At 39.3% G+C, this 56,737-nt stretch overlaps 3 pseudogenes; 1 reads left to right on the plus strand and 2 right to left on the minus strand.

The window, feature by feature from the left end:
- Positions 1-2,443: 2,443 nt before the first annotated feature.
- LOC115833945 lies at positions 2,444-8,581 on the plus strand (annotated as a pseudogene).
- Positions 8,582-17,983: 9,402 nt separating this feature from the next.
- On the minus strand, positions 17,984-23,483 carry LOC115833947 (annotated as a pseudogene).
- A 1,299-nt stretch (positions 23,484-24,782) lies between these two features.
- LOC115833946 lies at positions 24,783-30,167 on the minus strand (annotated as a pseudogene).
- Positions 30,168-56,737: the final 26,570 nt, after the last annotated feature.

Consider the following 56,737-nt stretch of genomic DNA (forward strand, 5'->3'; position numbering starts at 1 on the left):
CACTTTTGGCACTTAAATTCAGCAGTGATTAGTAAAAGAGAGTAAGGTAAAGGATTTCAAACTGCCAAAGCAAAGATTACAGTTTGTATTGGTCAGGGTTCTCCAGAGAGACAGAACCACAGGATGTGTACATAACTATATATATATATAAAAATATATATAAAATATATAATATATATAAATATACATAAATATATAAACATATATAAATATATATAAATATATAAATACATATTTATAATATATATAATATATATAATATATAATAATATTTTAAATATATAAATATATATATAAAATATATAAATATATATATAAATATATATAAATATATATATATATAAAATATATATAAAATATATATTAATATATATATTTATATTAATATAATATATATAATTATATAAATATATAATTATATAAATATATAAAAATAAAATATATATACATAAAAATATAATATATATATATATATATAAATATATATAAATATATATAAATATATATAATATATATAAATATATTAATATATAAATATATATAATATATATAAATTATATATAATATATATAAATATATATTATAATATAATATAATATAATATAATAAAAATATATATAAATATATATAAATATATAAATATATATAATATATATAAATATATATAAATATATATAAATATATATATATATAAATATATATAAATATAAATATAATAATATATATAAAATATATAAATATATATAAATATATATAAATATATATAAATATATATATATATATATAAATATATTAATATATAAATATATAAATATATATAATATATATAAATATAATATATATAAATATATATAAATACATATGTATAAATATAGATTATATATGTATATACACAAAATACTTACCATTGTGATACAATTTCCTATCGTATACCATACAGGTTTGCAGCCTAGGATGGATATTCTATACAGTATACCATAGGTGTGTAGTAGGTTATACCATCTAGGTTTGTGTAAGTATACCCTATGATCAAACAATAACAAAACTGTCTAATGTTTCCCTCAGATCATATATCTCTCTTCACTCTACACATGACACTGTACAGGAGAGGAATTCTACTAGGGGAATTTCTTCCCTTGATTATGGAGTCTGAGAAGTTGAACATAGGCTGTCATTAAGCTAGTGTCGTGGAAATTCCAATATCCTGGCTGAGTTCGAATCAGCTTCAGGAGAGAGAGAGGAAACTGCCTTCTCTCTGCCGTTTATCTTCAGTCTGAGCTACCAGCTGATTGGATAGTGTCCACCCACATTGAGGGCTGCTGTTCCCCACTCAGCTCACCAACTTACATGTCTCTCTGGAAACAGCTTCACAGATTCACCCAGAAAAAATACTTTACCAATTCTCCATGTATTTTTAATCCAGTCAAGTCAACACCTAAAATTAACCATAATACCTTAGTAATATAATTATATATATTTCAGTTTTTAAAAAACTGACTAAATGTCGGTTCATAGTTTGAGTGGCCAAAGAAGAAGTTAATTTAAGCCATAAGAAAAATAAACCCAATATTTTTCATTATTTCTTTTATCTCCTAGTGATCCTAGACTGGTTTAATTGCTGTCTTTTTGTTTATCTGGTCGGTTTTTTGTTGTGGGGTTGTTTTTGTTAAACAGCCAGCTTCTGGGTCCCTCTCTCTAAAAATATGTCATAGAGCTCTCTGACCATCTTCTCATGTTTTGTTACCCAAGGGAGGTTTTCTTTTTTTTTTTTTTTTTTGAGACAGAGTCTGCTCTGTCGCCCAGGCTGGAGTGCAGTGGCGTGATCTCAGCTCACTGCAAGCTCTGCCTCCCGGGTTCACGCCATTCTCCTGCCTCAGCCTCTCCGAGTAGCTGGGACTACAGGCACCCGCCACCACGCCCGGCTAATATTTTTTTGCATTTTTAATAGAGACGGGGTTTCACCGTGGTCTCGATCTCCTGACCTCGTGATCCGCCCGCCTCGGCCTCCCAAAGTGCTGGCATTACAAGCGTGAGCCATCGCGCCCGGCCCCAACATAGGTTTTCTACTCCTCTCCCATATTCATTCAGTAGTTATTTGAAAGAGAAATAGGGACAAGCATGTTTTATTCTAGACCACTTAAGATTAAAACCCGAGTTCCATATCGACATCCAGGGAATAGGTTTTTGAACAGATTTGCATTATGTTATGGGCAGGAACTAGGAGTAGAAGAGGTTGTGAGTCATCTAGTCAGTAGTGTCGGCTATAAAGCCTAAAGACTCTCTTTGTGTATGCATTTTTCATTTTTGTTACAGAGGAAATAGTTTGTTCTGCTTTAATGAGCACTGTCAAGAAGAAAATATAGCTATCACATATCACCACAGGTTCACAGATCTTCACCAACCCGACCCCAAAATGACATGCTGCTCTTTCTTCTTCAGAAACATGAATTCTGGAATCTTGCAAGTCTTCCAGAGGGAACTCACCTGTCCCATCTGCATGAACTACTTCATAGACCCAGTCACCATAGACTGTGGGCACAGCTTTTGCCGGCCCTGTTTCTACCTCCACTGGCAAGACATCGCAGTTCTTGCTCAGTGTTCTAAATGCAAGAAGACAACACGGCAGAGAAACCTCAAAACTGACATTTCTTTGAAGAAGATGGCTTCCATCGCCAGAAAAGCCAGTCTCCGGCAATTCCTTAGCTCTGAGGAGCAAATATGTGGGACGCACGGAGAGACAAAGAGGATGTTCTGTGAAGTGGACAAGAGCCTGCTCTGTTTGCTGTGCTCCAGTAACTCTCAGGAGCACCGGAATCACAGACACTGTCCCATTGAGCGGGCTGCTGAGGAACACCGGGTAAGTGATGCCTCTGAAGATCTATTTCTCTATAGAACACATGAAATTCTTGTAAGTCTATTTCCTTGGTGATTGGATGATGTCATCTCTGTGTCCCCTTAAGCATGTCTGTTATGAGCTTCCTTGACTTCACACCTCTCAGATTTGACAAACATGAGGAGAAACAAAGCAAACTCTATTTTCTGTGGGCGAATTTGTCTCTCATTTTGGGTCCTTCGTATATCAGAGTGTGAATGATACTTTATTGTCTTCACTTGTGCTTCAATTCATGGCTCTTTTGCAGGAGGAGCTCCTAAAAAAATGCAGTGTTTGTGGGAAAAAGCTTGTGAAAATCACAGAAAACTGAGCATGGAAACCACCAGAACCAGATGCTGGAAGGTTAGTACCGTATTACTCTACCTTCTCCAGGAACTTATAGTGAACAAATGGGTGACTCTTAAAATAGGAACTTGATCTCAACCATAATGTTTCTGGAATTCAATAAACAAGGATAAAACACTTGAGAAAAAACTCGCTAATATTTATGTAAGTTAGTGTGACTCTTCGGTAGATTTCTAATCAGACCACAGATGTTATCCAAGCATGCTCATCTGTTTCCATACAAACCTGTAGTAATACCCCAACAAATACAAGAAACTGGGCTATTTCACACTGTTCCCAATGGGCTGCCTGGATAAATTGTGGACACGAGAGTTATTTATCAGTCATGGAAATTTCAGGTGACCTTTCTAAGGCTGAGTCAGTATGAATTTGAATCTTGGTGGGCAAGTATATTGAAATGTGAGCTAAATTTCAGGCGGAAGGAGCAAGCGGCAAACTTAGGGAATGCATGAAATGAAATATCAGAACTAATTAATATTGAATAAGTCATAACACATAATGGGAAAAGTGGTGAGAAATGTAGACTTGTGTCTTGATGAAGACATAAATATGTGAGAAATATGGGAACTAGTATTTAATATAAGGAGAACTCTAAGGACTTGAGAAGAATTCTAGAAATGATTTTCTCTTTGTGGATGTTTATATTGAGGGTATGATATTGAATATTAATTCATTAATTTATTCTAATATTAATTGAAAGATATTTTATGAGTACTTAGTCTATGTCAAATATCAACTTAGAAAATTAAGGAGTAAAGAAGAAAACACACAAATCTTGCAATGGAAATGAGAAAAACAAATGGTCACCATGCAGATATGTGAAGTACATGATATGTTAGAGTGTAGTAGAGTCTTTGGAGAATAATCCAGCAGGAAAGTAGAAAAGGAGCACAGAGGCCAGGGACTGGGGATGAGGGTTTGAGTTTTAAATAGGGTGGTCAGGAAAAAGGCTCATGGAAAAATTCACACTGAAACAAAATCTTGATCAGGAGGAAATATATATATCCTCCTGTTTGCCTTCCTCTTCCTCATAAATATATGAATATATATGTGTATCTGGGTGTATATATATATATGGATATATATGAGGAATATATATACACACACAACAGATACACATATATATTCCTCATATATCGATATATACCTACATTTGAGAAATATATATATGAGTACATATATGAGAAATATGTATATATATATATGAAAATAATTCTAGGTACAAAAACAACATGGGCAGTAATATTTAATTTGCATTTATTTGGGGGTTTGAGGAACACAAGAAGTCCATGTTGCCGATTAGGGTGAGTTTGGAAGAGAATAAATGAAACCTTATTAGAATATGTTATGCTGGGTGAAATGCATTGAGTTGACAATGCTAGTCTGTGGTCATGTCATCATTTCTCATATAATGGTTTTACATAACTTGCCCCAATTCTCCAAAATAGAAATAATGGTTTCTTACCTAGTCAATATAACTCGATAGTTTGATTCTTATGCAAGAGCTGTGTTTTCTTTCTATAAATGTGGTGTGGAAGAGAGAAATCCATTTTTATATACCTATCTTAGAAAACATTTTATCATTAATCAAGTGAATGGAACTGGGCAGAAACAACTATGTTGATACTAGTACAGAAAAAAAAGGAAAGAATAAAATTTTGTGGAATCTGAGAATTGACAATATTGAGGATTAAAATATTGGGTATTCAGAATGCTAAGAGGAATCAGTGAAATTCAAGAGAAGATGGATAAAACATTTCTATTTTGACTAATTGTCACTGCAGGATTATGTGAGTTTAAGGATAGAAGCAATCAGAGCTGAATATCAGAAGATGCCTGCATTTCTCCATGAAGAAGAGCAACATCACTTGGAGAGGCTGCGAAAGGAAGGCGAGGACATTTTTCAGCAACTCAATGAAAGCAAAGCCAGAATGGAACATTTGAGGGAGCTTTTAAAGGAATGTATGAGGATCTGAAGCAAATGTGCCATAAAGCAGATGTGGAGCTACTCCAGGTACGGACTGACCATGGGGTATCATGATGTTGAACATTCACATGCATGGGTATTTTTCCTCTCTCCTGAAATCCGTCTCCCCCTTTACTTCCATGATTTGTTTCCAAAAATACGATTCGATAACTAATGCTACTTGGTTGGGAGGGTATAGCCTCTCCTAGTGATTCTACCAGGCCGAAGATCCCTCCTACTTTATCCACCAGCAACAAAACTTTGTAGAATGGCCAAGGTAACAGACAGCCCCAAGAATATTTCCCAAAAGTCAGTGATGTATCTAGATTTTTGAAAGGGATAAAATGAGAAGTGTTCATGGCATTTAGGCTAATTTGGAGACATGGCAATGATGGAGAAGTTGGGGAATCTAGGATCACACTAATATTATTTTGGGGTCCACTCTTTTGGTAACAGGGCTGCAGGGAAGAGACTGAGTGCTTCTTTATGGTTACCCAGAGCATAGACTCTGTGGGCTCCTCTCCCTTCCTTGTAAAAAGAACGTCTTCAAGACTTAGACTTTATGAGGACATTAATTCATGACATATGATAGACTGGGATTTTCATGAGAAAAGAAAATAGAAATGCTTTCCAGGAGGGAACGTTGTAGAAATTAATTTCAGAAACTGTCTCCAAATCTCAACTGAACTTAGTGGAAGATTTATCTTGGTGGATAGCACTAAGCTTTCTTTTTTTTTTTTTTTTTTTACAGGCTTCTGGAGAACATATTACACAGGTGAGTGCATACCTAGATTTTTAGAGAGCCTTCAGTTCCACAAATATAAGCAGGAATTTGATATGAAGGTATAATTGATTCAGATAGTGATACTGGCCTTTGTGCTGGTTGTACTTTTCCCATCCCCCACCCCAGGTAGACATCTATTTGTGCCATAACACAGTGATTTTCTTAACAGTTCAATGAAGGTTCTGCAAAACCAAAAATAAATAAATAAAGTAAATAATAAATAATAGAAGAAAACCAAAAATAATAAATGAAAGAAAAATAAGGAAGTGAGCATCTCTATTCCTAATTTCATGTTTATTCCTCAAACGCTTCATATTTGAAAGAGAAAAATTAATTTACTAATGGCTCAAAGTCAGCCAGGGAAGCCAGAGAGAAAAGGGAAAGTATTTTTAGCAGTGAAAAGTGTTGATGATTCCAGTTTATATTAAATATATATTCTGAAAAATAGATGAACAAACTATTCGGAATGTTTGAACCGGTAGGCCTCCAGAGAACCTCAACTATAAAAGGCAGATCTCCTGCCTGGAGCAAGTTTCAACCCCGGTTGAGAAGGAGCAACAGATGCAGCAGTCTTAAAAGTAATCCCACTTTTCCAGACAATGATTTCAGGAATTTCTGGCGAGGTCTGGAACCAGAATTCATTTTTGAATATTCTTAGTATTAAGACTAATGATCCTTACTAATTTGGAGCAATACAAAGAAGATTCGAATGAATTCTCGCTCAGATGGACTTTTCCATCGTGCTTGAAAATCAGGAACTGTGAATAAGAATGAATTCGAAAAGGGAAATGATAATTTGGGAATTAGCAAATGTGTGGGTTAAAGGGATTCTCATGAAACTCTTTTAAATAAAATAGTGATTTTTATGTATTTTTTTGGCTGTAGATGTGGTAACTGTGTTTTCTCGTTGCGGGTGTGAGTCTCTGCTGTGCAAGTGTCTTGAGCCTGTGAAATCCAGAGCTCAGTGCAGGGCCATCACTGGGATGCTGGACAGCTCAATGGATTCAGAGGTAAGTGTCAGCCATTGGCAGAATTCCCACAGTGTATTACTCTTGTTAGAATCATGAGGGTAATACTTTACCCTTCGCGAATCTTTATTTTCATTTCAGCAGGAAGTGAGACCATATGGCTATGCAACCTTTTATATCTGTGTTTTCTATTATATTCCAATTTATAACATGAAGAGTAAAACGTAGTGTGAAACAGAATATTGTTCTGGGCTCACATGTAGATTATATATTGGGTAATGGAATGAATAAGAAATAAAAAATTCAATAAATGGACACAATGCTCAGAAGGAAGCTTAATAATCCAAGCTTACATAAAAATTTTACATTACCGGTATTTCATTTTGAATTGTTAAACCACATTTCGTTGGGGAATGGAGTTACTGGAAGTTTGATGGAGTATTTGTATTTTCTTATAATAAATATATATTATTGATATAATGTAAAATGTTACTTAGATGTAAAAAGAAAGAAGAAGATTATTATGTAATAGGAAGTAAAATAGAAGTGAATAATTCAGTTTAGTTACAACATGAAGAGTACGAGTAAAATCTAAAATTCAGTTTCAAGTCTGAGCTAGCAGGGATGTCGCAGAGTGACTGGTAAAAGATTTTGCAAAATCTGCCTAAGTTACCACTTATAATTTGAACGTATGGACTTGTATCCAGTTATCTAGAGCAGTGCTTGAGTAAGCTAAAATCTTCCCATTCTTGCCAAAATTATATCACTAGTATTTAAGAACAAGAAATATTTAATAATAATGACTTGATAGCTAAAGGGCATCAAGGCAATAATATTTCACAGTTTACATTGGAGATTTGGATTAAAACAGCTTGGTCTTATATTGAATCTCAAATTTTTACAGTTTTCAATAAATTTTCAATGTCTATTTTTAGGGTTTTGTTTCTTCCTATAGAGAATATTAATCATCCTTATACTTTATTAAATGTTTTAGTCACAATTCTCTGTCCTTGTAACTTCAAATTTCTTGGTAAAGTAATTCTTGGTAGAACAACTTTTCTCTCAGAATTCTCTAATTTCTAATAATTACATGTATTCCATGCTTTTTTAAAATTATTTTTGCAGTTGATTTTACTCTGCAGCATGGAAGAGCAATAAGTCATATATTCCTGTGTGGAGATGTGAGAAGCGTGATGTTGGATGTGACCCTCAAGAATATCCCGATATCACTGGCAAATCCGAATGTTTTCTTGTATGGGGGGCTCAGGCTTTCACATCTGGCAATATTATTGGGAGGTTCACGTGTGGGGACTCTTGGAATTGGGCTTTTGGAGTCTGTAACAATTATTGGACAAGAGAAGAGACAGAATGACAAGATAGATGGAGAGGAGGGACTCTTTCTCTTCTTGGATGTGTTAAGGAGGACACTCACTGCAGTCTCTTTACACCTCCCCATTTGTGGTGGCAATATGTTACAAGACTACCAGCACTAGTAGGATTATTCTGGATTGTGAAGGTAGAACCATGAGCTTTGTTGACGTTGATCAAAGTTCCCTGAATATACACCATCCCTAATTGTCCTTCTCACTCCTCTCAGGCCCATCTTTTGCTGTAGTCACTTCTGACAGAGAAAAGTCAGAAAGTGTCTATATGCTCTGGGAACCTGTTTATCCCAGAAAGCCATCTTTTTTGCACTCATCAAACAGGACAATCAGTTATATTTAATGTTTTTAGTTGCATTCTAATGTCATAAAACTCATTTATGTGTTTCATTAAATATGGTGAAACAACAAAACATGTGTTTGTTTCCTTTTTTAATCATTTTGGGAAAATCATTACCCATGATTGTAATGGGCATAGAATATATTCTCTGGTTTTTAATTATTTCTGAATGTCCAAAGTGAAATAATAGGTAAGAGAGTTGTCTTAAATGAAGTTAAAACCAATGGAAGAAAGTAGAGATCTTGGACTTCATGAAACCTTGGTGTAAAAAGACTCCAATGGTAACTGAAATATTTTCTTTCCCTCATCTAACAATATTCTACTTATCCATGTGTTTAATTTATGAACGTATACTTTGAGGTAATCTTATTTTTGCCTCCTATGCTGTGCTTGTCCTTGGTAATCTATCTTATATTCAAATGCTCATGCATTATTAGAGTGCTGTTCTACAGTGAAATTTCAAGGGATCAGGACAATGCTGAATCAATTAAATATTCAAATGGACATAACTGAATACTGACCCTACTCAAACCATATACAGTGCATTTCCACATGGATCATGTTCTGAAGGTTGAAGGGAACACAATAAAATATTCTCATACAGAAGATTTCCTGACCAGGACAAAAAAGTAAAATTAAGAAGAAAAAGTTAGTTTATATCAAAAAGATGATGTTGTGTTCAAAATATACCCATTCAAGAATTAAAACCAAAACCAAGAGTGGAGAAAAATATTTATCCCAACATATACACAATAAATACAATACATGTGATTAATGAATGTAATAATAAAAGAAGAATCAACCCAGTGTAAAATTGGGAAAATATTTGAACAGGTATTCATAAAATTGGGAGGCATAATATTGGACAAATATGAAAGGGATTACTTTTATTAGTTCCCTCAGAATAAAAATTCATCCATAAGTTGAACTACAGGCTTCCATAAAAATTTGCAAAATTTAAAGACACTAGTATTGTGTGTTGTGAAAGATAAAGAATCAGTGAAAGTTATTCATGGCTGGAGGTATGTAACTGAGAAATACTTTTTTGGCAACTGACTATGAGCATTCCTTATGGGCTAGATTTCTAATTCTAAAATATATTCCACAGACTGCTATGTGTATTTCAAGATAACACAATGTTGATAATTACAAACAATTTTTATAGTAGCTCCAAATTGGAGACAAAATAAATATTCATCAACAGTAGAATTGCTAAATAATTGTGATCTCATCATACAAAAGAATTTTACAAAACAGGATAACACAAAATGCAACCAATCAATGAATCTCAAAGAGAAGTTTAGAAAAGAATTGAAACACACCAAATGTTATATTACAGTGTTTTATTCAGATAAATGTGCATCCATTAATTGATACTAGAAGTTAGAATATTGAATATATTTTGGAAGGTAATGGTTAGGAAACTTTAAAAATTAACCAGGATAAGATACAGGAAGCATTGAAATCAAAGAGAGAACCTATAAGCATTTTCATGCAGAAGAGTATTTTATATATAGTATATTAAATATTTTAATGTATAGAAAAGTTTGAAATAAATAAATTTGATGTTGTTGCCTAATTTTTCAAATGCATATATTTGAATTTAATTTAATGATAATTTAACTCAACATTAAGACATAAAACTGGTTTTATTATTATAGCTTTAAGTTCTGGGGTACATGTGCGCAACATTCAGGTTGTTACATAGGTATACAACGCGCCATGGTGGTTTGTGCAACCATCAACCCATCATCTACATTAGGTAGTTACTCCCAGTGATATCCCTCCCTGGACCCCCACCCCCAACAGGCCCAGTGTGTGATGTTCCCCCTCCCTGCGTAAGTATTGGGCCTTTTCCCTCAGATTCAGCCTCAGACAGACATGCTACAAATGTGTCCACTTACACTTGAGTGGAAAACATCTTGGTTACGATTTGAGGAAGATTTTTTCTCATGGCTTCCAATCCTGAGAGTACAATGCAGCATTGATTACTGCTCAGAGAGAGTGGTCAGGCTATGGAGTAGGGAGGTTTGGTACTAAAGACTAATTTAAAAACATAATACTGGCAAAAAAATTATCTGTGAATCACCATAAATTCCAATGATCTCATGTAGGTTGTCTGATATCAAAGGGTGTATATGAAGAAATGGTGGATAATAACTTTTTTTGGGGTGTTTTAGGAAGTCATATAATGAATAAAAGTGGTTTAAGAAAAGGATGAATTTGGCTTCTAGTATTGTTAGAACAATAAAATAAAGGAAAGAAAGGGAGAATGATTGATTCATGGGTTCTGAGAAGTGGGAAGACATGAGTTTATGTAATAGTTATTGGTGGAATACATCAGTCAGTCTAGGCTCAGTGGCTCAAGTCGTAATCCCTATAATTTCGCAGTGCTACATCAGGGAAAGGGTTTTTAAGACGAATTTCCTTGAATGATTATGTTGTTTTTAAATCCTGTGATGAAATATTTGGTATTAGAAAGCTAATTGTATTTTCTCTTTAAAGAGTGGAGTCAGAGCAGGGGCACATGCCCCAGTATGTGAGCTCAGAGCTCAGTGCTCAACCTCACTGGCTAATGGAGATTTCATGACCTCCAGGTGAGTGTCAACCTGCTGAAGTGGATGACCATCCACAGTGTCTTCCTTCTAGTCATTCGTTTCTTTCTTTCTTTCTTTCTTCTTTCTTTTGTCTTTCTTTTTCTTCTTTCTTTCTTTCTTTCTTTTCTTTCTTTCTTTCTTTCTTTCTTTCTTTCTTTCTTCTTCCTTTCCTTCTTTTTTTTTCTTTTTCTTTCTTTCTTTTTTCTTTCTTTCCTTCTTCTTCTCCTCCCTCTCTCCCTCCCTCCCTCCCTCTCTCTCCCTTTCATCCATGCTGGAGGGCAATGGTGCAATCTCGGCTCACTGCAACCTCCACCTCCCAGGTTCAAGCGATTCTCCTGTCTCAGCCACCCAAGTAGCTGGAATAACAGGCACTCACTATCATGCCCAGCTAATTTTTTTTTTTTTTTTTGTACTTTGTAGAGTTGGGGTTTCGCCATGTTGTCCCGGCTGGTCTTGAACTCCTTACATCAGGTGATCTGCCCGTCTTGGCCTCCCAAAGTGCTGGGATTACAGGCATGAGCCACCACTCTTGGCCTCAGGCATGGTTTTACTGCAGGCAATTTTTTGTTTTTTATTAATCTTTCATCATATAAAAGGGAACAGACTGTAAATAGCATATATAAGCATACATAGTAATACAGTCCTTATGGTCATATGGAAAAAATAAATGAAAGCTGGTGTAATGGTAAATGTCATTCAGTTTCCTCTTGATTCTGGGCCTTTTGGGTCTGGGTCCCTCTGTGCAGCCAAGGCAGGTCAGATGGAGAGAGATGGTCCAGACCTGGCCAAATGGGTTCTACACGAGCCTTCTGGGTCAACACTGCTTTCAATAAAGACCTGGGCTGTGACGACTCCAGCCGTGTTGTCCACCACAGAGGGCGGAGTGCTCATAGTGGGTCCTTGGGCCGTGGAGACCCATTATATACATTGAACAACATGCATCAAAGCATTTCCCATCTGACACTGCCCAGGGCCCATAAAAGCTACAGCAGCACATAACCTTTGCCAGCATGAAGCCCGATGTCCTTTTGGTTTATCTGTGTGGATGAGTAAACACACTTACGCTCACCTGTGCATACCCTCACACCATAGTGTACACTGTCCACAGTGGCACCGCCTGCTACTGAGGGCTGTGCCTTTTATCAAGTCTTATTTCAAGCTGGCTCAGCATGAGGAAATTGTGTATGCAACACTGACTTTCCACTGAGTCACTCAAAAATTAGTAAAATCATTTCAGGTAGTGTGTGTTTTTTTTTCCTGTTAATGAAGGAAGCTGTGAGTGCAGGGGCACAGAAACGAGCAGTTGATTTAAGTCATTCCAACGCATAAGCAAGTTCCAAATGCACTGAGAGGCGAGGAGGAGAAGATGCAAAGGGCGCCTTGGGAAGAACTGTTTTTGCTGTAAGCCCTTGGCGGCTCCCAGCATGCCCACTTTGATGGCATTCACCCCACTGCAGTCGTCGTCATCAATGTGACTTTGTTGTTTTAGAAGGATATGTTGTGGTCAGGGTTCCACCTGTCCTTCCCTAGACCACGGCCCTCCAGGCAGTTCTAGGCAGGTCCCAGTCAAAATGTACTGGGGTATAAACCAAGGACCAGGACCACAGAAACAGGAACCCCAGGGGCTTCCAAGGGAAAGTGCTGGCTGCCAGGTGCAGAATCCATAGAATTACCTACCACGGGAGCCAGCGGGACCTGCGCATCCCTGGGGAGTCTGTTAGAATTTCCCCAAATACTGTAAAAGAGAAAAGTACTCATACTTTATCACGTGAAAGACTAATGATGTCTAGGAGTTGACACAGAACAGGAGGACTCTGACCACCACAGGACCAGCGAGATGTGTCAGGACAGAAATGAGCAAGCTTGAGTCTCCGGGCACACCTGGGGAAAGAGTAATGCAAGGCACACCTCAGGGCTGTACTCACTCCTCAAGGCAGGCTTGGGTCCCCAGGGTAAGGGCGAAGAGACAGCCTTCCCGTATCACGTAGTGTGGATGGCGAGGCTGCAGGGGATGTAGTCCTCTTGCCGGTGGGCTGCATGAAACAGCAGGCTTTGCATCTTTTTCAGGCCTGGGGTCTGGCCTTACCCCAGGGGCTTCTGTTTCACCCACAACAGACTCGCCTCCACACCGGAGACCTGGTCACTGCTGACAGCAGGGAGAGAAGCAGGCAGAGGGACCCAGCACAGCCCTCCTGCATTCATAAATCATATTTTCCAACGAACATCACGAACTCCGTCTCCTGCTCCCAGGAGGAAGCTCGGTCTCAGGAGTGGTCAATGCTGAGATGACAAAGCTATTGAAATCTGATCTCCATAGTTTTGAGGTCTCTAGTGTTGCCAGGAGACTGCCAGGAGGAGCTTGAAAAGAAAGAGGCACATGATGTTTCACACTGCTTTTCCCAAGGGCAGCCAAGGGACAGCCTCTGCATACTGAGGTAATTCTAGATGATTGGTCCACGCTCTTCCCTCCTCCTTTCTAGTGAGTTTAGTGCTGGCTGACTGTAGAACACTTTATTCACAGAAGCAAGTAGAAAAAATTGTCACTCTTAATTCACATGCTCTAAGTCAGACCGGGAGTGACCGGTTCTGGAGGGAAGTGCTAGGACTGGCTCATTGTGTTCTCATCAGCTGCCTCAGTGTACACGGAGGTGGATTTCACTGGTGTTGATACATGCTTTCAAATCCACAAGAGGCTCTCCGAGGGACAGAAGTGACTTACACCCACCGTAAAGCCATTTCTGTTGCCAGAGTCCCCAATCTCCAATCACCAAAAAATTCTCCACCAAGGGGCGAGCTCCAGCCATCTCACTTGTAATCAGTAGCATCGACATTGTCTGAGAAATTTATTCTGTCCACTTTAAGCTTAATTTTCACAAACACTAAAAAGTAGTAAAATAGACTTTAGATTTTCCTCTAACTATATTTATATAGAAATCCCTGAGAAGGTAGCTGTCAACTTGAAATTCACTATCTACAGTTAATTAACATCAGGGTGCCGGGAGGGACCCTGAGCCCCATCCCTGTGCACAGCAGGGGCTGGGCTGTCATTGCAAGAGCAAACCTGGTCTCCCTTCTGTGCAAAGAGGAGGGGGTGGGAGGGGCACGGCGGTGGAGGAATTCTTAGCCATCAGCACAGATGCTGGCAGGCCTGCTGTTCACTCACTCTGGGGGCCTGGAGGTCCCACCATGATAACACCACATTGCCTCACAGAGGCCCCTGCTTTTCTGTCCTTGGTAGACCTCAGGATAGGTGGTGCCTGAGATCATAAAGAACTTAACCAACTGGGAGAAGAAAACAGGCAAAGGAAGGAAGTGTGAATGAGGAAGAAGAGATGAGGTAACAGGGGTGGGAGAACGTGGTGATAAAGCCAGGGGGACAGTGTGGTGGCAACTGACACGAGAGGAGAAGGGGGCCCATGCTCATCAGTCCCCTCCTTCCTGAACAACATGAGGGTACAGGGAGGGCAAGCCCTCAGTGAGTGAATGCAGCAGTTCAAAGAAACAAAAATAGACAAAAATAATAAATGTTCTCCTAGGACACCAGGCTTTTAGGGAGGCCACTGTGAGACCTCTGAATGCCCGATGCCCAATAGTGCTGAGGGGGTAAGTGACAAAAGCCTGCACCCCCCAGCCCTGTGCACCATCTGAGACCGAGGAGCCTGTGTCACCAGTACCTAGAGCTAGAGGAAAGGGCTTCCAAATGGCTCAGGAAGATGAGTGGGCATTTCACTCCACCTCTGGGACCAGATGACCACACCTCCCCTGAGGAATCCCTTACCCAAAATAATTGAACATAATAATGTTGCTTAAATATAAACTGGCTCAACTGATCACCCCGACACTGACCCCAGGACACCCCCCTCAAGGTGGCTCCAGTTCCTCATCATCTAGACTTTTCTCCCTGCCCTCCCAAACTCCCTGAGCCTGGCTGGAGGCCTGCTTGTCCCCTCTGCTGCCCACTCCAAAGAGGATAAGAAACCAAGAGCATGGGCTCGCCACAGGTCGAGGAAAGAGGCTTGGCGACACTTCCTTTGACTTGGAAAATTCCTCTACTAGCAAATCTGCTTCCACATGGCAAAGATGAGAAGTGCTGGGCCAGTAGCCAGGCACACAGCTGCAGAAGCTACCTGGACCTGCCTCATGGGCCAAAGGGAAGGGCTGCCCATAGGCAAGTCACTTCTAGAACGAGTCCAGAGAGATCAGGGAGAGTCTGGGATCCAATCAGGGATGACCCTTCTTTCAGTTGGGCCTGGTGGGTTTTCAAAATCCAGTCTTTCCACTGGGGCCATACCAAAGCTCCCTGGGAGGTCAGGCTTCCCAGTCCCACCAAAGCCCCCCATGAAGCTGTCATTTTCTCTCAAGTTGCATACACTGGCCAGTAAAGGCAGCTTCTACTCACCAGGCAAGTGGCCAGCTCACCTTCAGATTTGCCAAAGAAATCTGGGTCCTGCCCCATACTTGCTGGCTTGGCAGGCTTTTCAAAATGCAGGTATCTCTGGAGCTGTTTTGTGGACACCAGGAGCATTACTTGACAAGCCCTGTGCTAGCCCCAGGGTACCCTGTGCACCTGGGTAAGGCTGGAACACACTGGGGACAGGGATCCAACATGTCCACTCTGGAACAGCGTGGGAACTGGAGAAATCGCCAGTTGTTTGCTGTCCTGCCATTGCTGTTCTACACATCCCTGGAGACTATGAGCATCGGTTACAGCGTGGTGGTGGCTGATCAGGACCAGAAATGTCCATTTTTGACCTGGAAGCAGCAGACACCTAAGGCTTAGGGTAGACGTGGGGGCTCCATACCATTCCCAGTGCCAACTTCCCATGGAGGAAACGGAAGGAATGTCTGGCCACCCACCCAGGGTCAGATGCCACAACAGCCCGAGCAGAAGCTGCCTGACACTGGCTGTTCCAATGACAATAGGACATCCTTGGGAAGGTGGAGCCATTTGTGAGAGCTCAGGATGGGTGTCCTGGAAGTGCCACTTAAAGGCGACTGAGGCCTCTCAAAATCCCTGTGTTAGAGCTGCAGCTCTCCATGCGGGCTGCAGTGCAGTCACCTGTGGAGCTTTAGGACAGGCCCAGGGCTCAGCTTCCCGGACCAGTGCCTTGAGAACTTTCGCAGCAGGGATAGCCGGCTTGGAAAGGCATGCCTGGGAGACCATGTGACACTGCCTGGCTGGGTCCTGGGCTGACAGAGGTGAGCGTGGAGCTCGTGGTGACTTGGTAATGCTGTGAATTATGTACGTGTGGCAGGAAGGTGCCACAATGCCAAGGCCCCAAGTCTTGGAAATTCCATGAGGTCCGCATGAGGTTGAACTAAACACCAAGTGCAGTCCTCAAAGGAAAAATAAAAGAAATACCCACATAAGGGACTCTTTGGAACTGAGTCTGGAAGAGAGGGCTTCCTGGTCCACTCCAGGAGAATTTGCCTAAAATAAGTTTGCTTCCCATTGTATTCTCTTTGCTTGTTCTAAACATCACCTCCCCCCATTCCCTTAATTTGCATCGTTCTGGGCTCCTTACTCTTGTTGCATCCTTTTTTTACATTTTAAGGATGTCTGGATTCGATTTACTTAAGAGCATATATGGCTTAATTTTGTATTTCTGGTAATCATCTATTACATTTCCCGCATTTTATCAAATGACACGTTTTCCTCATATCTATTTTTAATATGTTAAAGATTTTGTATCCAGTTTATCTAAAACTCCTTGATTAAAATGAGTTTAATTCTAGCAATACATACATGCTTATCTCTGCATTGTTTTATAATTTTACGATAAATGTTTTTCCCCAATATATGACTGTATGGATAATACTTTTTAAAAAGATACAATAAAATATGCTATGTCTTTCTCACTTGATCATGTGGCTGAATGAGTCAATCCCTCCATCAAATAGAAATATCTGGCATTACTTAATCTAACTAATGAAAACATCCATTGTGCACGTGCACCCACAATGAGAAGAAAAGACCAAAACAAACAGCCAAAAAGGAGAGAATCCCATGATTTCTGTGTAAACTCCTACAGATATCATAAACATTTATTGCTAGAAACAGTATTTTAAATGAAAGGTCTTCAGGCAAGTGTATTAAAACTGCCTTGGATACAAGGGGCCCTATCACTTGTAAAACTTGGCAAATTGGATAACAATTAAAAATACAAAATTACACAGAAAATACCCTTTAATAAATTGAGGTTTTTTTTATTGAGACGGAGTTTGGCTCTTGTTGCCCAGGCCAGAGTGCAATGGCGCGATCTTGGCTCCCTGCCACCTCTGCCTCTGTTTCAAGCGATTCTCCTGCCTCAGCCTCTCGAGTAGCTGGGATTACAGGCATGTGCCACCATGCTCGGCTAATTTTGTATTTTTAGTAGAGACGGGGTTTCTCCATGTTGGTCAGGCTACTCTCAGACTCCCAACCTCAGGTGATCCGCCAGCCTCGGCCTCCCAAAGTGCTGGGATTACAGGCGTGAGCCACCGGCCCGGCCTCATAAATTGATCTTTAAACAAATCTTAATTGAGGTTCTCTAAAGGGAGCCTTTTAGGCAACATGCCCACTACGTGTACTGATGGCTAGGGTGGCTGGTGTCAGGCGAATCGATGTGGCTCCCCCAGCCCCTTCCTGGGAGCATCCTAGAAAGACAGCGTGGAAACGCCCGCCGCCTGGTGGTCCCCGTAGCTGCCATGGTGCCCAGCCCCGCCGCCTCACCCTGTCCTCGAACCCCGTGTCAAGCGCCCGCGGATTCTCACGTCCTCTTCTTCCAGGGCGGCGGGCGCTTCTCTGCACCTTGGCCTGGCGCTTCTTTCGGCCTCCTCAGCCTCCGGTTTCTCCTCCTTGGCCACCTTGTAAGGCCACTTGGGTATCCGCAGGTGGCCATGACCTTGGTGCTGCCCTTCCGCGCCGGCCTCTGGGGCTGGAAGGTGGGCGCGGGCGCCTTGCTGAGGCGGACCCCAGGCACCATGCCCGACCTCAAGCTGCTCCGCCGCAGGCGCCGCAGGGGCAGGAGGCTGGCCTTCCGCCGGGCGGGGTCGGCAGAGCCCCAGGACCCCGGCAGCAGGGCAGGTGGGAGGCCGGCTCTTGGGGAGCCCTCCCAGGAGCCCACGGCCACTGGTCAGGGCCGCTTGTGCTGCTCTGTGCCCTTGGCTTCACCCGCCTCCTGCGCCTGCCTCCCATCCCCCCGCGCCGCCAGAATTTCCTGAGCCGCCAGGATTTCCTGCACTGCCAGCCGCCTCTTCCCCACGCACAGGGAGCACTCGGGGCACACGGTCTGGCACGCGAGGGCCACGGCGGGGCTGTTAGAGGCTGGTGGTCATCCTGACCATGTGGTCCAGGGCGCCCCGGTCCTCCGGGCCACGCGGAGCGCGGTCAGCGCGGACAGCTCGCAGTCCCTGAGCCTCTGCAGGCTCTGGCCATGGAGCGGAGGCAACTCAAGCTGGTAATTTTCCCCCAAGCTCCTGGCAGGGGCGCTCCAGGAGCCTCTGCATGAGGCAGACGTGTAAGTGGCCACTCTGGCGACATCCCATGGCGGGGCCCTCGCGTGGACACCTGCCCCTGCTAGCTCAGGGCTCTGATGCATCGGTTCGACCCTTCATTTGGCTTTCACCCTAACACGTCCGTCCTTGAAGGTCAAGACCCAGGACATAGTTCAACAAGTAGTTGGTGGTGATAGCGTGCCCTGACTGGGCCAGAACAGCCTCTTTAGTAAAACAGCGCAGGAAAGTCATGAAACAGATCCTCAGCTCCTTTCTTCATTTTCACTTTAATTCTGATGCCTCTTGTCCTGATGACATCTCTCCTGGGGTCTGGGACTCTGCTGTTCTTCAATGCCTACTGTGAAGGTTCCTGGCCATCATCAGCCATGAAAACCTCAAAGCCCTCTGTCTCAACGTGGGATCCCTGGGCCAGCGGCATCAGCCTCACCAGGAAACCTGTTCTTCTACTCATTCTTGGGCCCCATCCCAGGCCTATTCAAAGAAAGACTCCAGGGGCAGGGCCTGGCAGTCTGTGTTTCCACCAGATCTGTGTTAAAGCTCAAATGAACCAGCCAGGTGATGCTGAGGCAGGAAGTGCAAGGCTGAGAGCCAGTATCTAAGGCAACTGTGCCCATGGGGCCAGGGGCATCCTGCCTGTGCAGCTATGATAGGGTTGCGTTCCCTTCCCTGTCCTGCCAGTTGACGTCAATTTGGGGGCACTCAGCTAAGGCCACCACGGTATATCCACAAAGCCGTGGTAGCAGGAGACATTAAGGCCAGTCTAGCCATTGTGGTCAGTCTCCTGCGCCTTCTCAACGCTCAGCCCCCGCACCAGAGTCTGCAGCAGCCCCACTGCTCCAGGACGCCCTCCTCCAGGACGCTCTCCACGCCCTGGACGCCGTGCTCCTCCTGGTCCTGGAAAGTGAGAAAGAGTCATCCCAGGTGATGCTGCGGGTGTCGGGCAGACTGGAGAAGTCCTGGAACTCTTTGTAGTCAGCGCGGTCCTCCTAGACCTGTGTTCCTAGGAGTGGGACAGCGGTGGCGGGGTCATGCAGCGCGCCCCGCCACCCTGCGGCTGTCCAGCCAGCAGCACCACACAGGTGGCCAGAGGCGTGGGCAGGGGGCGGAGGCTCTGTCCGGGAAAGCCTGGTGGGCCCAAGGTCCCTGCTTCTTGCTTCTGTGTCCCCAGGGAAGCCCTAGCTCCGCCCCCAGCCCGGCGGAAACCTGGCTTCTTTTACATTATTGTTTGTTTTTATTTTAAGTTTTTAGGACATTGATAAAATCACTTTCTGATTTTTGAGATTAAAAATTAAATAATTTTCAACTTTACCCTTTTTTAAATGTTTCACTATTTTAATGCTTTTATTTTTTGTATACTTTAATTATTGTCATTTATATCTTCAATTATTATGGAAGAATTTTAGAAAAGTCTTTTCACATAATAAAGTCTAATTAATTAACTATTATTTATTCTCTCCTCTACCTCATATACGTACTTTAACCTTTTAGAACACTTTGTTTTGAGACTGTTGTTACTTATGTGACATTTTAACTATTATTCTTCACACTTCTAGTGAATTTTTAATGTCATTCAAAGGGTACATCTTTCTATACTGAGAATTAAACATAGTTCTCAACAATGTTCTCAAATATTAGGAATTTCACCTTCCAATGGCATGTTACGTATGTTCTCCTTCCCTTCTAATGCATATTCCCCGCCCCCTGCTAATTTTGTATTTTAAGTAGAGACAAAGTTTTACCATGTTGAACAGGCCAGTCTTGAACTCTTGACCTCAAGTGATCCAGCTGCCTAGGCCTCCCAAAGTGCTGGGATTACAAAAACAGCAACTAAATGCTGGAATGATGACCGGGAACTCGTCTAGAGTCTCCAGTGATTATCCTCCTTATAACAAGGCAGAAAGCCTTCCTCAGAATTATCTAGACTGACATTACTCATTGTCCAGACCTGTTAACAGACTCCTGCAACAGTGCTGTGAGTCTCAAATGTGCTCCTTCAGTAATGCGTAGAAGGCCCTAGTTTCCACATGGTAGTATCCTTCAATGCCTGGAGACTTTTAAGGCATAAGAACGTATTGATCTATGAACTATATGTTTTGTAAAATCAGGTTATGTGAGGTGTTTGGACAAATTAAGTTTCAGGGTGATATCCACTATTGAGACAGAAAATTAGTCTAAAGAATTAAGACCTCAAAGTCCAGAATGAGAAAAAATTGTTTTGCTTAGAGCCTCCTTATAATTGTCTTACTTGTTTTATAGATATAAGCACTAGAGGACAAGCTCTACCTGATATAGCTGGCCTAGACATATGCGGATTTAATTGTAGAAGAAAGAATTATACCTTTCAGGTAAAATGCTACAAAAATAATTAGTTGCTGTTTTTGAGACAAGTTCTTACTCTGTCACTCAGGCTGGAGTGCAATGGCACAATCAGAACTCACAGCAGTTTTATACTCCTGGACTCAAGCAATCCTCCCAACTCAGCCTCCTGAGAAGCTGGGACAACAGGTGGCATCACCACTCAAGGCTAATTTTCTGTTTATTTTTGGTAGAGATAAGGTCTTACTATGTTGCCAGGCTTATCTCAAACTCCTGGCCTCCAGTGATTTTTCTGCCTTGGCCTCCCAAAGCACTGGGATTATAAGTATGGCCCCTGTAACCAGCTTTAGATCAATTTTATTTAATACAGATACTTCCCAACTAAAACATTTTATTAGAATTCTCTTAATTCAGCAAAGCGTTGTTATTACTGACCCAGTCTTCACTTATTTTCAGCTTAGATGCAAGAACAAAATTATCTTTATGTTTTAATTTGTTTTATTTTATATTTTCAAGGTGCACAATATGCGTTTTGAGATACATGTGCATAAGGAAATGATTACTATAATGAAGAAAATTAACAAATCGATCATACCTTAGCTGTGCTTCTTTTTTATAAAGAACACCAAAAATCTAGTCTCTCAGAATATTTCCCAAAAACAATACGATTATCTAATATACCTACAGGTTGTACATCAGATTCATTTATTCTACATTACTGCACCTTTACCACTGTTACCCTTCATTTACCTATTTTCTTCCCACGAATGTAACCACCGTTTTTAATGTATTGAACTTTTAAAAATCGATTTCAAATATGAGTGGGACCATGAAGTATTTTTGTCTGTGTGTCTGTCTTATTTCACTTAGGAAACCTGCCATTTACATGTCTCCTAAATTTAGTACAGAAATAAAGTGCTAGTCAAGAATGTGTCTCACTTTTGTTAGATTAATTTTTTCCAAGTTATCTCTTTATCAATTTTTACTTTTTGTACTATAGAAGAGTGAAAATTCTTGTATTAAAAAAACTATAACCAGGCTATTCATAAATAACTTCTTTCAGGATAAAAATCTCAGGAAGTTCAAGATTTCTGTATTAATGATTGACAATGTTGTTTGGTGGTCCTCTTAGACTTATTTCGATTGTAAGTAAGTCTTGGTGATATTCTAACATAAATTCTGACAGGTGAAGAGAATAAATAAATTAAGTATCTCTAGGAGAATCAACAGAATAAGATTATCTTGGTTAAATGGCTAAGAAAATATGGTAAATAGACACAAAAACTTTTTCATCTTCCAAAATCAGAGTCAAATACTAAGTGATCATAAAGTAGCTAATTCTGTCTTCCTGCCAAAGTGAATGTGAGCTAAATTAGAAGAATGTCAGGAATAAATTTTCCTTGAAATCTAGCAACAAATAATGTAATTAAATTATGAGGCTTTGCATAGAGTTTTAGCATCAACAGAAAAGCTCACAAAACCTAGGTGAAAATCAAAAAGGAGTGCTGGGTTGGAGCCCTGAGGTGAATAATTTTATCATCTCAGATCACTTGGAAAAAGGCAGCGAGTCCAAAAGAAGCTGGTGATAAGCTTTCTCTCTGCTAACTCCTAATGTTCTGCATGAAATATGTGGAGGAGAAGAGGGACAGTTTATTATAGTCTACGTGATATAGAGTGAAGGAATAAGAGAATCTTTCTGATAAGTATCTTTGAAATTTGGAGAATCATTCCTATCAAAATCGTTCATTTAGGGGACTAAAATACAAATAAGATGTTTCTTGCCACATATCCCTCAGCTAGCCAGGCTCTAAAAAGAACGGCACTGGACACCGACAGTGGTAAAAAGCAGGGTTTACTCACTCTTGAATCACTAACAACTGGTGCTAACCTTAGGCAGCAGCTTATCTATTTGGTTGAGGTTCAGCTTGTTTCATTGAACAAATCTCTTGGGTTATTTTCAGTTGTGCCAATCATTTAATTTGTTTTCTGAATCAAATGATAAGAATAAATATGGTTTAGAGTGTAAACAGCATTCCCAGATACATTACCACTTAGTGTCCCATCTGCCTAATTTTGAACCTATAGGACAGGAATGAAAGCATTGTGAGAAACGCCAGGTATTTCTTAAGCCAAATACTCTTGTCCCTCCTACTTTTCTTCTGGCTTTCCTGCTGCATGGGACATGGCAATAAATGGAAGTTTCCTGCACAAAGAGGTAAAATTCACTTGTTGAAGATGCAGTCTTCTTCTTGACCAACTCCTATATTGGTACAAACATGTGAGAGAAATGCACCTTCTGAATCATTTCAAATTCGTGGTCTTTGTTAGAGCACATAAGCCGGTGCGCTAGGAACGTAGCTATTACATTCTTTATGAATTTTCCATTCTCTATCATCTGGATTCTTATTTAAAATGTAAACAAAGTTTGTTCTTTCTACTGCATAAGAAGGTTTATACCACTTTATGCTTAGTAAGTAATTAAATTTATATGTCAGTTTAAATAAGGACAGCCTCCATATTCTAAGTCCTGTTCCTGTTCCCCATCATCTTATATAGGAAGCTTCCTCTTTCGATTGTTTCTATTAAAAAACCTAAGGCAATTGAAATCAACCCTGTAAAAATTATGCTGCAATTATTTGAAACCCTAACATAATAGTGTTATCTTGATATGAATCTGAAAATCAATTTATTTCTTATCTTTTGATAGATATTCATTAGTATGTTCTATCCTATTTTGTTACTTATATTTTGGAAAAGTTTCTTAATGTTAGAATAATATTTATACATATTAACTCCTCTACTTATCCATTTACTCATCTTATTTACTGTGTGATCTATTCTAAAAATTGCATTGAATAATTGTAACATATTAGCAAAGAAGACAAATACTGCCATTGCCCCCTTGGAATTTTCAATCTGGTAGTAATAAGTATAAGAGTTTTCTGAATATTAAATCTGATATGATATATTCATAGAAGATGTAATAGCAGAGCAACCCGGCACTGAAAAACTGTTGTGTGAGTTGAAATGTGATTAATAACTAGGATGTTGAGAAACAATAAAGTCTGTGAGGTCAACTTAACTTGCTCAGACTTAAAAAGAAAATAAGCACGCTTTTTATTCTTTGTAAGATAAGATATCCACCACTTCATTATTCTACCCCAGGCTGGTTCAAATATACAACTAAGACAAGTGATTTACAGTGTGTACAAACTGAAAACATACTCTTGATTTTATTTACCTGAATGCAAAAACATAAAAAGTAGATTAAGTGGTGTCAGGGAATGGGGGAGGGTGAATGGAGAATAAGTGTTAATGTGTATGGGGATTCTTCTGGAAGTGTTAAAAGTGCACAGGCAGTAGAGAGCTCTGATGCCTGCACAAGTGTGATATACTAACAATATCTGAATTAAATACATTAGAACATGACTTGCACGGTAAGTGAATGAATCTCAACAAAACTAGTACAAAAAAAACTATTGATGTTCTACTAGTAAGATTCCACAATAATTTATTAATTAAAATAACTTAATTAACAAATGTACACATTCAAGGTGGTTATCCCATTTATAACCATAAAGTAATTACATTCCATGAAGTTACAATGAGCTCACAGGCTCTCACACGTAGGGTCTTAGGACACTATTTGCCTCATATATGGGAGGTCACAATAAATCATCATGAAACCAACTTTTCATGTACAACCAAAGCAAAAGAAAGGCCTCAGAGGGGAAGACAAGGAGGAAGGAGGAAAATCATAGATCAGAGAACCTTTAGAAACATCAAAAAATCTCACAGATCCATTATCATAATCCAGAAACACCCCAACCCGACCCAGAGGCCTTTGCACATACTGAATTAAAGGTGGAGAGTTGGTGGAGAAACTACAGTGGTTGCTCCTTTTTGAGGAAATTTAAAAAATGTTTCATCAGAATCAATAACGATATTGGCATCTGCAGTCCTGAAATCTCTACAGACTCCCAGAATCCAGCTGGAGGAGAGAGTCACATCCACCTCCCAGAAATGCCTGCAGGAGGTGAATGCTTGCGCTCCCCACACAGCAAAGCTCTCCACTCTCTGGGGATCCATGGGAGCACTGAGATGGTCATCTCCAAATATCACATATCTCACATCCTCAGAAAGGCTTATATAGCAAGGAATCATTTCTGTGCTCAGAGCATTATCCACTGTCAAGGAAAAAATATTATATTAGTGAGTTCTATGTGAGACAGAGGCTCTGTGGCCCAATTATTCACTTCATTGCTCTTCTTCCAAGAAAATACAGAAAGAAGGAAGGCAAGAGAGTTTAGCCCCATGCATCCATGAAGATGAAATGTTATTACACCTCTACGGCACATACAATTATGTATTATTCCTTAAAAAACAGAGAAAAAATGTGACCATATCACTGGGCGAAGTAATGATTTAATGTCTATCTCTGCCTAGTTTCTTTCAGGACATATCTAAAATGTTTTTTTTTCTTCAGTAGAAAAATCTTCTTGTATTATTTGTCTTTAAGATCATCAAGAGGTAGACATCAATTTGCTGCGATGTGAGAATTTATTGGAATGTTAAGTAATGCCTGTTATAGTCTCAAACATAAAAAATTTGGTAGAAATTGACACAAGTAAAATTTATAAGTTTCTGAAAAGAATACTCTGGCTTTACATTATCTGTTTAGCTCCTGATTCAATCTACTCTGGGTTCCTGCCCTCTGCTACTTAGACCTGCTCTAGAATGGGCCTAACATGGTTCAGCCACGTTCACAGATCCCTCACCTTTCACTTGTTACGAGATGTATCTGATGGCATTAGAATTGTCCTGATTATGGATATTTTAGTCATTTTCTTTGTTGATCAAAATGTTCTGATTTTGTACATAATAAAGGTTACTTGTAGAATGCATGTAAATGCACATAGAATAGAAACAATTAAAACCAGTATGCCAAATCTAAGCCTTCAAAATTGAATTAAATTGAATAAATACGAAATACTGATGCCACCATGAGAACTAGTGTCTTCATAACTACATGATCTGAATATTCTTTGTCCTCTTATTCTGCAGATAAAGTGTGTATCTTTCTTTACATTTTCATCAAACTGTGAGTCAGGAAATTGAGTTTTGATCATTGTAATATTACTATGCAGGTAGAGAAGATGCACATGTTTTGGAAAAGTATGTATTACCTACATGACAAAACTAATAAACTTAAATGGGAAAAGCCTCAACCAAGGGACCCAATAAGGAAATAATTTGAGGCTAGACTGCCAAGCTGGCTCTTACCTCTGAAGTTGTTGAGCATATCTAGGACTCCAGTAATGTGCCATGAAGTGAGCTCTGGGTTCACTGGCTGGGGCTTTTGCATCTGTGCCAAATCAGTCCTGCAAAAAAAAATGGCCTCAGCTATAGTTCCAGGCCCAGAGTTAATCATACAGTCATACAAAGATATCACATTTTCACATAAGATGTTTCCTCAGAATTCTGCCCGTTTTGGTTAACTGGTTGTACATTTTATTCCACACTCTAGGGGCCATAAGGATGTTACTTTTTCTAAATTTTACTTCCATAAACACCCAATTTCGCCAGATATGTTATCCTCAGACATTATACAACTTCTAAAGTCATTAAAAGTCATTGCCTCCCTCTGCCCATCACACCCTGAGGGTAGGCAGAAATCTTGGGAATATTTCAGAGAGCAGAAAACTCAGACAAAAACCTTTGGGACCTCAGGCTGCAGCTGTCACTAACGCTAGTCAGTGTCTAACAGAGAATATTCATTGAGACAAAAGGCTTTAATCTTTTGTGCAAATCAAAGGAGTCTAATTCCAGCCTGAGAACCCTGCTGCTGAGGGTCCTGAGGCAACCATTTTCCTGAGGTCTTTCCTTGAACTGGGTGTACGGTGATGGAGCAGGCCCGGGTCATTGATGCTTTTAGGACCAAAACATCCCTCCTCAGCCCATCCTTAGGGAATCTCTCTCCTCCCTCTGTCTTTTTTTTTTTTTAACCTCTGACCCCTCTAGAGTAGAAGATGTCTCTATGATTCCTCAGAGTAATTTTGTATTAAGATCTGTGTGGTATGGCTGGTCAGGATGGATGGATCGGGAGAACAAACTTCCGAATGGCAAATTGTTTTTATGTATATTTTAATTCATACAAATTTTAAGATGAAAACTTTCCAGACCAAAGAGAAGAAGACCTCAGGCCTTCTTTTGAAACAAAATTGGAAACAGCCCCTGACAACGATGTTAGTACTCAAAATGTATACATTCCCTTCATTCACAAGAGAACAAATTTTTCAGAAATAGCATTGTTTTTAGTGTAAACTCACCTTGCTGATACATTTCCCACATCCTGCAAAAAAAAAAAGGTAATGTAAATTATGAGAGATTTTTCCTTCTGCATCTTTTCTCATACTCTTGTTTCTTTCTGTTTTAGTGTTTTAATAATGTGTATCTTTTTTTTCCTGCTAAGGAATCATTCAATCCTACATTAATAACAGAACCTCAACTAAACAATAAAAAGCTTCATCAGTGGGCATTAAGAAGAAAGGAGCTCAGCAAGAGATGGTGGAGTAAAGCAAAGATATCTAGGTTTCCAGTGTCATTAATTTCCTAATCTTATTTCCAAGGAAAGCTCTGACCACACATGACAACTATTAAAACAAAACAGAGAACCATATGAGAAACAGAGTACATGGACATTGATGAGCAGCTTTGAGAAATCTTGCCCAGGCAAGTGGAAACCCCTCAATGTCTTCAGCAAATCACTGCTCTCTGGGAGATCAGAGTGAGGAGGAACTAGGGCATGTAAATGGAGTATTACTAACCTTCCCCTGGCCTAGAGTTCTAATGATTTTGGATGATCTCTCTGTGTGGATAGTACTCCAAATTATATTGAAGAGAACTTTATTATATGCTATCAGCTAAAATGGCAAAAATTTCCCAAAGATTACCAAAGTATGCAGTAATAAGTGAATGGAGAAACGTAATGGTGGAAGTCAGACAGCATGTGTCACTTAGCTTAGAGCAGTGACATATGCAGGTGATATTTGCATGTCCTGGCAGCACTGTCCAGCAAAGGCTTCCTGTCTCTGAGGATGGACCCTCCCTCCAAACCTGGAGCAGCTCCCCGTCAGGCATGCGGCATGTCTCCCACAGCTCTCTGTACATGTCTTTCCCTTCTAAATGTTGGGTCATTCTCACTTGACTGTCTTGTAGTTGTTGGAAAGCTCTTTTGCTTCTCTTTCCAGTGCCCGCAGATGCAGTTGCTCCTCCTCTTCGAGAAATATATGCATCCTTTGATAATGAATACTGATTATCCTCTTCCTTAATGACATATAGCTGCAGAGACGTTTGGTTAAAGGATTACATGTTCTCACTCTCAATAGAAAACTTCAAATAATTATATGCTAGGTGTAATCAAGCAACTTATAAACTTTCTGCCTCACTCTTGCAAGGAGTCTTGAACATTTGCTATCTTTTTCTGTCCATCTTTTTCAATGTTCCTATTCTCTCTCCCTTTTTAAATCTAACCTATATAAAGACTCCTGGTTTCTGTCACTGTGACACTTCTTCACAGTATTACTGAGTCAATTATTTCCTCTATTAATCTCTCTTTTAGGATTTTTCCGTGTCTGATTCGCCTACATGTTAAAAAACATTTAGCCATACACCGTATTATGCAGTATTTTTTTTACTTTTACCATATTTTTACTCTATATACTATTCTCTTTCTTTCACCTTCCTCACACCCAATCTTAGTGAAATGTTGTCTCATCTGCAGTGTCTGAAAAGGTTTATACCAACCTTCAAATTTGAACTAGAATACACATAATGCCGTTTATCCAATATACTAGAATTAATTTGGTAGCTTGTGTGGGCTTCTCTGTTTGCAACTCCTATTATATCAATTGAAATCACTACATTTTCTTGGGATGAAATCACTATCTTTCAACTGGTAGTTTGAATTTAGCTAAAAATGATAAGCTAACATTGTGTTTATTTGCATAAAAACAAAGAAAACATTTTCATTTTTACCTCTAACGAATGAAATTTGCTAGTTTCCTGATTTAGATTGTTTCGTGTCTCTTCATTGATTTTCCATAAATAGTCCATTTCCTTTCTAAGTTTCTCCTGCAAAAGAAGCAAGAAGCTTAGCAATAATGAAGACAGTATAGTAGATTTCATCCCCTTATCAATAAAAAAAAGGCTGTAATTGAAAGAAACATAAATTAAGTTAGAGTGGAGTGGTCAGATTTTTCCAAATTAAACACATTTGGTTCTAATAATTTGGATGTGAAAAGTGATAGAAACATAATAGAGAGTTTTAAAGGACCCTTCAGATAATATCATCAATTTTCTAAAACTGGCTTTTATATAATCTGACTTTGAACAGTGTTCTTGGTGCTGGCCACCTGCTCCACAGCTCCATTCTATATGTTTGAACAACGTTTCTAAGGAAACCTCCTTTAGTGAAGTCTCAACACAGCTATGATTAAAGTGCCAAATTAGTCAGCAACATTGAAAGGACACATTTATGTGTCATGATTGACATGGAATTATCACCACCTCCACCATCTGCATTCTCATCACCATCATTATCATAGGCCCTCATCGTTCTTATTTGGGATTCTACATAATTCAAACTGCCTTAGAGGCATCACGTACCCTGCATTCCTCAGCAGCCCATCCTTTTGGGCTGTGGCTGTGAGCCATGTGCTCTGGTGACTCAGAGCAGGGCCCACAGAGCAATCTCTTGTCAGCCTCACAGAAGCTCCTTAGTCTCCTCATGGAGCACACCGATATTGTCTGAGCTGTTGATGTTCTGAGGTCTGGTCTGTCTGGCTAGGGAAGCCAGCTTTTTGAGTGCCACACTGGTGTTGAAGTTGGGCTTCTCTGAGATTTTTCTGCACAAAGGGCAGTGAATTGGTTCTCTGCCTTCTTCTGAGCAGAGGCAGAGGCAGAGGCAGGGCCTGCAAAAGCTGTGCCCACAGTCAATGGTGACCGGGTCTATGAGGTATTTCATGCAAATGCAACAAATGAGCTCATTCTGGAAGACTCGCAGGGCATCTTAATCCATGTTTCTGAAAATTAAAAAAAAAAAAGTGAGAATTTCTTTCTCTTATTTTTATTTGCCCCGATGAAAAGGAAAAAAAGTCTGGTGGACAATTTTCCTTGTCTACTTGAGCTCTGTCCAATATGTCTAATAAGTTAGTTCCAGTACAAACTGAGACATAGTAAACACAAACATGCTGGATTTATAAATTTTCCCTCAATAGTCATCGAAGACTCAGTCCAGGACTCCCTGAGATACCAAGATCCTAAGATGTTCAAGTCTCTTATTAGTAAATGGTGTGGGACTTGTATGTAACCTAAACCCATCCTCCTGAATACTTTATGTCTAGATTACTTTGAAGGCCTAATACAATGTAAATGCTATATAAATACTTGTAATGCCATACTGTTTAGGAACAGCAAGAAGATTAAAAATATGTACATGTTTGGCAGGGCGCGGTCACTCATGCCTGTAATCCCAGCACTTTGGGAGGCCGAGGCGGGCGGATCACGAGGTCAGGAGATCGAGACCATCCTGGCTAACATGGCGAAACCCCGTTTGTACTAAAAATACAAACAATTAGCAGGACGTGGTGGCACCTGCCTGTAGTCCCAGCTATTCAGGAGGCTGAGGCAGGAGAATAGCTTGAACCCAGGAGGTGGAGGTTGCAGTGAGCCGAGATGGCACCACTGCACTCCAGCATGGGTAATAGAGTGAGACTCTGTCTCAAAAAAAAAAAAAAAAGTACATGTTCAGTACAGCTGCTTTATTCTCCCTGTAAATATTTTTTATCTGAGATTAGTTGAATTCACGGGTATGAAACTTATGGATATGAACAACCGTGATGCAAATGAGAAAATGAGACAACAGTCCTGGTGGCATTTTTGTTAAACAAGCTGTGCCCACAATCATTCCCAGTTACTTAGACAAGCTTAAAGCCTGGGCGGAGGTAAAAGCTGGGATGATTTCTGAGTCACTTATATAAGCTAATTAATGAAGAAGCACATTCTGAATGTCATCCTGTCTCTGCCATTCTATCTCTCTCAATGATTCCATGATGATAATATATGAAAGACACTCAGTATCTATGGTATTATTCTATACTCCCTGCCTCCAAACTCACCTATGAAGTTTGCTCAGACAGTTATAAATAAAGTAGCTTTTATCTAAGATTGATTAATCAGAGTGGACTGTCAACTCCTAAAATCATCAATCATTAAATTTGTCCTTTTAATTTTAATATCAAAACTCTTCCTTTCAATATATTAAATGTAAATAATATCTATTATTTTTAATTAGGAAAGTTTTTTCCCATAGTCAATTCAGATGATTAGAGAGAACACTTTCACATTCTGAAATAGCCAATGTTTCACCTATAATAATTAACAAGAATTAATCAACAATTAATTATCTTCTAAAATAACAAAAAAATGAAGATATGTATTAGGTTTTCCACTCTACGCTAGAAAATCCAGAAATGCAGTTAATGGAAGCGTGGCCACCAGTTCACCTCTCCCCTTAGTGACTTGGAAGTTGCAGCTTCTTGGGAGCCCTTGCCAGTTGGTTAGATCTATTGATCTATTTTCTTTCTTTTTTTTTTTTTTTTTGTTGTTGTTGTTGAGATGCAGTCTCACTCTGTCACCCAGGCTGGAGGGCAGTGGCACGATCTCAGCTTACTGCAACCTCCACCTCCCAGGTTCAAGCAATTCTCCTGCTGCAGCCTCCCGGGTAGCTGGTATTACAGGGGCCCACCACCATGCCAGGATAATTTTTTTGTAATTTTAGTAGAGACCGGGTTTCACCGTGTTGGCCAGGCTGGTGTCTAACTCTAGACCTCAATCGATCTGCCTGCCTTGGCTTCTCAAAGTGCTAGGCTGCAAACATGAGCCATCATGCCCAGCCGATTAAATCTATTTTCAACAGCTTTCAAATCTAGTCTGCAAACTGCAAATTTTGAAGAGACAGCAAATAAGACCTTTGCAACAAGAATTTTCAAAGTAATTCAACATTTTTAACATTCACTTTGGTGAACATTATAACCACTACTACATGCCCACATTCTAGTGAACATTTTAGATATTTTATGGGTTCTATGATTGCATGAAACTATGGAAATATATCTTTTCACACTTAAGAAAAATCTAACAATACAGAAAACAGTCACATAAAAAGAATCAAATAGCAAGGGAACACAGACCATATCTTACAAACTGAAGATACTTTATATTGATTTCCTATAAAATCACTAAGACGGTTATTTGTTTGCTTAGAAAAGACCCAAGCATGCTGCCAGATAAATTTAAAGTATTTTTAAGAGTAAAAGTGAGCATGATGGTTTTGCTGCACATTTTATACTCACAAGGCTACTATGAATGGTCTCAGTCTAGAAGCTCTGTAGACATCCAGATTAGAAGTAACTCCTGGTGCTCCAAAGCCCAGCAGCCACAAATCCAGTGGGTCCTCACTGAAGGGGAGAGAAATCTCTGGACAAGCATCCTTTGAAAGTGTATGGGCCCTCGAAAGACCACACCCACTTCCTGAGGTGGATTAGATTGCATAGAAACCGGTAAATTGGCTGATTAGGTTTATAAAGTATTGAAAACCACACTTGGGGGCTCAAAGCTCAACAGAGAAGTTTGGAATGAGATGCAAGAAAGTTGACTTAACAGGGTACTCAAAGAAATATTTTAAGTATAACAATTATTTCACTAAATATTATCACAAGCTAATTTTTGTTTTGTTTTGTTTTTGTTTTTGTTTGTTTGAGACGGTATCTCGCTCTGTCACCAAGGCTGGAGTTCAATGGCTCCGTCTCAGCTCACTGCAACCTCTGCCTCTCGAGTTCAAGCGATTCTCCTGCCTCAGCTTCCCAAGTAGCTGGGATTACAGTCGCCCACCACTACACTCAAATAATTTTTGTAGTTTTAGTAGAGATGGGGTTTCACCATGTTGCTCAGGCTGGTCTCAAACTCCTGATCTCAGGTAATCTGCCCACCTTGGCCTCCCAAAGTGCTGGGATTACAAGCGTGAGCCACTGCACCGGGCCACATGCTAACCTTAAAATTTTGTTTCTCACTCCATTTAAAAATTATAATTGCTTAAGTGCCTAGCAGTTATTTATCTGAATATGTTCAAAGATAAAACATCAACTGGGATTACCAACACATCTGTGCTGTGTAACTCTCTTGTTTAAAAAAGTATAACAAGGAACTTAATTGTGTTTCACAAAATTGTATATATAATGGTTGATACAATTAGCTGTTTTTCTTATTTTTACTATTTTATGACTATTTCCTAATGATGGATTTATATGAAAATAAAATCTGTTTTTTATTTATCCACCTTTTTGAATAATTTTAAAACTGAAACTTTACATATGTATGTACATAACTATCTATAACAATGCTATGCATTCATATTTTTAAAATTATATAATTAATTTACACAATAATAATTATTATTACCTTTTTTTTGACATGCTCTCTCCCTCTGTCAACCAGGCTGGAGTGCAATGACACGATCTCAGCTTACTGCAAACTCTGCCTCCCAGGTTCAAGTGATTTTCCTGCCTTAGCCTCCCGAGTAGCTGGGATTACAGGTGTCTGCCACCGTGAGCAGCTAATTTTGGTATTTTCAGAAGAGATAAGGTTTCACCAAGTTGGCCAGGCTGGTCTCAAACTCCTGACCTCAGGTGATCTGCCCATCTCAGCCTCCCAAAGTGCTGGGATTACAGGCATGAGCCATGGCACCTGGCTGTTATTTACACAATAATTATGTCCATAATTATCTTTAATAGTGCATGAAAGTTATTTGTAACACAGTTGCCATACTAACAGATTTTGTTGTCTTTTACCATGATTTAATAAATCACCAATGTTTATACATAGTTGTATTCATAAATTATCTAATGTTTGGGGATTTAGGTCATTTCTGTAAACTTAAAATTAACAAACGTTCCTAGAAGTTGAAAAAGTAGCAATCTATATAAAAGTCGCCATTTACATATTGAGACATTTAAAAAATTATAAAATTCATAAAAGCCAGCATATCCTAGAAAAAGATGAAGTGGCTGTCGTTTTAATCAGTCCATGGCACTGCAAATTAGTATGTTTTCTGAAGTGTCATTTGATCAGCATTATGCTTCAAAAAATATATTCAATAAATTTAAGAAAAGGTAATCAGAGATATATATGCAGACTTTTCCACAAATGTTGTTCTTTGAAAACTGATTCAAACACTTCTTAAAATGTTGCATATTATCTACCTCAGTGTAGAGAAGAAAGACTTTCTGGTATTCTCACTTCTCAGTAAAAATTTGATTCTACATTTTGTAGACCGCCCTGTATTAGACAGAAATAAACAATAAGCAACTTATGAGATGCATATGAAAGAATAAAAAATAGTTGCAAATTTTAGTGCTAGAAGCTGAAAAAGTTATCTATTTTACTACAAGTGTGTTATCATGCAGGGTAGGTAAGAGAGAAAAGGCAGTATTTCCTTACCTAACTAAAAAATACTCTGTCATTTAAGTGAAAATATCAGACATTTATTGATCACCAATTCTGTGCTAAAAACTGTTCTAAGTGCTTCACATGTTCTAACTTACTTAATTGTTACAGCAACCCCATAAGATAAATAATATTTTATACTCATTTAAAGATTAAGAAACGTGAGAACAGGAAACTTTAATAATTTGTCCATAGGCATACTCTAATTAAGTAGGAGAACTAGGGTTTGAAACCAGGCAGTCTGTCTCTGAAAACTGTTTTCCTTTCAGTGACATTAAATATGTTGCCAAAGTATCTTCTTAAGCCACCAAATTACATACAATATTTTGGGGAGACGCTTCTTGCATGCTGGCAGAATTGATTGAAAGTTGACAAAGCTTTCACGTATTGTGCAGGCTTTGGTCCACTTTTTTGAATAATAATATGCACACTGTCCTACATCTACCATACCGTCCAACCCTCTATCAATGACATCACAAAAAGCCTGTGGGCATGCTCGGCCAAACCCCATAACAAAGGCATTGTGGAAATCCTAGTGTGCAGTGCAGCTCTTCTTTTCAAAGCACAGAATGTCTCAGAGGGTCTCTTATGTGAGCTACTCTGATTACTCACAAAATAAGTGTCTGCTATGGACTGTCCTTACTGGCAGAGATTGGAGCCAAAATTGTAACAAACCTGCAAGTTCTGCACATGTATCCCAAAAATTAAAGTAAAATTTAAAGAAATGTGTAAAAAAACCAAGACTAAGTCCTTAAGGAGCTCATGGTCTAGTAGTTGATACAAAGGAAGGGACAGTCATCCTAAAATTCTTCCTAAAAGAAATGACACCTAAGCTGAAACCCAAAGGATGAGGGTAGTCTTATCTTTTCTGATAGTACAGTCTAAGTGACAGCAGTTGTCATGAGAAAAGATTTTGGGGCCTGGCATGGTGGCTCATGCCTGTAATCCCAGCACTTTGGGAGGCCGAGGTGGCTTGACCGGTCAAGCTGAGAAGTTCGAGACCAGGCTAGGCAACATGGTGAAACTCCATCTCCACAAAAAATACAAAAATTAGACAGGCATGAGGGTGCATGCCTGTAACCTCAGCTAAGTCTTAGGCTGGACGATTGCCCGAGCCCAGGAGGTAGAGGTTGCATTGAGCAGGGATTGTGCCACTGACTCTAGCCTGGGTGACAGAGTGAGACCCTGTCTCACACACACACAAACACACACAAAATATTAGTTCTGTTCTCTTCCTGGGTTGATATCCTTCTATTCTATCTAGGCCAGAATGCTTTCTGAAATGGAAATGTGCCTATATTCCTACCTGCTTAACCTTATTATGGGATTTTGATAAACTACAAGAAAGTAGTTACACTCCTCTCGATGTCAAACAAAACGTACTTGATGTATTTGGTGCTCAGTGTATGAATTTTTCTTCCCACAAATGCCTTGGATTCTAGTAAGGGTGAGTTCCTTGTATTTCCTTAACTTGCCACAATCATCCATACTTCTATTATTTTGTATAACATGATTACCTTGTCAGTGGAAATATAAATAAATAAAATTACTTTGAAGCGCTGTGGCATTGCCCAATAGAATTGATGATCCATAAATTTTATAACCCGGACATTCCAGTTATCGGAAGATACTGTCCGCAAAGAGAATCTATTGGCTATTTACATTAGGAGACATGTTCACAAAATCAAAATACAAAAGTCATTCCAAATGTACAACAGCAGAAAATGAACAAATATATATTATTATGCACCATTTATCCAACTTTGGGTTTTCCACTACAAACTGACTCTTGATTGTTTACATAAATAGATCTGGACTCTTTAAATATTTTTTTCTTTGCCACGTGTTAAGATGTCAATCTTTGTGAGTAGAAAACATTGGAGAGAAATTCCAAAAAAGCGCTTCCAATCTGCTTTGGAAATGACGCCTCCAGTGTCTGGCCCGGAGGGCATACAGGGATACACCAATGCCCAGATTGTGTAGTTGAGGCAGCTGCTATAGCAGCCACTTCCTGAAGTTCATGGTGGCCAGGAGAACTGAGCCGCCACGAGCTTCTCCTGATACTGCCCTTCGCCACATTTGAAGTGGAGCCTGTCTGGCATGACATTTCTTTGTAAACTGCTTTACAAGTGGCCCAGAAGGCAAGTTTGTGGGGAGCTCTGAAGTGTGGATTTAAAGCAAGTTGTTCAAGCGCAACAGCACAGCGACTTCTTAACATTCAGTGAGGCCAAGGGTGAGGGGAGTCTTCATTGGCTACTCCAACTTCACCCTGGAAACAATGGCAATTCCTTATATGTGCTCATCACGTATTATTTAGACTTCTTACATTCTACTAGACAATATTTCCTTGCTCAAATGCTGTTATAATTAATCATTCTTTATATTAACTTTCCCTATTCACATTATTATATGTTTTCTCTGTCTTGACAGACCCTGAATCTTCCTTTCATTTGAATAAACGCTATCTATCTATCATCTATCTATCATCTATCTATCTATCTATCTATCTATCTATCTATCTATCTATCTATATCTATCATCTATCTATCTATATCTATCTATCTACTTACTTATCTATCTGAACACTTAAAGACCAGTGTAAAAAAATCAAGTACCACAAAACTATACTTGGTATGATTTTATTTTTAAAAGTTCAAAACTACCTAAAGCCAAATCATGAAACATGTAAATAATATAGCCATGTGTGATAAAATTATAAAGAATAAGAGAGGAAATAAAGATAAACACAAAATTCACGCAGTGAAAAAGCACAACTGTCATTAGTGCACGGGGAACCCAAAGATATTGGAAATGTTATTTTCTTAATATGGGTAGTAGGTTCACAAATGTTCATTACTATTTTTGTCTATACTTGTGTGTTATATTATAGTCTTTTACATAAATAAAATATTTTAATAAAAAATAATGATTTCTTATGCTATAGAGTGATTACATATACTAAAAGTGTAATTTAATCAGTGTCCCAACTAGTGCGCTGAGATAGCGATCCTCTCAGCCTTGGGAGGCCAGGCAGGGCGTGAGGCCTCTGGCTTGGAGCAGTTGTGCATATTCCGCAGTGTGCTCTATGACAAACGGATGTTTTCCCATGTATGAAGTGACATGGACACATTAGACTTGATTCCCTGAAAATGCCAGATGAGAGTTTTACGATATTTGTCCATTCCCCTTGGATTTAATACTGACTTTGATTCTTCCACTTCATAATAATCTTGTATAATTATAAATTTTGATTTGTTATTTTTAATCCACAACGAGAAAATAAAAGAAAAAATATATACACCGACAAATATATGAACACTCACATAACTGTATATACTACCATCTTTATTTCTAAAATACTAATTTTAAGATACATCAATATACCCATCATGATTCTTTCTGAGTGACATACCACACAAATTCAATATGGGTTCTCTAAGGAATCCTCTTAGGCTACTTGTTTCAAAGCCTCTGAAGCTGCCTGCCCAGTGAAGGCTGCAACAAAGCTTTCTCTTCACTTCTCCCTTAGCCTTGCATGGGTCCACTTTCCTTTCAATATCAAACAGAGTATTAGAAATTCCTGGAAATGACTCCCCTGAATACTTGCTGTGGCTGCTTGGAGCATAGATGACATACCTGTTGATAAGACAGTATACTGTTTGCTAGTTGCCCAAATGATATGGAAGAGAAACACAAGGGCACTCTACAATTCTAACACTGAATATTTCTAATTTAACAATTTGAACCAGCCACTTGTCAACTAAACTTCCACATTAAATAACTCTAAAGACTAATATGGTCAGGCGCAGTGTCTCCAGCCTGTAACCCCAGCATTTTGGGAGGCCAATGTTGGCGGATCATGAGGTTAGGAGTTCGAGACTAGCCTGGAAAGCATGGTGAAACCCCGTCTCTACTAAAAATACAAAAAATTAGCCAGGCATGGTGGCACATGTCTGTTGTCCTAGGTACTCAGGAGTCTGAGGCAGGAGAATTGCTTGAACCCGGCAGGTAGAGGTCACAGTGAGCTGAGATCATGCCACGCCACTGCAATCCAGGCTGGGCTACAAAACAAGGCTCCATCCTTTAAAAAATAAATAAATAAATAAAATGGAAAAGACTAGTTTATGAAATATGTGTTAATTAATAATATTTGACTTCGAACAAATAACCTAAAGTGGTAAGTGCTTCAATGCTACAACAGTAACAACGATAAGGTAACCACAGCAATCGTGCTTGGTAATAAAGTATTTACTTACAATTTTTCTAATTCTTCAAGATAAACTACACACAGTTGATATTAGTATTTCCCAGAGGAGGAAACTGAGGTCTGAGAAATCAAGTTGCTAAATGGTTTGTCTCAAGGCACATTACAAGTAAATGCTGATTTTTTAATATATCATAATAAATGATAGCACAACTGTGATCCTTAAAGTCCTGTTTTTGATTAGTCAACCATCTATTGTGTTTTTTTGTCCTTTTTAAAAAAGCCACACTACCATGTTAGAATACTTAACATAAAACATGAAGAAACATCAAAAATAATTTTGTAATGTCTCATATGACCACGACAGACGAATGTTTTATGGAACGGGCAAAGACATTTTCATGTCATAGACCTAGAAAGGAAGGACAAACTGAAGAGAAAAATAAGGCCAGGAGCGGTGTCTCATTACTGTAATTCCATAAATTTGGGAGGCTTAAGTGGGAGAATTGCTTGAGGCCAGGAGTTTGAGACCATCCTGGGCAACATAGGGACACCCTGTCTCAACAAATGAAAGTACAAATATTAGCTGGGCACTGTGGCACGTGACTGTAGTCCTAGCGATTTTGGAGGCTGTGGTGGAAAGATTGATCAAGCCCAAGGAGTTTGAGGCTGCAGTGAGGTAAGATTGCACACTGAACTCCAGCTTGGGAGACAGTGTGAGAACCTGTCTCTTAAGAACAACGACAAAATAAGCTGGGGCGATGGGTAAATTAAAAATATGCTGCCATTGGCCAACCAATCGAACTGTTTGAAACATGCTCTTACTCCCAAGCCAGACACTTTGATAATCCCTGGACAGAAAGATGGAGCCAATTCTGGCTCCATCTTTCAATACATGTAAGATCAACTGGGGATAGTCAATGTTTGGCTGAAAAAAATTACAGTAGTCAAGATTTAGGAAGAAAAACACCTCTAAATGTCAAAAAAATGAAAAAGAACAAATAAAGATGTGTTGATTATACACCTTACGTATAGAGGGATTTACTGGGTTTGGCGTATACGTACACAAAAATATATTTAAAATAGGAAAAGGGCTAGAATTATACACACAAGAATATAACCATGATTTCATATTTTTCTGATGGAATTAGGCAGATATTTACTTTCTGCTGTGGCTTTCTTGATCTTTACAGTTTCTAAAATAAACATTATTTTAAAATAAGAAAAGGATACTGAAAATAAAGATATGCAAAAATTATATTACATTGTATGAGAGAATATTATATTTATCATTACTACATATATATTGAAATTTTCTATTGGCTTGCAAGAAATCATCTATGATATTTTTCCACAGTACAAAAAAAAGAAAAAGTGGTATTATAACAGGGAATCATTTTTTCTTTCCCTACCTATAAAAATGTCTATCTGGTAAACCTAAGGATCAATAAATGCTCATTACAGAAACATTGGTTGATTATTCATAATTCTCAATAATATTGGAATGAGAAATAAAATGAATATAGTTATAACGTCATGAAAATGCATTTCTATAGACAAAATAAAAATTTCAGAACAAAACTGAACTTAATCAGTCAGCTCTGGGGATTGGTTCCAGGACACTGACAGAGATCAAAATTTGTGCATACTCAAGTCCTGTAGAAAAGACACGTATACATGAAAAGTAGGCCCCCCTCTTCTGTGGAATTAAAAAGCTGAATGTGAAAAAAACACTAAACAAATCAAATTGATTTGTCAGAATAATAATCCAGATTTTAGTGTAAATTATTTAATATTTCATCTTTTCAAGTGATTTTCCGAATAATGTAAGTCCAGCATTCTCAGAGTCTGAAAAGACTTTCTGGATTACCTTGCTCTGCCTCAGTGAGGAAAGGTAGTTGCGTATGTGGAATGTGAAGCCACATCTGACCTCCCTTGGGTTAACTGGCCATAATATAACTCTCACCACATGCCTAATGCCCTTTGACATCCTGGTCTTCATATTGTTCAGACAATGAAGTAGGCAATAATATAAAAGAAAATATTTCTGAAAAACATGGCTAAGAGTCCCAATGGAACGTAACAGTTTGGCTTTATTTTGTTTTGTTTTTTAGAAAAACGTTCATAATTTTCTTACTTTACACATTTTTCATTAGTTCTTTATTGGCCACATCTGAGGTTCTCAGATTCAAGCTCATGTAATGAGTATCATTCTGTGAAAAAAGTTCTAACATATCAAAGCTAAAGGAAAAATAATTGTTGAGGTTTGTTCCATAGAAATAAATTGACTCACTTAAAAGCCTTTTTTTCTGGATTTATGTCCTTCCTACTTTGTGATATTTTTAACAAAATCATTTTCTGTATGCAATACTAATATTTAAAAAGATAAGTTTGAAAAAATAATTTGGCAAAATAAAGTTTACCATCTTTAAAAATAAAAAGTCGGCACTCTATAAACATGGGATTCTTTCCTTCAATACTGTATTTTATTATGTTTTCTTAAGACATGGAATTTTGCTCTTTTGCCAGGGTGGAGTGCAGTGGCTTGATCATACCTCACCACAGCCTCAAACTCCTGGGCTTAAGCAATTCTCCTTTCTCAGCTTCCTAAGTACTTGGGATTACAGTGAATAACACTGTATTTTCTACCTGTCTTTGCTTGCTGATGTGAAATCTACAGATCGAAAGGGCTGACCGTATTTTTTAAAAACATTGTGCTTAAGTAGACCTGTGCAATTCAAATCAGTGTTCTTCAAGTGTGAAATGTGTATTTTAAATTCCTATCATATGCAAATGAAGAACAATAAAATACATAGCTACCACATTTTTAAATCTTATAAACTACTATTCTGCTAAAGCTTATGAAAGCACATAAACAGCTGCATGTGCCAATGGGAAAAAAGATAGTGATTTTTATTTGCATCGATAATAACTAACTGATAAACCCAGGTATACAAATATAGGCAAGACTTTCTTCACCTTAGGTCTCCTAGTAATCTGCTCACAGAAATAATATTAATATTAAATTAAAATAATCTAGTAATGTTTAGTAAGATGCCTGACAAATTATAAATTTTTACCAAGTGATAACTAACAATATTCTAATTTTTAAAGCTAAACCTATTAGGAACACAAAACATGGTGCTTATTTCAGTCTTTCTACAATATCTGGATGCCTGCTATGAATCATACACTTTCTGCTTTCACAGAATTTACAGTCCAAAAGGAGTGATGGGGTTGCTATTGCAATAAGAATGATTCGATCTATTTGAAACTGTATCAACAAGCTCTGAGTACATGAACAATGAGTCACTGAATTCAATATACCATTCTGTCACAATGTAATTAACTAATGAGAAACCATCATTACATTAAGAAAGCATTAATTATTATATTCATTCATTTATCTCTTACTTTTTATAATGTAGTTTTACTAACAGTTGGCATTTAGAACTGGCTGATCACCTCCTATGAGCCAATTACTGTTTTGAATGTTTATACAATACATGATTTTTAATCTTCAGAGCAATTCTGCAAGTTGGGCAGGCCAGTAGCCCCATTTCATAGATGAGATAATAAAGGATCAGGAGTTAAATAACTTACCTAAACTCACACTAGATAGTTTTAGAATGAAATGGGAGGTCTATATTGTTCTTTCAACTGCACCCTGTTGACAAAGGAAAAATAGGAATAACTACAACCCCCATAATTTGGATATCAGCTCTATTCAACATTTATGAATTTAGCATCATGAACTCAGATTTTGAAATAGTATATAGTAAATGAAACACAGACTATCTGTTAGCAGCTCTCATAAACAGATGAGACAATCAAATAAAACATAATTTCAATAAAATGCTATGGGTTTCTGAATCAAATTCACAATCCATTGCTACAAATACAAAAATTGATGTGGCTACACCCGTGTAAATGCACAAAGATACACACACACACACACACACACTTCTCTTTCTCTGTATCCTGTGTTAACACCCTGTATCCTTTGATACAGGGGAAAGAAGTCGTACAAGAAAAGCAGGATGAAGACATGTCTCTTCCTTAGATTTCAAAGTTTTTGTTGAGAAATTCAGCATTCAACTTAATTTACTTAGTGAGAAATTACTATTATTACGTGCAATGCACTGCTCAGGTGTTTCAGGAATTGTAAACATCTTATAGAGAAACAGACTGGATCTTTACTATGATTTGGAGAAAATGAAACAAATATAGAAATACTCAAGGAAGAAAAAGCTGTGTGCCCTTAACAAACCATAATTCAAATGATGAGGCATTTTGTCAGGGAGAGAAAACATCATTTTTCTTTTGAAGATAGAAAATCAGCTTCATGGAATCTGCTTACCTTTTCATTCTCATTTTTGATCTTTTATCCACATAAAAAAAAATTTGGAAAGAATTGTGAACAATAAGGAAACAATTCTCCCAATATTCCTCTGAAGATAATGCAATGCTTATAAAACTGATTAACTCCCTTTAAGTTTTTCCTATATTTGTTGAATAAAATTAATCAAATTATATATAAAACTTTACATGCTTTCTGCTTCCTTCATATATTGTTGTAAATGTCTTCTTATATTGTATCTCTAATAATCTTTTTTTTTTTTTGAGATGGAATCTTGCTCTGTCTTCCAGGCTGGCCACCTCCTGGGCTCAAGCGGTTCTCCTGCCTCAGTGTCCTGAGTAGCTGGGATTACAGGTGCCTGCCACAATGCCTGGCTAGTTATTTTTGTTTGTTTATTTGTTTGTTTGTCTGGTTTTTTTGTTGTTTTTTAGTAGAGATGGGATTTCACCACGTTAGCCAGACTGATTTCAAACTCCTGACCTCAGGAGTTTTGTCTCACCCACCCAAATTGCTGGAATTACAGGTATGAGTCACTGCACCTGACTCTAATCATTGATTCTAATGATTATAAAATGTTCTCATTGGGGAATATCGACTTCTTTAGTAATTTCTCTTCTCTTAAGCAAGAGGTTATTTTGAAATACTTGCTATTATCATTTTAGAACTCAAGTCTTTTTCAAAGCAGTCTTTCTTTTCCAAATTTGAGACTTTTTCTTAAGAAATAATTCAAGAAATGAAAATACTGTGACAAAATATAGAACTTTGTGACAGTTCTTGGACACTTTAGAAATATATAGCTATTACTTTCAAAAATATTAATATAATTCACAATATTATCAGAAATCCATGGGAGCATATGCTTCAGTGTACCAGACAGAGCAATGGGCACAACCAAGTCGTCACTTGTTATGCTACTGTGAGCAGCAGAACAATAGCAAAAGGGTTCTATCTAATCATTTCAACATGGGAGCAAACTTTTTATTAGAATTTCTTGCTAATATCAAAATATTCAACTAAAACAATTTTGTTTCCTGGGAAATGATATAAAATATCAGTAAGCATGATAAAATACACTATTACTATGAAATGCAATAATTACTGTATGAGATAAACAGGGTTTCACAGAAAGATAAAGTCTTTGTTCACAAAGAGATTCTCAGATTATTTGAATGATATTTAATAAACTTAGAGTTGACCCTTGAACACCATGGTGGATGGGATGCCGAGATACCATGTAGTCAGAAATCAGCGTATAACGTTGACTTCCTCAAAACTTAGCTATCAATAGCCTACTGTCGACTAGAAGCCTTAATGATAATATTCACAGTTGATTAACGCATATTTTATATGTTACATGTATACTGTATTTTTACACTAAAGTTATCTAAAGGAAAGAAAATGTTATTAAGAAAATCAAAAGAAAAATATATTTAATATTCATTAATGGAATACTAAATCTAATTAGTGGAAGTGGATCATTATAAGGGTTTTCGTCCTCATCATCTTCATGTTGAGTAATCAGAGAGAGAGGAGAAAGAGGAGGGGTTGGTCTTGCTGTCTCAGGGGTAGCGGAAGCAGAAGAAACTCCAATTGTAAGTGACTCACATAGCTCCAACCAGTGTTATTCAAGGATCAACAGTATATATAGGTCGAAAGTTTTAAAACTGTATTCTCTAATTTTCTAAATAAAATTAAACTACATTACATAAAAAAATTAATAGAAAATTTCTTGGAATTTCAGGCAGGTAAATTGGGGCGGGGGGTGCTGGAAACTATATACTAGATAAACCATTGTACTATTGGATTTCCACTTAGTTCACATATGTGATTAACACACATATGATGCGAGAGGCAGTGCTTAGAGATGTAGCAGAAAAGGTAGCATAGGGTAGTTCAAGATGGGGCCTAGATGCATGGCTGAAGAATCTGTATAGATCATTTACTAATTCAAACATAAAATGAATACTATGAAGAGAAGAGATGAAATGAAATTACATATACATTCTGAAAGAAGTAAAGATTTCCTGATGGAAAAGTAAAAACAAATAATATTAAAGACACTCCCAAGCACTAAGAAAGAAATTGGCTCTGTGAGAAAGAGAGAGATATCATCAGCTTAATTATTTATATTGTAAGTCATCTTGATGCTTTAAAGGTGATATCCTTAAGGATATAACTTACAATACTTTTTTCTTCAAAATATCAAGTGCCTACTGTGTCTTAATAAGTATTCTAAGCCAATGCAGAAATGAACAAATGAGACAGATTTTCTTGCACCTAAAGTGCTAAAGAAGTCGCAGGGTGAGAAACACAAGTCAGCAAGTCAAAATACAACATTGAAAAAGTGAAGCTGGCACAGTGGCTCTGGCCTATAATACCAGCAATTCAGGATTCTGAAGCAGGAGGATCACTTGTGCTTAGCAGTTCAAGACCAGCCTCGGCAACAAAGTGAGAGCCCATCTCTAAGAAAAGATAACAAAATTAGCTGGGGTTGTGGCACATTCCTGTATTCTCAGACACTGGCTTAGATGAGAGGATTGCTTGAAATTGGGAAGTCAAGGCTGCAGTGATCTGGTATGGCACCATGCTTATGCCTGGGTGACAGAGCAAGACCCTGTTTTGAAAAAAAAAAAAAATTGATAGAGTAACGCATTGTGATAAGTGCTTTAGAGAAAAATACAGCAGAAAAAAAATAAATAAAGTATCATAGACAAAATTGATTTTTGTTTTTTTTGTTTTTGAGACAGAGTCTCGCTCTGTCTCCCAGGCTGGAGTGCAGTGGTGTGATCTCAGCTCACTGCAAGCTCTGCCTCCCGGGTTCACGCCATTCTCCTGCCTCAGCCTCCTGAGTAGCTGGGACTACAGGCGACCGCCACCACGCCAGGCTATTTTTTTTAGTATTATTAGTAGAGATGGGGTTTCACCGTGTTAGCCAGGATGGTCTCGATCTCCTGACCTCGTGATCCGCACGCCTCGGCTCCCAAAGTGCTGGGATTACAGGCATGAGCCACTGCACCCGGCCCAAAATTGAATTTATAATATCATGGTCAGAAAAGACCTAGTATAGAATATATTTGGGCAGATACCTAAGGGAGGCTAGAAACGAAGATGCGTGGCTATTTCATGTATTTCAGCTTTTTCCTAGCTATTTAGGAAGTGATAACTACATTAAAAATATCTAAATGTAAACTGATTATTTCTCCACACCATATTTGCCCCCATTGTCTATTATGAAGTTTCTGACATAAAGGAGAAGGAATGAGAGTAGAGAAAACTGAAGCCAGATCTCAAGGTTGAGAGAAACTTACTTACGATCAGTAAAGTCTCATAATATGTATGGCAATTTAAGCATGGTAGGTGAGTGTTATTCCCTGTGAAATGAATCAAAATCTTACTGGGAATACTGAAAGTAAATATGTCAAGTGTATATGGAGACCAGAGACAAGTGCTCTGCTGTTTTGGCACAGAGCACAAGCAACATCTTAAAGCTTCATTACTTGTTTCTCAATATAAGAGGAGAGGAGAATGTCTGCCTATTGACCTCAACAGCCTCCTCCTGCAACTAATCATCCTTCATTCCCCTTGTCCCTGAATTCCCTTGACCCACCCCTCCTTCATTTGATTGGCTCTGTGTACTTGTTAGAATCAGAAGATCTGGGGGAACTGTGGCTTCTGAACATGTACACTAGACTCTACCCATATCCAGCCCTGTGACCCTACAAACATGCTCAACTGAATTCCTCCCATAGAGATACTCTTCCTGCTGAGTTTCTCTCCTCTGCTCCTAGAGCCAAATGGCATCTCCTGTCCTATCCCTGGATGGCTTAACCCAGGAAAATTCCTGGATCCAAGAAGAGTCAGATAAAGGAACGGTGGCCTTTGGGTGCTGAGATTCTCATAGAGATAAAGGGGATATCCTGAAATCTAGGGTTTCTTCCTTCCCTTTTCCCTCCCTTACAGCTTCTGCTGCTCCTGGGAGCTGTGCTCTATCTCTCATCCAGCTCAGACTGTTGCTGGGCCTGAGAGTCTTTGCATAGCCAAGGTGGTTCTTGAAGAACTCTTGTCTGCACAAGGTCTGAGCTGTTCTCCAGAATCTGCAGCACGGGTTTCCATAACTGCATGAAGATCTGGAGCCACCGGTAACTAGGCAGAGAGTGTTCTCATGTGTCTGACATGGCATGTCACTCCTCTCTATGAGCGGTAGAATAAATGCATTCAGATGAAGCCCTGCCATCATTACTTCGTCAAGTAGAAATACATTTCAATTTACCTCAGAGCAACATGTCCTACACTACCTTGGCCCAGGGAGGTCCCTGAGATGGAGCTTTGTAGACTTTCTCTCCTTTACCCCTTGAGCTGGGATGAGCAATGCCAGGTAATATAGGAGGGAATCCTACATCCTGTGGTTGCTGAGAGGCCCTTGGAAGCCTTCATCTGGAGCATGAGGAGCAGGAGAAATGTCCCTTCTGGAGTGGAGGCCAACAGTGTTCTTAGATTAAATTCTTACATTACAATAAAAGTGAATCGCCTGGGCACGGTGGCTCATGCCTGTAATCCCAGCACTGTACTAACCACTCTACTAAAAATGCAAAAACAAAAAAAAAATTAGCCAGGCATGGCAGTGGGCACCTGTAATCCCAGCTACTTGGGAGGCTGAGGCAGGAGAATTGCTTGAACCTGGCAGGCAGAAGTTGCCGAGAAGTGAGCCGAGATCACTTCACTGCACTCCAGCCTAGGCAAGGCAATAGAGAAAGACTCCATCCAAAAAAAAAAAAAAAAAACTTCTGTTTTGAAAAGACTTAATCATCATCTATCTTAACAACCCCCTATGCCCCCTGAAATGCAGTCAGTTGAAAGAAAGGGATTGGTCTTCAGAGATTTATATAAGGACACTTTAAGAGCCAAGCTCATTCTTCTCCAGAACCCACAGAGTGGCTTGGCACCTGGCCTTGGAGAATTCCAAAAGCTACCAGGACTGCACCCGTGAGGCTCTGATCCCTGAACTGAATTCATCTTATTTGACAGCAGGCTTTGGTGAGAACATAGATATTTTTCTGAGGTAAGTACACAATTTCCAGAGTAGGAGCTACTATTAGGTTACAAACCAAAACAAACAAAATTTGGGGACTTTAATTTATCTGCAAACTTAGATTTTTTTTAGATGAAATGATCTCATTTTCTGAGTTTTAAAAATGGCTCCATTTCTTTTTTAAAATTATTCTAAACATAATCCGTAGGTTTACAAGCTCCATTTACTTAACCTATTTACAAATTAACATTTTTGTCATCTGTCTTGCTACATGTTCCTCAAATTAAAGTTATGATTAATTTTTTACTTAATGTATTTCTAAGTTATTTGTATAGATTGTAAGCATTTTGCAATAGTTTCCAAATATCTAGTAATTTTTTAATCTCTGTGGGTTCTATAAATGGCTTATGGGTGTTGTAATTTATGTGTATAAATGTGTTACATTCTACTGTACTAGTGGTAATGTGCCTGTGTTACAATGTATGGCTATATATAGGTAGAGAGTGCATTGTCCAGGGTAAGCAAACACATTCTTTAACCTTGACTCCTTCCTGCTTACTAAAGACCGTGATCAGGGACAGTCTTTTATTTTATTTTATTTTATTTATTTATTTAATTTTTGTTTATTTTTTTATTTTTTATTATACTTTAGGTTTTAGGGTACATGTGCACAATGTGCAGGTTTGTTACATATGTATCCATGTGCCATGATGATTTCCTGCACCCATTAACTCGTCATTTAGCATTAGGTATATCTCCTAGTGCTGTCCCTCCCCCTCCCCCCACCCACAACAGACCCTGGAATGTGATGTTCCCCTTCCTGTGTCCATGAGTTCTCATTGTTCAATTCCCACCTATGAGTGAGAACATGCGGTGTTTGGTTTTTGTCCTTGTGATACTTTACTGAGAATGATGTTTTCCAGTTTCATCCATGTCCCTACAAAGGACACGAACTCATCATTTTTTTATGGCTGCATAGTATTCCATGGTGTATATGTGCCACATTTTCTTAATCCAGTCTATCGTTGTTGGACATTTGGGTTGGTTCCAAGTCTTTGCTATTGTGAATAGTGCCGCAATAAACATACGTGTGCATGTGTCTTTATAGCAGCATGATTTATAGTCCTTTGGGTATATACCAGTAATGGGATGGCTGGGTCAAATGGTATTTCTAGTTCTAGATCCCTGAGGAATCGCCACACAGACTTCCACAATGGTTGAACTAGTTTACAGTCCCACCAACAGTGTAAAAGTGTTCCTATTTCTCCACATCCTCTCTAGAACCTGTTTTTTCCTGCTTTTTTAATGATGGCCATTCTAACTGGTGTGAGATGGTATCTCACTGTGGTTTTGATTTGCACTTCTCTCATGGCCAGTGATGATGAGCATTTCTTCATGTGTTTTTTGGCTGCATAAATGTCTTCTTTTGAGAAGTGTCTGTTCATGTCCTTTGCCCACTTTTTGATGAGGATGTTTATTTTTTTTCTTGTAAATTTGTTTGAGTTCATTGTAGATTCTGGATATTAGCCCTTTGTCAGATGAGTAGGTTGCAAAAATTTTTCCCATTCTGTAGATTGCCTGTACACTCTGATGGTAGTTTCTTTTGCTCTGCAGAAGCTCTTTAGTTTAATTAGATCCCATTTGTCAATTTTGGCTTTTGTTGCCATTGCTTTTGGTGTTTTAGACATGAAGTCCTTGCCCATGCCTAGGTTTTCTTGTAGGATTTTAATGGTTTTAGGTCTAACATTTAAGTCTTTAATCCATCTTGAATTAATTTTTGTATAAGGTGTAAGGAAGGGATTATTTTTTGCACACAAAACAATAAACATTTTCTAAAAGTACATACAAACAAAAGATGCATATCAAACTTATTAGGAAGGTTGCACATGGGAAGACGGGAAATAGAAATGGGGTGGGAATTAAAGAAAATAAATGAGAGAGGGACTTGTATGGATCAATGATAATAACTCAATCCTCTATTTGACAAAGAAGAAGGAGAAGGAAGAGGAAGAAAAAGAAAGTGGGATAAAGGATCAGAAAGGGAGGAAAATAGAAAAAATTAGAGTATAACTCCAGGGTAGACCTGTTTTGTTGTCGCTTGGTTGATTGGTTGGGTTGACAGTTGTATTTTTCATATGTTTCGCCATGTTGGCCAGGCTGGTCTCAAGCTCCTAGCCTCAAGCGATCAACCCCCCTCAGCCTTCCAGAGTACTGGGACTACAGGCGTGAGCCACCACATCCAGCCCACACATTGCTTCTGGCCTCTGTGGTAGACCTCCCAGATGGGGCGGCCGGGCAGAGGCACTCCCCACATCCCAGACGGGGGGCCAGGCAGAGGTGCTCCTCAATTCCCAGACGGGGCAGACGTGCAGAGACGCTCCTCACTTCCTAGACAGGGTGGCGGCCGGGCAGAGGGGCTCCTCACTTCCCGGATGGGGCGGCTGGGCAGAGGCGCTCCTCACATCCCAGATGATGGGTGGCCGGGCAGAGGTGCTCCTCACTTCCCAGATGGGGGGCCGGGCAGTGGCGCCCCTCACATCCCAGAAGGGGCGGCCAGGCAGAGGCGCTCCTCACTACCAGACAGGGCAGCCGCGCAGAGGCACTCCTCACTTCGCAGATGGGGTATCCGGGCAGAGGCGCTCCTCACTTCCCAGATGGGGTGGCTGCACAGAGGCGCTCCTCACTTCTTCCCAGATGGGGTGGCTGGGCAGAGACGCTCCTCACTTCCTAGATGGTGTGGCGGCCGGGCAGAGGGGCTCCTCACTTGCAGGACGGGGGGCCACGAAGAGGCGCTCCTCACATCCCAGACGATGGGTGGCCGGGCAGAGGGGCTCCTCACTTCCCAGACAGGGCGGCCAGGCAGAGGCGCTCCTCACTTGATCAGGGATGGTCTTCATGTTGTCCACAGGGTGTCTCCCAAGATGAGAGTAACAGCTGGCTTACATCTTCAGTGATTCAAGTCTGCAAGGTGAATACACTTGTGCTTGGGAGGGAAAGCAGAGAAGCCGCTGTCTGTTCTTAGCCTGGAACTCACTTCAGTGCTAAAAGCACATCATAGCAGTTCTGCTTGCAATAAAGTCTAAACTAACAATCTGCCTTTGGCTTGAGCTTTTCTCTTACAAAATAAGCTATTAAGTCATGCCTTGATTTTAGGTCTCTCCACGGGGCGGGCTAAGCATCTAGAGCTCCCCTGTGGCAGCCAGCTGGGAAAGCCACCCCTGTGTCATGCCCTCCAGTGTGAGGCAGTGGCCATGGTGGCGGCTGTGATCTGATGGGGCCCCTTCAGGCCCATCATGGGGCAGAGGAGGGTGTGGTGCCTCCCACACCAGGGCAGAAGCACTGGTAGGGCGAGCGGGCCGTGAGGTCCCAGGTCTCCTTGCACTGAGTGACCTCAACAGGGAACCAGGGCTCAGGGGAGGGTAACTGGGTTGGGGTGGGGTGCGGAGTGACAGGACCCATCCCTGTGGCAATGCTACACTGAATGGAGGCCTGCCTACAGGTAACCAGGTGGTCACAAGGCCCAACAGGAGCAGGAGAGGAGCAGGAGGAGGAGCAATCCCAGAGAGAGACAGGCAAGGAAGGCTGCAGAGACCACCCCAGTTGGTATTTTTTTAACCCATCCTTCTCCCGCCACCCTCACGTAGTCCACAGCGTCTATTTTTCCCATATTGATGTCTATGTGTGTTCAATATTTAGCTCCCCATGTAAGCGAGAACATACAGCATTTGGCTTTCTATCCTGCATGAATTTGCTTAGGATTAAGGCCTCCAGTTCCATCCACATTGTTGTAAAGGAGGTGATTTCATTTTTTTACGGCTGTATAGTATTCCATGGTGTATATGTACCATATTTTATTTATACAGTCTACCATTGAGGGACTCCTGGGTTGATTAGGTCTGTGCTATTTAAATAGTGGCCAGCCATGAACATAGGAGAGTATATGTCTTTTTGGTAGAATGATGTATTTTCTTTGAGTATATACTCAGTAATGAGATAATTGTATCAAAAGGTAGCTCCGTGTTCAGTTCTTTGAGAGATCTCCAGACTGTTTTCCAACAGTGGGTGCACTAATTTACATTTCTTGCTTTATGTTTAGTTCACAAAATTTCTACTAGACTCAGCTCAGGGCTGCAGCCCTGACTGCAGCAGGTGCTGGGCTTCCCTAAGTAGATACTGTGCACAGGTAAAGAGAGTGCTCAGATCCCAGGGTTGTGAGAAGTGATGCAGAGGAAGGAGTTAAGGAGAGGGCCACATTTGGATGCCCTGAGGAGGAATGACAGGCAGATGTAAGGAAGGTGGTACTGTCTAGTCACTGGTGACATCCTCCTAGTTCCAAAATTTCCTGGAAAGCAGGAAGGCTCACAATTCCCAAGCATGCTGCAGTTCTGGAGGGCACAGGGCTACTATCCTTCCCAGCGTGACTCTCTTTTCTCCCAATAAACATGGGACTCTGAAGCCAAAAGTCAGAATGAATTATCTTCCACCCACAAACACTTAAACCTTCGATTTATGATTGAATTACACACACACACATGCGCAGGCACACACATGCATCCATCTCTGTAATAAAACGTCCTTAGCTGATGCTAGACAGATCTGTGATCTGTGATTATCTCTACCCTTTTGGGCAACAAGAATAGTGAATTGATTGACAAAATTGATTGACTCCTGGAAACTAATGTAAAAATGTAATATACATGCAATACACATGGTGTACTCCCCCTGTGACATCAGCAGCAACATTCCCCTAGAGTATTACAAATAATATCAGAGGGGGTGTACACCCATAATGTACATAGCATGTAAAATTAGGAGCAGCATCTCCAAAGATATTATGAATAATATCACAGAATGTGTACACACATGACTTATACCCCATGTGATGTTAGGAGTTACATCCTTCTAGTATGTTAGGAATAATACCACAAAGGTGTTCACACATGGAGAACAGCGTATGTAATATTAGGATTAACATGCGTCGAAAATATTACAAATAACATCACTGGGGTGTGCACACATTATGTACACGCCCTGTGACATTAGGAGTACATTTCCCTGACACATTACGAGTAATATCAGAGAGTGTACACCTTTCTGTGACATTTGGAGTAATGTCCCTGGATAGTACGAATAGTATCACAGGGTGTACATCCCTTGTGACCTGAGGAGTAACCTCTTTCTTGGATAATGCAAATAATATCACAAAATGTACAGCCCCTGTGGCATTAGGAGTAACATCCACCTAGGATATTAGGAATAATATCACAGGAAGTATACCCCGTGTGACAGTAGGAGTAACCTCCCTCTAGGATATAATGAACAAATACAGAGGATGCACACGTATTGTGACATTAGCAGTAACATCCATTTAGGATATTATGAAAATTATCACATTGTGAACACCCCCTGTGATATTAGGATAACATCCTCCTACAATATTGGGAACAATATCACACGGTGTACATTCCTGGTGGCAATAGAGGTAACATTTCTTTAAGATATTATGAATAATATTACAAGATGTACAGCCCGTGATATTAGGAGTAACATTTCCATAAAATAGTACAAATAATATCACAGTGTGTACACCACGGGTGAACATTAGGAATACAAAATTATTAGGAATAACTTCACAGGGTGTACATCCTCTGTGACATTGGGAGTACCATCTTTCTAAAATATTACGAATAATATCACAAAAGGTACACTCCCTGTGACATTAGAAGTAACATCCACCTAGGATATTATGAATAATATCACAGGGAGTACACCCCCTGTGGACATAAAGAAGTAACATCACCCGAGGATATAAGAAATAATAGGTTGTGTACATGCATGGTGACATTAGTAGTGACATCCTTTTAGGATATTATGAATTATCAGAGTGTGAACACCTTCTGTGACATTAGGAGTAACATCATCCCACAATATTGGGAATAATACCACACGGTATACACCGCCTGTGACATCAGTGGTAACATTTCTTTAGGATATTACAAATAATAATGACAGAGTGTACAGCCCCTGTGATATTAGGAGTGACATATCCAAAAAACCTTTCAAATAATATCACTGTTTGTACACCTTGTGTGACATTAGGAGTAACATCCCCCGAAAATATTATGCATAACTTCACAGATTGTACACCCTCTGTGATATTAGGAGTTAACGTCTTCCTAGAATGTGAAGAATAACATCACAGGATGTACACCCCCTTGACGTGAGGAGTAACATCACTCTAGGATATGATGAATAATATAACAAAGTGCACACAATTTGTATGGTAGGAGTAACATCCCCTGGGATACTAGCACACCCCCTGTGACAATAGGAGTAACATCCCCTTAGGATATTACAAATATTATCACAAGGTTTACATGCATTGTGACATTAGTAACAATATCCAGCTAGTATATTGTGAATAATATCACAGGGTGTACACATTTGCGACGTTAGGAGTAACATCCCCCTAGAATATTACGAATAATATCAGAGGGTGTACACACCCTGTGGCTTTAGGAAAATCATTCCCTGGATCACCACGAATAATGTCACAGGATGTTAAAACCCCTGTGCCAATAGGAGTAATATACTTCTAGGATATGACGAATAATATCACAGTGTGTACACCCGCTGTGACATTAAGAGTCATTTTTCCTAAAGTATTATGAGAAGTATCACAGGGTGTACACACATAGAGAACACCTGCTGTGATATTAAAAAGTTATACCTCCCTGGGATATTGTGAATAACATCACAGGTTGTACATCATGTGTGTACACCCACTGTGATTTTTAAAGTAATATCTCCTTAGGATATTACAAATAGTATCAATAGGTGTACACACCCTATGACATTAAGACAACACCCCTTTAGGGTACTCCAAATATATCCCATGGTGTAGACCCCATGTGACATTAGGAGTATCATCTTGCTTGGATATTACGAATGAGATCATAGGGTTGACACCTCATGTGATTTTAAAAGTAAAATCCCCCGGAATTACTAATAATAACACAGGGTGTACACCCTTGTGATGTTAGGAGTAACATCCTCCCAGGATATTACGAATAATATTCAGAAGGTGTACACACAGAAGGTCACATTAGTAGTAATATCCCACTTGTATAGTGTGAATAATATCGCAGGGTATACACACATGTGACATTAGGAGTAACATCCCCCTGGAATATTGCGAATAATATCGCTGTGTTTACACCTGCTGGGACATTAGGGGTATCATCCCGCTAAAATATTACGTAAATATTTATAAAATTATGCATCTCCTTAAGGTATTATGAATAATATCACAGGATGTGTACACACGTGGCATATACCCCAGGTGATGTTAGGAGTTACATCCTTCTAGTATGTTAGGAATAATACCACAAGGTGTTCACACATAGTTAACAGCAAATGTAATATTAGGATTAACATCCCTCGAGAATATTTCAAAGAACATCACAGGGGCTGTGCACACATGATGTACATGCCCTTTGACATTACGAGTACATTTCCCTGACACATTTCAAGTAATATCACAGTGTTTACACCTTATGTGACATTTGGAGTAACGTCCCCCATGATAGTACGAATAATATAACAGGGTGTACATCCCCTGTGACCTGAGGAGTAATATTTTCTAGAATACTATGAAGAATATCACAATATGTGTACACCCCCTGTGTCATTAAAAGTAAAATTCCCCTAGGATATTATGAAAAATAACGCAGGAAGTACACCCCGTGTGACATTAGAAATTATCCCCTGAGGATAAAGCGAATAAAGTCAGAGAATGTACATGCGTTGGGACATCAGTAATAACATCTCTTTCAGATAATACGAATAATATCAAAGGGTGTACACGCATTGTGAAATTAGTAGTGAACTCCCGCTAGTATATTGCAAATTTTATGACAGGGTGTATATGCGCTGTGACATTCATAGTAACGTTTCCTAGAATATTACAAAGAATATTAAAGGGTGTACAGGACCTGTGATTTACGAGTAATTTCCATAGAATATTACACTGTGTGTACGCCCCATGTGACATTAGGAGTAACATCCCACGAAACCATAACGAATAATTTCACAAGGTGTACACCCTCTGCGACATTAAAGGTAATTTCCCTAGAATATTATGATAATAACAACAGAGTGTACACCCCCTGTGATATAGGGAGTAACATCTTATAAAGATAATACGAGTAATTTGATAAGGTGGACAAACCCTGTGACATAAGGAGTAAAATCCCTCTAGGACATTACGAAATATCAAGGAACACACGCCGTGTGACAATAAAAGTAACCTCCCCTTAGGATATTACGAATAATACCACAAGGTGTACACACACTGTGACATTATTATTAATGTCCCGCTAGGATATTGTGAATAATATCACGGTGTGTACAGTCCTGTGACATCAGGATGAACATTCCCCTACAATATTACGAATATAGCAGGGTGTACACCCCTGTGATTTTGGTAGGGCC

The sequence above is a fragment of the Nomascus leucogenys genome, unplaced genomic scaffold (genome assembly GCF_006542625.1).
Source record: "Nomascus leucogenys isolate Asia unplaced genomic scaffold, Asia_NLE_v1 001066F_56867_qpd_obj, whole genome shotgun sequence".
NCBI classification, from domain to species: domain Eukaryota; kingdom Metazoa; phylum Chordata; class Mammalia; order Primates; family Hylobatidae; genus Nomascus; species Nomascus leucogenys.